Source organism: Hemitrygon akajei, unplaced genomic scaffold (assembly GCF_048418815.1).
Source record: "Hemitrygon akajei unplaced genomic scaffold, sHemAka1.3 Scf000034, whole genome shotgun sequence".
NCBI classification, from domain to species: Eukaryota; Metazoa; Chordata; class Chondrichthyes; order Myliobatiformes; family Dasyatidae; genus Hemitrygon; species Hemitrygon akajei.
In genome coordinates this window covers 11,814,611-11,886,699 of record NW_027331920.1, presented here as the reverse complement: position 1 = coordinate 11,886,699, position 72,089 = coordinate 11,814,611, and the positions used below count along the sequence as shown (strand labels likewise).

The 72,089-nt window shown below is 45.9% G+C and overlaps 2 protein-coding genes across 2 annotated transcripts; both read right to left on the bottom strand.

The window, feature by feature from the left end:
- Positions 1-20,289: 20,289 nt before the first annotated feature.
- LOC140719993 (butyrophilin subfamily 2 member A2-like) lies at positions 20,290-43,779 on the bottom strand. Its single transcript, XM_073034904.1, has 6 exons — positions 43,691-43,779; positions 36,786-36,984; positions 34,136-34,189; positions 30,461-30,483; positions 30,255-30,373; positions 20,290-20,663 (listed from the first exon to the last, which is right to left on the bottom strand). Exons 1-6 carry the CDS (start codon positions 43,777-43,779, stop codon positions 20,290-20,292), a joined length of 858 nt encoding a protein of 285 aa, XP_072891005.1.
- Positions 43,780-48,267: 4,488 nt separating this feature from the next.
- LOC140719992 (E3 ubiquitin-protein ligase TRIM39-like) lies at positions 48,268-64,044 on the bottom strand. The gene is made up of 5 exons (XM_073034903.1): positions 64,014-64,044; positions 62,614-62,735; positions 59,127-59,149; positions 58,921-59,039; positions 48,268-49,341 (listed from the first exon to the last, which is right to left on the bottom strand). The coding sequence occupies exons 1-5, from the start codon at positions 64,042-64,044 to the stop codon at positions 48,788-48,790; spliced, it is 849 nt and encodes a 282-aa protein (XP_072891004.1). The 3' UTR covers positions 48,268-48,787.
- Between the last annotated feature and the right edge of the window lie 8,045 nt (positions 64,045-72,089).

Here is a 72,089-nt window from a genome sequence, read left to right as displayed (position 1 = left end):
CTTTCGGCCCTTCCAGTCTGCCTGCCATCCCATCATGACTGATTTCTTCTCCTGTGGAAACTCTGTTTAATTTCTGAACCCTAGAGTTCTCCCGGGAGTTAAAAATAACTCGTGACCTTAATTTCAAAATTTCAGTTTATCTTAGAGTGCAAACAAACATACAAATCCTCAGCAAACTAAACAAAGAGCTGAGAACGATGGCAAGAAGTGTAAGGCAAAAAAGTCAGCGTTTCTGAAAAATCTATCCCTTCTATTATAAGATAAAGGAGCTTACTTCGATGATGATGAATTTTTTAACAGGATAATAAATTCTCCTGCTTCCAGCCGGGTAAAGGTGTCAATTTTAACCAATGTTTCCATTACAAACTCGGCCATCTTCATCGGTGATGATGCCTGGGCATGTCTATTCCAGTGGTATATATATTTCCGTCAGCCGCCCCGATTAGACATGCCCAGGTGTCGTCCCTGACAAAGATGCAGAGTTTGGTAATGACACGTTGATTAAAATAGACACCTGTACCCGGGTCATCAACGCCGGGAAATCACTGGGTCCTTTATTTTAAATTAATACGCTGCCTAATTTCAGAAAATGCAGCACATGTGTAATGTGCTCATCCTTAAACAACGAAAAGTGAGAAAAGTGATATATCGGTATGGAGAGGCCACTGCACAGGATTGGAAAATGCTGCAGAAAGTTGTGAACTCAGCCAGCTCCTTCATGGGCACTGGACTCCAAAGCATCCAGGACACATTCAAAAGATGATGCCACAAAAAGGTGGCATCTATCATTAACCATATAACCATATAATCATATAACAATCACAGCACGGAAACAGGCCATTCCGGCCCTCCTAGTCCGTGCTGAACTCTTAATCTCACCTAGTCCCACCTACCCGCACTCAGCCCATAACCCTCCACTCCTTTCCTGTCCATATACCTATCCAATTTTACCTTAAATGACACAACTGAACTGGCCTCTACTACTTCTACAGGAAGCTCATTCCACACAGCTATCACTCTCTGAGTAAAGAAATACCCCCTCGTGTTTCCCTTAAACTTTTGCCCCCCAACTCTCAAATCATGTCCTCTCGTTTGAATCTCCCCTACTCTCAATGGAAACAGCCTATTCACGTCAACTCTATCTATCCCTCTCAACATTTTAAATACCTCGATTAAATCCCCCCTCAACCTTCTACGCTCCAATGAATAGAGACCTAACTTGTTCCACCTTTCTCTGTAACTTAAGTGCTGAAACCCAGGTAACATCCTAGTAAATCGTCTCTGCACTCTCTCTAATTTATTGATATCTTTCCTATAATTCGGTGACCAGAACTGTACACAATATTCCAAATTTGGCCTTACCAATCCCTTGTACAATTTTAACATTACATCCCAACTTCTGTACTCAATGCTCTGATTTATAAAGGCCAGCGTTCCAAAAGCCTTCTTCACCACCCTATCTACTTGAGACTCCACCTTCAGGGAACTATGCACTGTTATTCCCAGATCTCTCTGTTCCACTGCATTCCTCAATGCCCTACCATTTACCCTGTATGTTCTATTTGGATTATTCCTGCCAAAATGTAGAACCTCACACTTCTCAGCATTAAACTCCATCTGCCAACGTTCAGCCCATTCTTCTAACCAGCATAAATCTCCCTGCAAGCTTTGAAAACCCACCTCATTATCCACAACACCTCCTACCTTAGTATCATCAGCATACCTACTAATCCAATTTACCACCCCATCATCCAGATCATTTATGTATATTACAAACAACATTGAGCTCAAAACAGATCCCTGAGGCACCGGCCTCCATCCCGATAAACAATTATCCACCACTACTCTCTGGCATCTCCCATCTAGCCACTGTTGAATCCATTTTATTACTCCAGCATTAATACCTAACGACTGAACCTTCTTAACTAACCTTCCATGTGGAACTTTGTCAAAGGCCTTGCTGAAGTCCATATAGACTACATCCACTGCCTTACCCTCGTCAACATTCCTCGTAACTATTTCAAAAAATTCAATAAGGTTTGTCAAACATGACCTTCCATGCACAAATCCATGCCGGCTACTCCTATTCAGATCCTGTCTATCCAGATAATTATAAATACTATCTCTAAGAATACTTTCCATTAATTTACCCACCACTGATGTCAAACTGACAGGTCTATAATTGCCAGGCTTACTTCTAGAACCCTTTTTAAACAATGGAACCACATGAGCAATACGCCAATCCTCCGGCACAATCTCCGTTTCTAATGACATCTGAAAGATCTCCGTCAGAGCTCCTGCTATCTCTACACAAACTTCCCTCAAGGTCCTGGGGAATATCCGGTCAGGACCCGGAGATTTATCCACTTTTAAATTTCTTAAAACCGCCAGTACTTCCACCTCTTTAATTGTCATAGGTTCCATAACTTCCTTACTTGTTTCCCACACCTTACACCATTCAATATCCTTCTCCTTAGTGAATACCGAAGAGAAGAAATTGTTCAAAATCTCTCCCATCTCCCTCGGCTCCACACATAGCTGACCACCCTGATTCTCTAAGGGACCAATTTTATCCCTCACTATCCTCTTGCTTTTAATATAACTGTAGAAGCCTTTCAGATTTACTTCCACCTTATTTGCCAAACCAAACTCGTAACTTCTTTTAGCTTTTCTAATCTCTTTCTTAAGTTTCCTTTTACATTCTTTATATTCCTCGAGCAATTCCTTTACTCCATGCTGCCTATATCTATTGTAGACATCCCTCTTTTTTTGAACCAAGTTTCTAATATCCCTTGAAAACCATGGCGCTTTCAAACCTTTAACCTTTCCTTTCAACCGAACAGGAACATAAAGATTCTGTACCCTCATAATTTCACCCTTAAATGACCTCCATTTCTCTATTACATCCTTCCCATAAAACAACTTGACCCAATCCACTCTCTCTAAATCCCTGCGCATCTCCTCAAAGTTAGCCTTTCTCCAATCAAAAATCTCAACTCTAGGTCCAGTCCTGTCCTTCTCCATAATTATATTGAAGCTAATGCTATTGTGATCACTGGACCCGAAGTGCTCCCCAACACATACATCTGTCAGCTGACCTATCGCATTCCCTAACAGGAGATCCAACACTGCCCCATCTCTAGTCGGTACTTCTATGTATTGTTGCAAAAAGCTATCCTGCACACATTTCACAAACTCTAAACCATCTAGCCCTTTTACAGAATGAGCTTCCCAATCAATGTGTGGAAAATTAAAATCTCCCACAATCACCACCTTGTGTTTACTACAAATATCTGCTATCTCCTTACACATTTGCTCTTCCAACTCACGCTCCCCATTAGGTGGCCTATAATACACTCATATCAGTGTTACTACACCTTTCCCATTCCTCAATTCCACCCAAATAGTCTCCCTAGAGGAGCTCTGTAATCTATCCTTCCAAAGCACCGCCATAAGATTTTCTCGGACAAGCAATGCAACACCTCCTCCTCTGGCCCCTCCTACTCTATCACACCTGAAGCAACTAAATCCAGGAATATTTAGTTGCCAATCACACCCTTCCTGCAACCATGTTTCACTAATAGCTACAACATCATAATTCCAGGTATCAATCCACACTTTAAGCTCATTCACCTTTCTTACAATGCTCCTAGCATTAAAATAGATACATTTAAGATACTCTCCACCTCCTCCTCTCTTTTCATCCCTAGCAATGCATTCAAATTTATTATCCTTTTCTTTCTTCTCCCCTACAACTTCGGGCTGAGCGCATCCCTTCTCCATCACCTGCCTTTCCTCCCTCACACACTGTCTACTTACTTGCTCTACTGGTGAACTAACCTCCTCTCCCATAGTTTCCTCAAATTGATTTCTGCCCCCCCATCTTACTAGTTTAAAGTCTGCCCCATAGCCCTAGCAAACCTCCCCGCTAGGATATTGGTCCCCCCAGGATTCAAGTGTAACCTGTCCTTCTTGAACAGGTCACGCCTGCCCCAGAAGAGGTCCCAATGATCCAGAAACTTGAATCCCTGCCCCCTGCTCCAATCCCTCAACCACGGATTCATCCTCCACCTAATTCCATTCCTACTCTCACTGTCGCGTGGCACAGGCAGTAATCCCGAGATTACTACCTTTGCGGTCCTTCTTCTTAACTGCCTTCCTAACTCCCTATACTCTCGTTTCAGGACCTCTTCCCCTTTCCTACCTATGTCATTGGTACCTACATATACCACGACCTCTGGCTCCTCACCCTCCCACTTCAGGATATCTTGGACGCGATCAGAAACGTCCCGGACCCTGGCACCAGGGAGGCAAACTACCATCCGGGACTCCCGATCACCTCCACAGAACCGCCTGTCTGAACCCCTGACTATCGAGTCCCCTATGGTCCTATGGTCCTCTTTCTTCTATCCCTACCCTTCTGAGCTACAGGGCCGTCCTCTGTGCCGGAGGCCCGGCCACTGTCACTTCCTCCAGGTAAACATGAGTACTTATTATCAAGGGGTACAGCCACTGGGGTACTCTCTAGTACCTGCCCCTTCCCCTTCCTGACCGTGACCCACCTATCTGCCTCCCGTGGCCCCGGAGTGACCACCTGCCTGTAACTCCTCCCTATCACCTCCTCACTCTCCCTGACCAGGCGAAGGTCATCGAGCTGCAGCTCCAGTTCCCTAATTCGGTCCCTCAGGAGCTGCAGTTCGGCGCACCTGGCGCAGATGTGGACGTCCGGGAGGCTCGGAGACTCCAGGATCTCCCACATCCGACACCGAGAACAACAAGCTGCCCTCACACTCATACTTCCCGGATAACTGAAAGTAACAAGGAGAACTAAAAGATAAGCCTACTGTGCCCTCTTCCGCCTACTCTGAGCCCAAGCCCTACACTCTGCTCCCGGCTCACTCCGCTGCCCGCAAACGAAGCGGCCTGCTTCTTAAGGCTGCGTTCTTTTTATATCTTCCCTCCTTCCCAGGCCTCCTTCACGCGCCTGCGCAGTCCCACCTCTCAGAACTCCGATCTGAGAAGCAATTTGAAAATGGCCGCCGCCGCACTTCTTCTCAAAGCCTCGCTGTCCACTTCCAAAAGAGAACTACCTCACTCCTTCTCTCCTTTTTATATCTTCCCTCCTTCCCAGGCCTCCTTTACGTTCCTGGATTAAGGAACCCCATCACCCAGGACATGACCTCTTCTCATTGCTACCATCAAGGAGGACGTACAGGGGCCTGAAGAGCCACTCACTGTTTCAGGTACAGCTTTTTTTCTGTCTGCTATAAGATTTCTGAATGGACAACGAGCCCATGAACACTTGCTCAGTATTTTCCCTCTATTTTGCACTACTTTTTAAATATAATGTTGTACATACTTTTTGTACTTTATACTTTTTATTACTATGTATTGCAATGTACTGCTGTCACGAAACAACAAATTTCACACATATGTTGGTGATATTAAACCTGATTCTGATACACAAACACAAACAGCTGGGCTCAGACATACAACACTCCCACATTCCTCCCTTTGTGACACCCTGCTTGCTCCGTGGCCCCCGGGATGAAGCTCAAACTGTTGCAACACCTGCCCTTTAAATTCCTGGCTGAGGCTGTGTTGTGTCTGTTCACTGTTTGAGTTTGATATTAAATGAAGAGCTTGGAATGGGAAGGAAGGTTTGAATACAAGAATAAAGATCTGCTCTGAAAGTATATGGGGTCCTGGTGAGAGTGTACATGGAACACTGTGTACAGGTCTGGTCTCCCTCCCGGAGAGTCAGCCTGTGGAATGAAGGGAATGAAGAGAAGGTTTCCCAGATTGATTTGGGGGGAGGGAAGGATGAGGAGGTGTCCTTAGAGAGATTATATGGACAGGGTAGTGGTAGGTATGATGTTTCCCGGCTGTGGTTTGGAACCAGGGATCCAGACTCAAAATCTGAGTTCAGCTCAGCAGGACAGAGATGAGGAGAAAGTTTCTCACCCAGAGTGCGGTAAATATTTTTGAAATTTCTCCACAAGGTTTCTGCATTGAAAAGGCAAATTTGGTGTCTCAGCGATGTTGGGAACTTTGCATGAAAGTGGCGCTGAGGTGAAAGGTCAGGCATGTTCCGAATGGCGATGCATCCTCCTGTTTCTTATTTTCTAAAGCACAAGTTTGCCTTTGCGGTGAGAGCACCTCAGATCCATCAGCAGCTGCTGCAGTTATTTCATGTTCTCCTTATTTATTTCCTGAGAAAAATTTAAAAAAAAACAAACCACTGGAGGAACTCAACGGGTCAGGCAGTAACTGCAGCGATCTGTGGAGGGAAGTGGACTATCGACATTTTGGGTTGAGACATTCCAGATGAAGGATCTCGACCAGGAAGGGCGACTGTACATTTCTCACCACAATTCTTCCAGGATGATGTTTCTTACTGCAGGTTCCAGCATGTGCAGTCTCTTGGGCCTCTTTTTTCAGAACTTCTCCCTTTCAGTCCTGCCTCAGACTGAACCAGGCTCTTCTCTCCGGCTTCATTTCTGTTCTGCTTCTTCTTCAGCCCATCACGCCTACGGGTCGCCAACAGCAGCTCGCCAGAGACCCCAATCCAGGGCCTGGGTTGATGGGCCCTGTGGCTTCTTTTTTCACCACACAACTTCAATCGTCTTCCAAGGGGATGGTCCTTCTGATCCCAGGTATGAGGCCTTTGGAGATTCAGTTGACGTTTCTGTTGCACTGTTTTTTTTCACAAGCCCAACGTTCCTCCTTTCGCAGCCGGGCTTAGGCAGTCCAGGGCCACGTTTTCTTTACAGTTCCCACCTGTTTAACATTTTTCTGTTCCCACCCTGATATGGAAATAGCCACATTTTCCCCCAATAAACACATCCAGCAAATCCACGATCAGTGCCCGACACTGCAGCGTGCAGGGGATCAGCAGCTCCCCGAAAGTGAAAGCATTCTGAATCAGGAAGTGCTGGGAGTTAACATGGCTTCGAAAGGACAGGTCAACAGTTGGAATGAGGAGGCAAATTGTCCCGTCTGCCTGGATTTCTTCATCGATCCGGTGTCACTGTAGTGTGGACACAACTTCTGTCGCTCTTGTAGCACACGGTGTTGGGAAAGGGAGGAGAGAAACTCCTGCCCGGAATGTAGAGAGGTGTTTGCTGACCGCACCCTCAGGGTGAATCGGACCTCAGCAAATCTGGCTGAAAAAGCTCGAAATCTAAACCTGAATCCGAATGGGAAGGGAAGTAAACTTCACTGCGATGAACATGAGGAAGAACTGAAGCTGTTTTGTAAAATGGACAAGACCTACACCCAGCCCATTACTTTGTATTATTTTGTATTACTTTGTATTATTCTGTTACTTTGTTAAGTCTTTCTGTAATCACCAACATTCTCGGTTGCCGGTGTCAAATTGCTGTTAGTGACATGATCATCATTGAGAGGTAAGTCTAGTGGCTGTAATGAGTCAATCTTGTTGGATGCAATTGACCCGTATTTGTTCTTCAGCTGAGCATCCAATATCTGGTCCACGTGACGTCCACATGTATGGTCTCCAACATCCACTTGTCCTCTCGGTAATTACCTGCTAGGACTTTTTCTCAAATCTCAAAGTTCCATGCTGATCTGCTGGAAACCGGCTCAAATGCACTTTCTCCATAGATCTGGTTTCAGGATGTCTTGGCAAGATCTCAGACTCCTGTTCATGAACGTCATTGCAGGTGTTTGATTTATCGTCGCATGGACTGAGTTCCAATGCACTAAAAAGAGAAAAGCTGTTCACCTTGTGCTTCAGAGAAATGTCCTCCTTGTCCATAGTTTTGTTCGAATGTTTGAAGGTTTGGATAAAACTTTCAACTAACAGATTCGTTTCGGTGTGGTGGTGATCTGATCTGAAATATTTGATGCTATTTTCCTGCATGAATAGTTCTCTCTCTCTCCAACAATTACAATACAACAACCATAATACATCAGCACTCATGAACTGAACTTTATACTTTTCTATGACAATTTATTTACCTAGACATCGATAGAGCTTGTTTATTATTGATTATTATTATTCCTACACTTTTAGGTTTGTTACTGCTAACTTGTTTTATATGTATATTTGCATTATTGATATGGTCTTTGCTTATTTTTATTAAAAAATACCTTTAGTTTGTTACCACCAGACTCCAACGAATTCTTCTTTCTCTGCTGGTTAGACACCCAGTTACGGGGTAGGTAACAAGATAATGAGAGTCATTTATCGTGGGGTTAGTCAGAGGCTTTTTCCCCAGGGCTGAAATGGCTAGCACGAGAGGGCATAGTTTTAAGATGCTTGGAAGTAGGTACAGAGGAGATGTCAGTTGTAAATTTGTTTACGCAGATTGTGGTGAGTGCTTAGAATGGGCTGCCGGCGGCAGTGGTGGAGGCGGAAACAATAGGGTATTTTAAGAGACTCCTGGATGGGTATATCTAGCCTAGAAAAATAGAGTGCTATGGGTAAGCCTAGGTTGTTCTAAGGTAGGGACATGTTCGGAACAGCTTTGTGGGTGATGCACCATCAATAACTCACGCCGAGACTTAGGAAGTGAGATTATCGGCTTTTATTGACTGAAGGACAACACTACATCCTGGGGAAAATGAGGGAGAGCAGCAGGCCACAGTCGCCTTTATACAGGGGTCTGTGGGAGGAGCCACAGGGGTAGTCAGCAGGGTCTTGGGAGGAGCCACAGGAGCAGTCAGACAGGTATATCTAGTTCACCACAGTGGGCCGAAGCGCTTGCATGGAGCTGTAGGTTTTCTGTGTTTCTATGTTACATACCTCGAGCAGACTAAGCAAACACACAGGCCGGTATCCTAGCAACAGTCAGGACTTGCAGCCGAGGCAGACAAACAGGTTTGGTAAAACAATGCCGAGGACTGTTGGGGGTTGGGCAGAACACTTCGGGAGGGGGAGGCACAGAATCCCAACTTTAAACGGAGCCCGTCTGAGGGGCGAACAGCAGATTCCCTTGAGAAAGCCTGAGGTCAGGGCGAAACTGTGTTGTCTCTCCCAGTCCATCAGTAATAACCCCACCAGCTCAACATACAGGTAACTTCCAACTTTTAAACGGGTTTAACGAGGAGAAAGATCCCAATAAAGACACTTGGGGGACCTGGATAATGAAGATGTGGGCCATCTCAAAGTTGGGATAGTGAAGGGATACGGTGTATCCACGAGGAGGTTGACAAACCTAAAGGGATATTTCCCCCGCTGCCCACATCATCACATCCTTACATTGAAGCTGGTCGGCTCTTTAAGAATGTGTATGGTGTGTTGAACTTCATTAGTTGGGACATTAATCTCAAGGGCCATGTTGAGCTCTCTAAAAGTCTAGTTAGACGACACTGAGAATTTTTTGTCAGTTCTGGTCTCCTCCTGATATGAAAGTTGTGGAGGTTTTAGAGAGGGAGAATAGGAAATTTACCCAGGGCATTGTTTTGTTTCAGCCAGTATGTGGGTGTACGGCTGAATCACGGCAAACTGGAACTTGAACTTGAAGCAGTTGGGGAAAAGCTGTAAACATCCCTCACCGTAGACGAGCCAGTTCTACATTAACCCTCCATCTCCCTCGGCAGAGTCCAACACTTCTGAATGTGAGGACGTTGGAGGATTCCCTCAAATAGCTGCACAGGTTGATAGACCGAAAGGCCATGCTAGAAAGGATCACAATGGGAACATTAGGCCCATCGAGTCTGCCTGCCATCCCACCATGACTGATTTCTTCTTCTGTGCAAATTCTGTTTGATTTCTGATCCTCAGGGTTCTTCTGGGGCCGTCTCCGTATAGTGACGCAGTGGGCAGAAGCTTCTGGAATGATGAGCTCGATTGTTGTTACCTGTGAGACTGGCCACACTCAGGGTGGAGGACTGATCATCAGCAGGCACCCTCCCATTGTGATGTAGGAACCACGAGTCATATTTAAATGACAGAAACACAAATTTCAAACAAACAAATAAAAATAGCCGAATCACATCCAATCGTTGGTCACTGATTCCTACCCGCTTTACCCTGGGCAAAGCAGCGTGAGGGGAGAGGAATGTGGGACACACCGTTAAAGAGTTGCTTCTGACCGTGAACATAGAATTATAGAACCAAAAACAGGCCATTCATCCCACCTATCAGACGCCAAACTACCGTGCGGCCTCGACCCATCAACCGGATGTGTCGCTCCCCAAATCCCAGCCCTCATTACCTGTGCAGATCACTCTGAAATGTGGAAACCGAAGCCGCATCCACCACTTGCGCTGGCAGCCCGTTCCGCACTCCCACCCCCTGAGTGAATGTTCCCACCTCACCTTCCCCTTCGGCACTTCAATGAAAAAACGTCTGAAGTAGCCTCTCACAAGAGCGACCAGCCCCATTTATTGGGAACCAGGACACACCATCTTTAATTACCTACAAAGTTTATTGAAGACTGCACCTAAATCAGACCATGATGTACCTCACAATTTAGTTACAATCATGTTACAAAATAAACATAATTATCTATCTGTCTCCAGTATACAAACAACATATACACATTTTGACATCCCCATCACCAGAGACATTGAATATTCCACCGTGTATGTTCGGAAAAGCATCACGAAGCCAACCCAAGTGTATCAACCCGGTTTAAAACACTTTATTAAAAATAACAGGGAAGACATGGAAGTGCATGCATTCAGCCAAATGACAACAGAACGACAAGACAATATTTGCGTGTGTAAGGAGTGTGTTTATCGAGCGCTGCCCATCACAAGCCGAATGGCCGAATCCTGCTCCTCTATCTTATGGTCTCCCATCGTCGTGGAGCCTCAAATCCAGCTGCATGTGTTGATAGACCGAAGGGCCATGAGGTAAAGGAGCAAAATTAGAACATTAGGCCCTTTCAGTCTGCCTGCCATCCCATTATGACTGATTTTTTCTCCTGTGGAAACTCTGTTTAATTTCTGATGCTTAGAGTTCTTCCAGGAGTTAAAAATAACCAATGACCTTAATTTCAAAATTTCAGTTTATCTTGGAGTGCAAACAAACATACAAGTCCTCAGCACACTAAACAAAGAGCTGAGAACGATGGCAAGAATTGTAAGACAAAAAAGTCAGTGCTTCTGAAAAATCTATCCCTTCTATAATAAGATAAAGGAACTTACTTCAATGATGATGAATTTTTTAACAGGATAATAAATTCTTCTCCTGCTTCCAGCTGGGTACAGGTATCAATTTTAACCGATGTTTCCATTACAAACTCTGCCAAGTGGTGTCCAACTAAGTCCACAGCCTTATGTTGAAATATAGCTTCAACATCACCTCACAGTTCTTGAACTCAATCCCACGGTTGACAAAGGCCATCACACCAGACGCCTTCCTAACAACACTACCAACCTGCGCAGCAGCTTTGAATGTCGTATGGACATGGACCCCAAGATCTCTCTAACCATCCACACTGCCAAGAGATTAAAGTCTGATTCTGATTCTGATTATATTCTGTGTTCAAATTTGACCTGCAGAAATGAATCTCTTCATCGGTGTGGACCTACATCTGCCACTTCAGAGTTCTGCATCTGAGGAGAGGAAATAGATTGCTGAGCCTCTGGCTAGGATCATTATGTCCTCATTGTCCAGGGGAATGGTACCGGAGGATTGGAGGGAGGCAAATGTTGTTCCCTTGTTCAAAAAGGGCAGTACGGATAGTCCGGATAATTATAGACCATTGAGCCTTACATCTGTAGTGGGAAAGCTGTTGGAAAAGATTCACAAAGATAGGATTTACTGGCATTTAGAGAATCATGTTCTGATCAGTGACAGTCAGCATGTCTTTCTGAAGGGCAGATCGTGTCTAATAAGCCTGCTGGCGTTCTTTTTGGAGGTGACCAGGTATATAGATGAGGATCGTGCAGTGGATGTAATCTACATGGATTTTAGTAATGCATTTGATAAGGTTCCACACTGTAGGCTTATTCAGAAAGTCATAATGCATGGGATCCAGGGATGTTTGACCAGGTGGATTCAGAATTGGCTTGCCTTCAGAAAGCAGGGAGTTGTGGTGGAGGGAGTACATTTGGATTGGAGGGTTGTGACTAGTGGTGTCCCACAAGGATCAGTTCTGGGATCCCTACTTTTCATGATTTTTATTAACGACCTGGATGTGGGTAGAAGGATGGGTTGGCAAGTTTGTAGAAGACACAAAGGTTGGTGGTGTTGTGGATAGTGCAGAGGATTATCAAAGATTGCAGAGAGACATTGATAGGATGCAGGAGTGGGCTGAGAAGTGGCAGATAGAGTTCAACCCGGAGAAGTGTGAGGTGGTACACTTTGGAAGGACAAACTCCAAGGCAGAGTGCAAAGTAAATGGCAGAACACTTGGAAGTGTGGAGGAGAAGAGGGATCTGGGGCTACGTGTCCACAGATCCCTGAAAGTTGCCTCACAGGTAGACAGAATAGTTAAGAAAGCTTATGGGGTGTTAGCTTTCATAAGTCGAGGGATAGAGTTTAAGAGTCGCGATGTAATGATGCAGCTTTATAAAACTCTTGTTGGGCCACACTTGGAGTACTCTGTCCAGTTCTGGTCACGTCACTACAAGAAGAATGTGGAAGCATTGGAAGGGTACAGAGGAGATCTACCAGAATGCTGCCTGGTTTAGAGAGTATGGATTATGATCAGAGATTAAGGGAGCTAGGGCTTTAATCTCTGGAGAGACGGAGGATGAGAGGACAAATGATAGAGGTATAGCTGATATTAAGGGGAATAGATAGAGTGGACAGCCAGCGCCTCTTCCCCAGGGCACCACTGCTCAATACAAGAGGACATGGCTTTAAGGTAAGGGGAGGGAAGTTCAAGGGGGATATTAGAGGAAGATTTTCTACTCAGAGAGTGGTTGGTGCGTGGAATGCACTGCCCGAGTCACTGGTGGAGGCAGATACACTAGTGAAGTTTCAGAGACTACTGGACAGGTAGATGGAGGAATTTAAGCTTAGGGAGGCAGAGTTTAAGGGTCGGCACAACATTGTGGGCCGAAGGGCCTGTACTGTGCTGTATTGTTCTATGTTCTATCTAATTCTCGCTGGAATCTCTCTTTTAATTTAATTTTTTATTGAAGGCACGACACAGTACAGAAAACGTAATGCATTACATTTTCCTCCATTTTGCTTTTATACCTTACCCCTAAACAACACCACAATGTCATCAGTGGGGCCTTCTGGGAGTTGTAGTCATTTGTCATCGCGCGCTCCCTGTCAAAGCATGTTTCGTCAGCCACCACAGACGTCACCGAAACAGACCCACTGAAGCGCGAAGGGGAATCACACCCGTCCTTGTTGGCGCCGAGGCCGGCGACACCGACAGAAGCGAATCGCTGATTTCCGCCAAGGCGATGGAGCGGAAGAGGAGGGGCTGATTATGGGCCGATTTCCTCTAGCCTATCGTAGCTCAGACGTAACACTGACCCCTGCTGTCATTGGCTGTAGTGACTGTCGCTCAAAGGGAACTCAGAGGGTGATTAGTTTATGTGAACGTCAGTCAGCCTTCCTGTCTTTATGAGTTTGGATTTGGATTTATAACGGGACAGGAAGCAAATTGGGAGAAATGTGAGTTTTTATGTGATGGTGCATCAGTCTCCGAGTTACATTATTAACAATAAAAGGGCAAAGGCCGTGGTGAGGAAGGAGGCGATTTACTGGAGGTTATATGGAGATAAAATTGGAAGGGATATCAAACTTGGGGATGTTTGGGATATGATTTAGAAAATGGGGGGATTTGTGGGGATCATAATATTCCAGTCTTAATATTCCAATATTAATGAGGGCAAAATGATTGTTACTGAAACAGGGAAGGTTGTGTTACTGGTTGGGGCATTTGCTGAGATTCACAATCAGGATAATTTAAGTGAAGAGGTTAAACAATGTAGGGATATGTTTTTCAGTGTGTTACGTATTCAGGCAACAATAAATATATATGAGTTAGACAAGGGTTTTTATAACAAATAACACGTTTATTAAACACTGAAAACAAACCCCCCCCCCCAAAATAAACAAACGCTAGCTCAACCGGAATTCAGCTGCTGTGCGGCACATTCACATTCTTAATAGCGCTGCAATTCAAACAGTTCTTAAAGCGGTATTGAAAAAGAACAGTTCTTTAAAGCGGTATGCCGAAAGTAAACAGTTCTTTAAAGCGGTATGCCGAAAGTAAACAGTTCTTTAACGCGGTATGCCGAAAGTTCAAAAGCTCACAGTCCTTTTAAAAGGAGAGACTTTTTAAAGCGATTTAAATTCTCTTCCACGTCGTTGTCCTTCGATTCCCCCGGCGTCGAACTTTCCCACGAAGAATTTTATGAAATATAGCGGTACTTTTATAAGTACTTGTGCTTGGCTCAATGATCCCCTCCCTGAGCAGCCGCTGCACCTCCGACTGAATAAAGGCCCTGTCCCACGCGCTGTACCTCCTGCTTTTAGTTGCCACAGGTTTACAGTCGGGGGTCAGGTTGGCGAACAGCGGTGGGGAGGGATCTTGAGGGTGGAGAGGCTGCAAGTAGCGCAGATGTCGGCATGGTGCTGGGTGGGATGTGTGGGTCGGTGTGTGTGTGTGGTCAGTAGCGGGGTATATGACGAAGTCCCACAAAACTGAGGATTTCTGACAGTAAGTGGTGGGAGGGGCTCGTCATATGCCATAATCACACTTTCGAGGTGGCTCTGGAAGTCCAGTCCCAATAGCACAGGCGCGCACAGTTGAGGCATGACCAGTAGCGCAAAGTTCCGATATTCTGTGCCCTGCACCACCAATGTCGCTACACAACCCACCCGGATCTCTGTGGAATGCGACCCGGAAGCCATGGTGACCCTCTGGCTAACCGGCCGTGTCACGAGTTAGCAGCGTTGCACCAAGTCAGGGTCAATAAAACTCTCAGTGCTGCCCGTGTCACACAGACAACTAGTACTGTGCCCCTCCACCAGGATGTCCATCATTGACCTTGCAAGCTGCTGTGGGACGCTTTGGTCAAGGATTACGGAGGCCAGAGTTGAACCACCGTCTTGGTGCCCGGTAAGCACCGGTGGGTGGTGCCGACTGAGATGGCCGCCCCCATGCCTCGCACGAGGCAGGCAGGCAAGATGGCCGCGACCAAGATGGTGGCTCCCATGCCTCACATGCAGCGCTGCCCGACCCCACTCGCGGTTCAGACTTACAGACCATGGCGAAGTGGCCCTCTTCCCGCAGCAGGAACAGGTCGCTTCTCGGGCCGGGCAGCGTTTTCGGGAGTGCTTTTCGAGTCTGCAGAAGTAACACTCCGCGGACTTACGACTGGCAGCAGCTGTGATCGGTTTCGGGGAGTTCGTGGACTCGCGACTGGCAGCGGCGGTGGTGAATTCCGGTGGGGGATCGCGCGGCTGGACAGCATCAGCGTTGTGCAGAGCAGCCTCCAGCGTGTCGGCCGTCTCGATCGCCGAGCGTAAGGTAAGATTGGCATTTTCCAGCAGCCGCTGGTGCACGTACACTGACCAGATCCCCGTAACGAAGGCCCCGTAATAGCAGCTCCGCATGTTGTTCCGCCGTCAGTCCTCTGCAGTCGCAAGTTCGCACGAGCGTATGTAGGGCTCGGAGAAACTGCCCGCTCGACTCGTCAGGTCGCTGTCGCCGCGTCGCTAAGTGATGTCTTGCGTAGACAGTGTTCACCGGCCGTAGGTACTGTCTTTTGAGGGCTCCCGTGCCCCTTGGTAGGTCGGCAGGTCTCTGATAAGGGAGAATACTTTTGGACTTTTTCTGGATAGTAGTATTTTGTACATTGTGGCAGGCTCAGTCACTGGAATCGCTTCCAAGTATGATTGGAAGCATGCAAGCCAGAGTTCAAAGGCAAGAGCTGCTTCTGGGGCTTGGGGGTCCAAGTCTAATTTTTCCGGACGTAAAATACTTTCCATGTTTTAAAACTTCCAGCCAATAAAATTGATGAACCATCAATAACTCTCCGAGACGTGAGGCGAGATATAGGCTTTTATTGGCTGGAAGAAAGAACAAGCAGCAATTGACCGCCACACTACATCCTGGAGACTGAGGCCGGGGCTCAGGCTCCAATCGCCTTTATACCGCGGTCCGTGGGAGGAGCCACAGGAGCTGTCAGCGGGGGGGGGGGGGGCGTGTCCAACAGGTATATGTAGTTCACCACAGTCCGATTGACAGTTGGAATCTCGTCAAATGGTATTTCATATATAAAGTTTGATTTATGTCTGCACATTATGGGCCCTGCAAATCACACTGTTGAGGGAAATGATGGGGTTGACTGTTTAGCAACAAAAGCTGTTAAATGTAAAGCTGTGGATAGAGACCTTCCACTTAGCAAATGAGAAGCTAAAGAATTGGTACTTTTAAGAATTAGGGGCCTACTGTAAGACTTGTAGGATAATGGACATAAGGACAGACACCTTTACAGAATACATAAACCTACTGGGTTTATAGAAGAAGGTCTTAAAACAAGGGAAGTAATGATATTGACTCGACTTAGAAATTATGAAACTTCATTATGAAACAGTCATAATGAAACTGTCGAAACACATACTATTTCAATGTGAAGCATATAAGGCTGAAGAAAAATCAAATACAGTCTTCAGTACAATCTTTGTGAGGGTAGATAGTTTTCAGATAAAAGCCATCAAATTATGGGACTGACTTTAAATTAATTCACAGTTTGAGCTGGAAAAGGCATGTAATAATTGTGTTAAACCTAAGGAAATGGCATATAAAGTAGCAAAGGTGAGTGGGATGTTGGATTATTGGGATGCTCTTAAAATCCAACAAAAGGCAATGAAAAAAGCCATAGACGAAATATGAGGGCAAACTGGCCAATAATATAAATCAGGATACTAAAAGTTTAGTTTTCAGTTACATGAAGAGTGAAAGGGAGATGAGAGTTGATACTGGACCACTGGAAAATGATGCTGGTGAAGGAGAAATGGGGGACAAAGAAATGGCAGATGAACTTAATGAACAATTTTCACTGTCTTTTCCGGTCAGCACCGCCCCCACTTGTCCCATTTAACCTGTCTCATTTCGGGTGGACTTTAGGACCCGGGGGAGCTCAGGACCCGCTGCCTGCAGCTGCTGCTGAATCCCCGGTGTTTCTGTTCGGTTGACGGATGCGGTGAACGAGTTAAAATTAATCGATCGACAATTCTCATGTCGTGTTTATTTCACTCCATAGAACCATAGTACGCTACAGCACAGAAAACAGGCCATTTGGAGCTTCTAGTCTGTGCAGAAACTTTATTCCACTCGTCCCATTGACCTGCACCCAGTCTGTAACCCTCCAAACCTCTCCCATCCATGTATCTATCCAATTTATTCTTAAAACGTAAGAGTGAGCCCGCATTTACAACGTCAGATGTCAGCTCGTTCCACACTCCCACCACTCTCTGAGTGAAGAAGTTCCTCCTAATGTTCCCCCTAAAGCTTTCCCCTTTCACCCTAAAACCATGTTCTCTCGTATTTATCGTTCCTAATCTAAATAGAAAGAACCTACTCACATTTACTGTCTATACCCCCCATAATATTGTAAACCTCTATCAAATCCCCCCCTCATTCTTCTACGCTTCAAGGAATAAAGTCCTAACCTGTTCAATCTTTCCCTGCAACTCAACTCCTGAAGACCTGGCAACATCCTAGTAAATCTCTGCACTCTTTCAATCTCTCCAACCTCTCCATGGATACCTCATGTCTGAACTTTCTGAACTAACGTCCCATGTGGGACCTTGCCAAAGGCCGTACTAAAGTTCATGTAGACAACGTCCACAGCCTTTCCTTCACCTACTTTGCTGGTAACCTCCTCGAAAAACTCTACAAGATTCATTAAACACGATCTACCATGCACAAAGCCATACTGACTATCCTTAATCAGCCCTTGGCTGTCCAAATACTTCTAAGTCCGATCTCTCTGAACATCTTACAATAAGTTACATACTACTGATGTCAGGATCACAGGCCTGTTATTACCTGGTTTACTATTGGAGCCTTTTTTAAACAACGGAATAACAACAGCTACCCTCCAATCCTCCGGCACTGCACCCGTGGCTGAGGACATTTTAAATATTTCTGTCAGTGCCCCTGCAATTTCTACACTGGTCTCTTTCAAGGTCCGAGAAAATATCAAGTCAGGCCCGGGGCATTTATCTTCCTTTATGCGCTGTAAGGCAGCAAGCACCTCCTCCTCTTTAATCTCTATTTGTTCCATGACACTACTGCTTGTTTCCCTTCCTTCCATATACACTATGCCAGTTTCCTGAGTAAATACTGATGCAAAAAAACTGGTTAAGATCTCCCCCATCTCGTAAGGCTCCACACATAGACGACCACTCTGATCTCCTAGGGGACCAATTTTGTCTCTTAGTATCCTTTTACTCTTAATATACTTGAAGAAACCCTTCAGGTTTTCCTTCACATTATCTGCCAAAGCCACCTCATGTCTTCTTTTTTTCCTTCCTGATTTCCTTCTTTAGTATTTTCTTCCATTTTCTATACTCTTTAAGTAAATCATTTGCTCTTTGTTGACTCTACCTGCTATACACTTCTCTCTTTTTCTTAACCAGATCGCCAATATCCCTTGAAAACCAAGGTTCCCTATGCCTGTTAACTTTGTCTTTAATCCTGGCAGGAAAATGCAAACTCTGCACCCTCAAAATTTCACATTTGGAGGCCTTCCACTTACTGAAAACATCCTTGTCAGGGGAAAAAAAAACTTATCCCAATCCACTCTTCCTAGATCTTTTTTCATTTCCACACAATTAGCCCTTCTGCTAGCACCAGACCTATCCTTATCCGTAATGAACTTGAAACTAATGACATTATGGTCACTGGACCCAACATGTGCGCCTCAAGTATTGCATCCTCTCTCGTAGGTACCTCTATATATTGATTTAGAAAACTTTCCTGAAAACATTTCACACACTCCAAGCCATCTAGCTCTTTTACAGTTTGGGAGTCCCAGTCAACATGTGGAAAGTTAAAATTCCCTACTATTACAACTTCCTGTTTCTTACATCGGTCTACTATCTTTATACAGGTTTGTTTCTCCAATTCTCTCTGACTATTGGGCGGTCTGTAATACACCCCTATTAGTGTGGTCACACCTTTCCCGTTCCTCAGCTCCACCCATATGGCCCCTGTAGACAAGCCCTCCGGGCTGTCCTGTCTACGCACAGCTGTGATATTTTCCCTGACTAGTAATGCCACTCCTCCCCCTTTCATCCCTCCCCCTCTATCACGTCTGAAACAACGAATATTTCTATCATGTATAAACCTTAGGTAAGAAGTTATCTTTTTGTATTAATGTATTAAAAATAAATTATACATTCTACCTATTGAACCTCTTACTAAAGGATTCATATTCCAAATAGTATCCAACAAATCAGATTCTTGCATATATGGGAACTTAATTATTTTTGTAAAAAATGTCTAACCTGAAGATATTGCAGAAAGTGTGTATGAGAGAGAGAGAATATTTGCTAATTAACTCTTCAAAAGTCATCAATCGACCATCACAAAATAAATGAAAATAAATAAATCTGCAAAAAAAATCTTCTTTGATATGTGCCAATAACTGTTTAATTCAATTTAAAATTGTTCACTGTTACTATTTAACACAGGAGAGACTATCCAAAATATTTCCTAACATAAACAATTATTGCGATAGGTGTAAATCTGAAGTAGCCACTTTTTCACATATTTCTGGTCATGTTCTTCATTATTTTCTTTTGGAAATCTTTGCTTTCTATAATTTCTAAAGTTCTGAAAATTAATTTACAATCTAATGTATAAACCTTTGATTTCTGTCTGTACATGCAGTTCTCGCATGACCTTTATCCTCCTCCACCTCACTATCTGCTCTAACACTCTGGTTCCCCTCCCTCTGCAAATCTAGATTAAATTCCCTGGAGCAGCACTAGCAAATTTACCAGCAAGGATGTTAGTCCCACTCCAGTTCGGGGGCAAACCGTCCCCTCGGAACAGGCCCCACTTCCCGGGAACAAAGCCCAATTGTCCAGAAACATGAAGCCCTCCCTCCTGCACCATCTCCTTAGCCATGTATTCAGCTGCACTCTCCGCACATTTATATTTGCAGGGACTTTACTCCTGACGCCGCTCCCGGGACCCGACCCGTTTACAGACCCGGAGCGGAACCGGAGCTGATTCTCAGCCACTGGTTTTCATCCACAGTCCGGAAGAAAGGATAAAGTTTCTCCGTGAATTTATTCCCAGCGAAGGTGTGGAGATGGGACTTGGTCTCGGGGTTGTAAAATGAAACTGTCCCGGACTCGTAACTGAGATAAACTCCCACCCTTCAGGGGATGGGACCGGCAGCGAGACGGGACTTGGGGGAGGGGAGAACGCGGGACATGTCACAATCCCGATGTAACACGTCACCAACCCGCCCGATGACCCAGAATCCGGTCTCCGGACTCAGTCTGACCCGTCCCTTCCTCTTCACAGACTCTGCGGCGACTCCCAGACACCAGAACCGAATCTCCGTCACCTCCACCTCCCAATACTGTCTCCCCGACGTGAATCCCGCCGATCCCAGCACACAAAGCCAGATTGTGAATCTCTTCCCGGTGTCAGGGAGATCCCTCCGGGTCCCGGTCCGTCTCACACTCTTCCGATCCTCAGACACCTCGAGCCGCGGATGCGCCGTTTCCACATCCAGGGTGACAGAGACTGGGGGGAGAAGCAGAGAATTAAAGAGTCCCCGGGGATCGGGGAGAGACTCGGGCAGCGCGGCCCCGGGATCGGGGGGAGACTCGGACAGCGCAGCCCCGGGGATCGGGGAGAGACTCGGGCAGTGCGGCCCCGGGGATCGGGTGGAGACCCGGTCAGCGCGGCCCCGGGGACCGTGGGAAAGGCCTCGACAAAAGTGAGTCAAATAATAATGTCTCCCCAAGGGTTTTATGCTGGACAGGGGAAACATCCTCCCTCTCTCCTGCCTGTTGACCCCTGAGAGAATTTTGTGTTTCCATGAGATCTCCTCTCATTCTCCGAAACTGGGAACAGAGAACATAGAGCAGTACAGCACAGGAACAGACCCGTCATACAATGTTCACATTTATTTGTGAGTGTGAAGTGGGGCAGTGTGATGGTTTGAGACAGTAAAGGAGGTGATAATGGGAACCAGTAGGGGAGAGATGAATGGCAGATTGAACCAGGAGGGGGAGGGGTGCAAAGCCTGTGGGTGAACTGAGTGTGTAGACGTAATGAGAAGCTGGAGGGGGCAAAGATGGCAGATGAGGATGACTTTGTCCCCTTTCCCAGAACCCCATCCCTCGCAGCCCCTCATTAGGACAGGGGATGAATTTGCAGGGACCCTTAAGCAACACAGGTCTCGATGAAGGGTTTCAGTCTGAACCTGTTTACTCTTTTCCACAGAAACTTCCCGGCCTGCTGTTCCCCCAACAATTTGTGTGTGTTACTCTGCTTTAAATATACTCAATTATTTGGCCTCCACAGTTGCCTGTGGCAGATTCACTATCCTGTGGATAAAAGAATTCCTCCTCATCTCTGTCCTAAATGGACATCCCTATAGTCGGAGCCTGTGCTTACCGTTCTCGACCCACCCACATCCTCCCAACATCAACTCTCTCCAGACAGGTGTCAGAGAGATCTGGGGAGACCCTTCATCAGGACCTGTGTAGCTTGGATTACCAGCATCTGCAGATTTTCTCCTATTTGATTTTTAAAGCGAAGTTAATAAGTAAACTTCTTGATTAGTCAGAGTCTCAAAAGTTATGGGGAGGAAGTGGGAGAATAGGGTTGAGATGGATAATAAATCAGCCATTCTGCTAAACTCCGGTGAGTACAGGCCCAGAACCATCAAACACTCCTAATATGTTAACTCTTTCATTCCCAGAATCATTCTTGTGAATCTTCTGGACCCCCTCCAATGCCAGTACGTTTTCCAATAGAAGGGACCCAAAACTGTTCACAATACTCCGTGTGGTCTGACCAATGCCTTAAAAAACCTCAGCATTACATCCTTGCTCTTGTACTCTAATCCTCTCGAAATGAAAGCAAACATTGAGTTCGCCAATCTTACCACTGACACAAACTGCAAGTTAACCTTCAGGGAATCCTGCACAAGGACATCCATGTCCCTTTGCACCTCTGATTTTTGAATTTCGCCCTGTTTGCAGAATTGTCTATGCCTTTATTCCTTCGACCAAAGTCGTACCTGCCTAAGTTTGTACCTGTCAAACTCTACCTGTGCTACAAGGTCCTTATTACGTATACTGGTGGATTCAAATAAGACCATAAGTCAAATAAGCAGAAGCCGGCCCTTCGAATCTGCTCCACCATTTAATCATGAGCTGATCCATTCTCCCATTTAGTCCCACTCCACCACCTTCTCCCCATGACCTTTGATGCCCTGGCTACTCACATACCTATCAATCTCTGTCTTAAATACACCCAATGACCTGGCCTCCACTGCCGCAAGAAATTCACAGATTCACCACCCTCTGGCTAAAAAAATTTCTTCGCATCTCCGTTCTGAATGGGTGCCCTTCAATCTTTAAGTCATGCTCTCTCGTACTAGACTCCCCCACCATGGGAAACAACTTTGCCGCAACCACTCTGTCCATGCCTTTTAACATTCGAAATGTTTCTGTGAGGTTCCACTTCATTCTTCTAAACTCCACGGAGTACAGTCCAAGAGCAGTCAAATGTTCCTCGTATGTTAACCCTCTCATTCCTGGAATCATTCTAGTCAATCTTCTCTGAACCCTCTCCAATGTCAGAACATCCTTTCTTAAATAAGGAGCCCAAAACTTCACACAGTATTCCAAGTGAGGTCTTACCAGTGCCTCAACATCACATCCCTGCTCCTATACTCTATTCCTCTAGAAATGAATGCCAACATTGCATTCGCCTTCTTCACCACCGACTCAGCCTGGAGGTTAACCTTAAGGGTATCCTGCACGAGCACTCCCAAGTCCCATTGCATCTCAGAACTTTGAATTGTCTCTCCATTTAAATAATAGTCAGCCCGTTTATTTCTTCTACCAACGTGCATGACCATACACTTTTCAACATTGTATTTCATTTGCCACTTCTGTGACCATTCTCCTAATCTATCCAAGTCTCTCTGCAGACTCTCTGTTTCCTCAGCACTACCATCCCCCCCACCTATCTTTGTATCATCAGCAAACTTAGCCACAAAGCCATGTATTCTATAATCCAAATCGTTGATATACAACGTAAAAAGAAGCGGCCCCAACACTGTCCCCTGTGGAACACCACGGGTAACTGGCAGACAACCAGAATGGGATCCTTTATTCCCACTCTCTGTTTCCTGACAATCAGCCAACGCTCTATCCACATATGTAAATTTCCAGTAATTCCATGGGCTCTTATCTTGTTTAGCAGCCTCATGTGTGGCACCTTGTCAAAGGCCTTCTGAAAATCCAAATACACAACATCCACTGTATCTCCCTTGTCTAGCCTACTTGTAATTACCTTAAAACATTTCAATGGGTTTGTCAGGCAGGATTTTCCTTTAAGGAAACCATGCCGAGTTTGGCCTATCTTGTCATATGCCTCCAGGTATTCCGTAACCTCATCCTTGACAATTGACTCCAGAACTTCCCAACAATTTCTCAAGCTAACAGGTCTATAATTCACTTTTTGCTTCCTTGCCCCCTTCTTAAATACCAGAGTGGCATTTGCAATCTTCCACTCCTCCGGAACCATGCCAGGGTCTATTGACTTTTGAAAGATTATTGCTAATGCCTCCACAATCTCCACAGCTACTTCCTTCAAAAACACAAGGGTGCATTCCATCTGCTCCTGGAGATTTATCTACCCTTAGACTATTCAGCTTCCTGAGTACTTTCTCTGTCGTAATTGTGACTGCGCAAACTTCTCTTCCCTGACACCCTTGAGTGTCCGGTATACTGCTGATATCTTCATCAGTGAGGACTGATGCAAATACTCGTTCAGTTCCTCAGCCATCTCCTTATCTCCCATTACAATTTCTCCAGCATCATTTTCTATCGGTCCTATATCCACTCTCACCTGTTTTTTTACTCTTTATATACTTGAAAAAGCTTTTAGTATCTTCTTCGATATTATTTGCTAGCTTCCTTTCATAGTTCATCTTTTCCCTCTTAATGGCCTTCTTAGTTTCCTTTTGTAAGCTTTTAAAAACTTCCTAATCTTCTGTCTTTCCACTAATTTTTGTTTCCTTGAATGCCCTCTCCTTTGCTTTTACTTTGGCTTTGACTTCTTTTGTCAGCCACAGTCGCATCCTTTTTCCATTTGAAAATTTCTTCTTTTTTGGAATATATCTGTCTTGCACATTCCTCATTTCTCGCATAAACTCCAGCCACTGCTGCTCTGCCGTCCTCCTGCTAGTGTCCCTTTCCAGTCAAATTTGGCCAGTTCCTCTTTCGTGCCACTGTAATTTCCTTTACTCCACTGAAATACCGACAAATCGGATTTCAGCTTCTCTTTGTCAAATGAACTCAATCATATTACAATCACTGCCTCCTAACGGTTCCTTCACCTCAATCTCTCTAATCACCTCTGGTTCATTACAGAATATCCAATCCAGTACCTCTGATCCCCTAGTGGGCTCAATAACAAGCTGTTCTGAAAAGCCATCTCGTAGACATTCTACAAATTCTCTGTCTTGAGATCCAGTGTCGACCTGATTTTTCCAATCCACTTGCATGTTAAAATCCCCCACAATTATCATAACACTGCCCTTCTGGCAAACCTTTTCTATTTCCTGTTGTAATTTATAGTCCACCTCACTGCAGCTGTTAGGAGGCCTGTATATAACTGCCATCAGGGTCCTTTTACCCCTGCCATTTCTTAGCTCAAACCATAAAGATTCTGCGCCTTCCGATCCTATGTCACCTCTTTCTAAAGATTTAATACCATTTCTTACCAATAAAGCCACGCCACCCCCTCTGCCACCTGCCTATCCTTCCGATACACCGTGTAGACGTTCAGCTCTCAGAGACATGCATCCTTTAGCCACGTCTCAGTGATGGCCACAAAATTATACCTGCCAATCTGTAGCTGTACGACAAGATCATCCACCTTATTCCTTATGCTGTGTGTATTTAAGTCCAGTATTTGATAGTTTTTGTTTTGATTGCACTGCAACTCATCCCAGTGGCTACAAATTTGCTCCATCACCTGCCTGTCCTTCCTGACATCTTTACTGCTCACTATCTTAGATATATTTCTGTTTTTCCCCTCATGTGCTTTATCATTCCGGTTTCCCATCCCCCTGCCATATTAGTTTAAACCCTCCCTAACATCTCTATTAAACATTCCCTCTATGATATTAATCCCCTTCGGATTCAGGTGTAACCCGACAGCTGGCTGCTCGCCCTCTCCCTTCAGAATATTCTGGACCCGATCCGAGACATCCCGTACCCTGGCACCTGGGAGGCAGCACACCATGCGGGTATCTCTACCAGGCTCACAGAATCTCCAGTCTGTTCCCCTGACTATGGAATCCCCTATGACTACCGCATTCCTCTTCTCCCTCCTTCCCTCCTGCACAACAGCGCCAGGCTCAGTGCCAGAGACCCGGTCACCGTGGCCGTCCCCTGTCAGGTCATCCCCCTCAACAGCATCCGAAACGATATACTTGTTACTGAGGGGGGCAGCCACAGGGGTGCTCTCCACTATCCGGGCATTTCCCTTCCCCCTCCTGACAGTCACCCAGTTTTCTGACCCCTGTAGCCTAGGGATGACTACCTCCCTGTAGCTCCTGTCTATCACCTCTTCATTTTCTCTCATAAGCAGTAGGTCATCAAGCTGCAGCTCCAGATCCCTAACACGGTCTCCGAGGAGCTGAATCTCGGTTCACCTGGTGCAGATGTGGCTATCAGGGAGGCTGGAGGTCTCCCAGGATTCCCACATCTGACACCCTGAAAAAGCACTAACCCTGCAGACATGCTACCTAATTCTACAGGAATGAAACAAAGAAAGATAGGTCTACTCACCCACTTACTTCACCAAGCACACGAACTTTTTAAACCGTTAGCTAATGTGCCCTGCTGTTCCCCCATCCGTCCGGGCCGATTTGCCAAGGGGAGAAAAAGAGTCGGTGCCTCGCTCTCGCCACTTCTCGTTACCGCTTAAGCCCGTTGAGCCAAAGCCCTACACTCTGCTGCCATCCACTCCGCTGCCCACTCTATAGGGTGGTCATCTTTTTAAACTCTCAGCGCTGTCCTGCGCAAACTCGCCGTTCTTGTACGCAAAGTTTTTTTTAAAAAACTGTCTTCCTTCAGAATTTAGCTCCCACGCCGCCCTTCTTGTCCCAATCTAAAAAAACACCTTCAGTCCTGTATTCATCAGCCTATTCCACACTGTCCACATGAAATTCAGCAAGGCCTTTGATGTCGATGATAGACCACACTTGGAGTATTGTCTGCATTTCCAGTTCCCGAATATGGGGAGGATGTCATTACACTGGTCAGGAGGCTTCAGGAGGATGTTACCAGGACTGGGGGCTTGGGTTAAAATCAGAGAGTGGATAAGCATGGGCTATTCAGCTGTAGTATAGGATGTTCAGGTATGACCCCTTATCGAGGTAAATCATTCATAAGGAGCTTAAATAACGTTTCTTTTTCCAAGAAATGTGAGTACAGAACCAGAGGCCTCGGATTGAAACTGAGACGGGAAATTTTTCTGAGTGGTTTATCGGGTAACATTCTCATAGAGAGGGAGGTTGGTAAATGGAATTTGCCCTCAGACGCTGTAGAAACAGGTAAAAATAAAATATTTTAAAATAAATTTGGGCAGGTACACAGATGGGAAATGGTTAGAGGGATGGGGGGGGGGCAAACACACACAAATGGGCCATGCTCAAGAAGACATCTTAGTCTTGCAGATTGATGAAGTGGGCCGTGAGTTCAACATCCATCAAACCCTCCCAGATCATCCTCCTGAGGAATCTCACCCCGGAGTCTGTCTGTGAAGTGTTGATGTGACGTCACGTCAGAGGGCAGCTCAGTGCCACAGAACAGACAGACTGAGTAAGGACGGCAGATTTCAATCCTAAATGGGAGTTTGTGCCTATTTCTGTGGCCGTGTGTCACACTTGATTGAGTTGTTTAAATGAATAAATGACTGTCTCTGAAGAGACTGATTTCCATGTTACTGAGGGAAATAACAACGTACGTTTCTGAGGCTCTGACTACAATCTGCCAGTACTTCCTGTGTATGTGTGTGAGGGAGCTTTGCCAGGCCGGTTATACTGTGTGTGCTTCTCCCGAGATGAAATCTTGACCCATGTCAATGCTCGTTGGTGTGTCCGAGCTCATTCTCACAATGCTTCAATGTAGTGGTCTGATCACCATAAGACATAGGAGCAGAATTAGGCCGTTTGCCTATCGAGTCTGCTCTGCCATTCAATCATGGATGATCCTTTTTTTCCCTTCTCAGCCCCACTACCTGGTCTTCTCCCCGTAACCTTTGATGCTATGTCCAATCTAGAACCTATCAAGCTCTGCCTTAAATACACCCAACAAGTTCCAAAAATTCACCAGCTGCTGGCACAAATTTCCCCGCATTTGTTTCAAATAGACCCCCCTCTATCGTGAGGCTGTGACCTCTTGTCCTAAACTCCACCACCATGGGAAACATCCTTTCCACATCTACTCTGTCTAGGACTTTCAACATTCGAAAGGTTTCAATGAGATCCCCCCTCATCTTTCTAAATTCCAGCGAGTACAGACACAGAGCTGTCAAACGTTCCTCGTATGAGAACACTTTCATTAACGGAATCATCCTTATGAAATGAACCTTCTGCAATGCCAGCACATCTTTTCTTTGATGAGGAGCCCAAGTTCACAATACTCAAGGTGAGGCTTCACCAGTGCCTTATAAAGCCTCAGCATCACATCCCTGCTCTTGGATTGAATGCTATCTAAACCACAGATTTAAAGCCAGGAGCAACAGGTTCCGAGACAGCTTCTTCAACCAGGCCATCAGACTGATTAACTCATGTGGACAGAACTGTATTTCTATGTTATATTAACCAGCCTGTTGTACATATTATTCATCATAAATTACTATAAATTTCACATTGCAATTTAGACGGAGATGTAACGTAAAGATTTTTAATCCTCATGTATATGAAGGATGTAAGTAATAAAGTCAATTCAATTCAAATCAATTTCATATTTATTTTTTTCATCCCAATCATTCTTTCAGTTCCTCTCTGTAGATATTTAAAAGCTTCCCAAGCCTCTGTCTTCCTACTATTTTTTTTGTTTTGTTGTATGCCCTCTCTTTTGCCCTTACATTAACTTCTCTTCCATTGTCAGCCACTGTTTTACTATTTTGCCATTTGAGTATTTATTTATTTTTGGAATACATCTATCCTTCACCTTCCTCATTTCCCCAGAAACTGACACCATTTCTGCTCTGCTCTCATCCCTGCCAGCATCCCTGTAATTTCTTTCACTCCTCTGAAATACTACAACGTCAGACTTTACTTTCTCCTTCTCAGATTTCAAGTTGAACTCAGTCATGTTGTGAGCACTGCTTCCTAAGGTTTCTTTTAACTACCCACCTCTGGTTCAATACATAACACCCAATCCAGTAGAGCTGTTCCCCGAGTAGGCTCAACGAGAAACTGCTCTAGAAAGCCATCAGATTGCATTCAACAAATTCACTCTCTTGAGATCCTTTACCAACCTGATTTTCCCAATTGACCTGCATGTTGAAATATCCCATGATTATCATAACATTGTCCTTTTCATCAGCCTTTTCTATTTCCAGTTGTAATCTGTGGGCCCCAACACACTGACTGTTGGGAGGCATGTATATGACTGCTGTCAGTGTCATTTTTACTTTTGCAGTTCCTTACCTCAACCCACAAGATTCAACATCTCCCAATCCTATGTCACATCTTGCTGGTGTTTTACCAGCAGACCCACACCACCCCATCGGCCTTCCTTCCTTCCTCCGATACATTGTGTAACCTTGAACATTCAGCTCCCAACTACAACCATCCTTCAGCCACGATTCCGTGATGGCCACAACATCACACCCGACAATCTGTAATCGAGCAACAAGATCATCCACCTTATTTCTCATACTCCATGCATTGAGATATAACACTTTGTGTACTGTATCTGCTACCCTTTTTAATTCTGCATCCCTAATGCACTGATACTCACCCTGCTGGCTGCAATTTTGTCCTCACATCTGTCCGCCATATCTGACAGTCTGATTGCACGCTATCTTTGCATTTTACCATCAGTCCTCTCCTTTTACTCCAGTTCCCGACCCCCCCCCCCCCACCCAAATTAGTTCAGACCCTCCCCAACAGCTCTATAAAACCTCTTTGTGAGAATATTGTTCTCGCTTGGGTCGAGGTGCGACCCATCCCTTTTGAGCAGGTCATTCCTCCACCAGAACAGATCCCAATGATCCAAGAACCTGAATCCCTGTCCCAGCACCATCTTCTCAGCCATGTTTATCTGTCAAATTATCCTGTTTCTACCCTCACCAGCACGTGGCACAGGCAGCAATCCAGAAATTACAACCCTGGGGGTGCTGCTTCTGAGCTTTCTACCAAGCTCTCCAAATTCTATTTTCAGGACCTCTTTCCTTTTACTTCCTATGTAATTGTCACAAATTTACCAAAATATCTGGCTCTTTTCCCTCCCTCTCTAAAATGCTGCGGACACAATTCGAGGCATCCCTGACCCTGGCACCCAGGAGGCAACATACCATTCGGGTGTCCCGTTCACATCAATAGATTCTCCTGTCTGTTCCCCTGATGATTCAGTCCCCGATCACGACCACTCCCCTCTTCTGCCTCTAACAACAGTGAGAGTTGCTGATCCGGAAGAGGGAAGACCTGCGTCAATCAGAGTCTGCACTCACAGGGCACATGAAGGACTTGTGTATTTTCCTGACAATCCCTGTCACCACACTGATACCTGTTTTTATTCCCTGCAATATTATCATCAGTATTAAATTCCCAGCTCCTCTGGTAAATCCAAACTTATGTCCTGGTGTGTTAGTGCATTTGCCTGGGATCGAGACACAGTGGTTCATCTGCCAGTCCCGTGTATTGGTTGTATTGTGACCCTGTGCTGGTGTGTTCAGGGGTCTGACATCTCCAGCTGACCATATGACAGTGATGCCTCCCAGTCGGTGGGGTTGATGTGGAATAAACTTCAGTTCCCCTTCAGCCCAGTATTACAGACAATCTTTGCCTCAAATTGGAACTAAATTGAACTTCATAAACAAGGAGAAATGAATCTTTGAAAATTTTACCTCGATTAATGGCATCAAGCGTTTCTCTCAGCACTGTGTTCAACAAATAGAGGTGATCGAATTTTTCAACCGGTAGGGTCTCATCTGTCACTGCCAGTTCCTGGACATCGTCATTAATCCTGTAAATATTAAACTGCTGGTTATAAATTGCTATTCTGAAATATTTTACAAATCCATTCAGGGTTTCAGTAAAGAGCCTGTCCTACCTTCTGTTCCGACGAGCTTCCTCCTGAAATAAATAAAAACAAATCGGATTAGACTTGGACTTACTATCCACATCCTGAATTTCATCCAAATCATTACCAGGTGTTGAAAATTCCCACTCCCGCAATCACTCACACACACCGACAATACAGAACCACGGGGTAAATTACAGGGAAAGTTTCTGAATGTCAGACCATTACTGAGAGGATGAAACTTACAGGGAAGACAGGACAGGCTGTGCATTATCATCTGGATATGACGTCAGTGTGATAGGATGGAGGAATTGTAGATCAGTGATGTATGTGATTGTGTGCAGGTGGAGGAAGTACCTCTATTTATGGGGAGACTTGTGAGGTGATGTAATTCCAGATGGATTTTTAACAAATTCCACAAGAAATTTAGTGAAGAGGATGTGGAACTCATTGCCACAGGAGTGGTTGAAATGGAACAGCAGAGATTGAATGCAATGGGGAGGCTGGATAAACACGTGAGGGCCCAGGGAGTTCGGGGCACTGTTGCTGGGTGCAGTGAGTAGGTGGCAGGAGGATTGTGAAGCAGGGAAATTGAGAGGAGGAAATGGGCCGAATGGCCTGGTTATGTTTTGAACGATTGCACGTTCATTTGAATGTTATCTGTAAAAGTAAAGAGACAGTATTAGTTTCCCTAATCAGGCGGAAACCGGAAATAGAAGATAAGTCTGATGTGTGGGTCAAATTCTTTGTTCTCACTGATTGACAAAGAGACCCTCACACTAACCACACCAGACACACTCACAGCCTGTGACTGGAACCGGGAGTTAATTAGAGTTTTAGGGGATATTTAATGCAGAATTAAGGACACAGTCAGCAGCTCTGTGTTACGATCAGAGTAAACAAGTTCAGAGAAATTTGCATTCTGTCCTGGGATGTACAGAAGTTGTGGAAGTCCAGTTTGGGGACAACAACAACCCTGAATAGATGCATCAATTCTCTGGTGAGAAACAGTTTACTGCCATTTGTAAATGCTGTGTGTATGAGCAATGCATCTGTTTTCTGTCCGCATTGTATTCTGTGTTACGTGTTTATTACGATAACCAGTCACGTGAGTGGGGACGTGGTAAAAGCGAAGGGAATAAGTTACGTATTCATACTTTGTTCTGCACAGTTTTGAGCTGGGGACGGGCGGATGTCATTCTGTTCTTGACTGCTGTGTTGCAGCTTACTTTACAATGAATTACCCTGAAGTTTCATCGCTTCAAGATTGTATTTTGCTAATGAAGGACTGAAAACGTATCTTGGACATTTTGAAATGTCATTATTGGAGTGATGGGAGGGCGCATCATGCAGGTATAACAATATATGTGAGGTCGCCAGCAGCGGCAATTGATTTGTTAGAATTGGCCGCTGTGCTGTGTTTATTTCAAATATACCACTGTTCATGTAGTGCCCTTTGACAGGAACAAATTGAAATAGAATCCCTCACCTTGAGAAATATCACACTGTCTTTTTGATCCATCTGTTCCTTTAACTTCGAGATTTCCTCCTGAATAAACCTTATATTCTCTTGAATCTCCCGAAGATTTTTCTCCATTGGGTTGAGAATCCTCTTCTCTTCTTCCCTGAGATCCCTGAGTAAGCTCTGCTCTTTCTCAGTGATAATCTGGCGCAGTTCAGCAAACTGGGATGTGATGTGGGACTGAACGCTGTGTGACTGTTCCTGTCGAAGGAAAGGTGAAGATTAATATACTGCATTGCTGTGCTCTGTTTCCTTTTGTCGTTAAGTTCGGTCTATTGGAGTCCATGCTACTTCTGAGAGCATTCCCGCCAACACCATTCCCTCACGTTTTCCTGAAACGTATTCTCACTTATTGACCCATAAACTCCCATCTGATTCACGCACACCCTCCCCACCTTTACAGGGTTAACGGCAATTAGCCACTCATCCGGCATGTCATTGGGATGTGTCGGAGTCTCTCATGGTCACAGGGAGAGCATGCAAACTCCACACAGACAGCAGCAGAGGTCAGGATCGAACCCAGGTCACTGGAGCTGCGATATTCTGCTATTCCGCATTAAAAGGAGCAAAACTCGACAGTAAGATCAGAAATTCCGCTCAGGAAGCCTCACCCGAACTCCGGAAATCTTCTCTTTCTGTTGCTGCTCCTTTTCCTGGAAGTCTGATTTCTTTTTTGTGAGAGAGTCTAAGGAAGATTTTAGCTGATTCTGGAAGTCAGAGAATGAAGGAAATAGAAACAAAGATGCATCAAAAGAAACAGGTGATCAAAGCCGATTATCACACAAAATGCCGGAGGAACTCAGTGAGTCAGGCAGCATCTATTCAGGGGAAATAAACAGTCGGTGTTTCGGGATGAGAACCTTCATTTGGACTGGGAAGGAATGGGACAGAAGCCAGAATAAAAAAGGTTGGGGATGAGAACCAGCTGACAGGTGACGGGTGAGACAACGTGAGGGGGAGAGTGGGGGAGGGTGATGAAGTGAGAAGCTGGGAGGGGACAGGTGGAAGAGGTAAAGGGCTGGAGAAGAAGGAATCTGATACGAGAGGACAATCGACCATGGAAGAAACGGGAGGAACTGGGCTGTTTGGACCCTGAATGGTGACAAGGAAGGAGGTTAGGAGTCAGGTGGAGCACTTGTCCCGCTTGCAGGTGTCGGTGCCAGGAGGGAGATCAGTGGGGAGGAGCGAGCGGATCAAGGCGATACAGTACGTGGAGCGCGATCCGTATAGAGAGCGGAGAGTTGCGGGGTGAGGAGGTGGGCTGTGGGACGGAGAGATGTTAGAATCCCGTTGGAGACGGCGGAAGTTGCGGGGTGATGGTATTTAGAAGAAAGGAAATGTGTTAAGTATAAAATTAGCGTTAGTTTTTACCATGTAGTTTTTAACAGCTTCTTTAATCGGCATGAAGCGGTGCTCTCGGTGTTCCTGCGCATCTCTACAGACCAGACAGATCAGTGTCTTGTCCGTTTCACAAAACAGCTTCAGTTCTTCCTCATGTTCCTCGCAGTGACGTTTACTTTCCTTCCCTTGCCGATTCAGGTTTAGATTCCGAACTTTTTGTGTTAGATTTGCTAAGGCCCGATTCACTCTGAGGGTGCGGTCAGCAAACACCGCTCTACATTCCGGGCAGGAGTTTCTCTGCTCCCTTTCCCAACACCGTGTGATACAAGAGCGACAGAAGTTGTGTCCGCACTCCAGTGATACCGGATCGGTGAAGAAATCCAGGCAGATGGAGCAAATTACCTCCTCGCTCAAACTCTCGGCCGGTCCTTTCGAAGCCATGTTAACTCCCAGCACTTCCTGATTCAGAATGCTTTCACTTTCGGGGAGCTGCTGATCCCCTGTAGTACCGCGATTGTCCACTACGCGCGCTGCAGTCTCAGGGAGTGAACATTCTGCTGCTGGATGTGTTCAATGGGAAGTAATAGTGGTAATTTCCATCGCAGGGTGGGATCAGCAACAACACATTAAACAGATCAGAACAGAAATGAAAACTCGGCTCCGAAAGTAGCGGCGCTGGGCCTGGGGGTTGCAACCTCGTCCCGAAAAGTGGCAGTGCACATAAATGTCAAATGAACCTCCAAAGGCCTCATCTCTGCGGTCGGAAGGATCTTCCCCTGGAAGACGATTGAAGTCCTGCGGTGAAAGGAGAAGCCACAGGACCGGTAACCTTCGCCCTGTACAGCGGACTCTGAGGAGCTGCTGTTGGCGGCCTGTGTCCCGGTAAGCGTGATGGGCTAAAGAAGAAGCAGAACAGAAATGAAGCCGGAGAGAAGAGCCTGGTTCAGTCTGAGGCAGGACTGAAAGGGACAAGTTCTGAAAAGAGAGGCACAAGAGACTGCAGATGCTGGAATCTCGAGTAAGAAACTCGAGGGACTGAGCGGGTCAGGCGGCATCAGTGCAGGGAAATGTAAAATCGACTTTCAGGTCGAGATCCTTCAGCTGGACTGTCTCAACCGGAAATCTCGATTGCTATTTCCCTCAGATGCTGCCTGACCCGTTGAGTTCCTCCAGCAGCTCATTTTTTAAATATAGTTTTTCTCGAGGTGTAAAGACTGGGGTGTAAAACAGGGGTTAAGTAACTATTTAAAACAACTATTAAATGAGTTCATGCCATGAAAGTGGGGATGTCGACAGAATATTGTGCTGTGACAAGACAGATGCTGTGTCTGCAGGGAAAGTACAGGACTGGACATTCCACGTCACAGGGTGGAAAAGATTATTTTGGTCGGTGAAGTCCTGAAGAAACTTTCTGACTTTACCCATGTCTGTCCCAGCTCCAGGGAAAGGCCAGTTTCCACAATTCTGGCCAGACGTTGATGTTTTTTTTTAACATAAACATTATTTGCCATGGAATATTGACAGGGATAAACCGTGCAATGCCTTTACCCGAGGATCAGTGAGCCTTCTGTCACGCAGCTGCTGTGGCACAGGCCCTTGCATCTTTCTCCACAGATCTTCGCCAGCCCACAGTCCGCAAAGAGGTGAGTGACCGTCTCGTCTCCACTGCAGTAATCTCGGGGCAGCGCGCTGTGGGAGTGATCTCTGGGCATGCAGCAAGGATCAGACTGGGAGGGCCCCTCTCCCCCAGGTTTGGCACGATGATTGAAGTAGTTCATCGCCCTCCTGATGAACCGACACAATCTATTATATTCATCCCAGTGCATTCCGGTTGGAGCCCAACCAGCCACTGAGCACATCGACATGAAACCCTGTCGGAGTAGAGTAACATCCATCATCAGAGATGCTCACCACCCAGGCCAGGCTCTTTTCTCGCTGTTGTAATCAGGTAGAAGGTACAAGAGCCTCAGGTTTCGCAGCACCAGGTTCAGAAACAGTTACTACCCCTCAACCATCAGGCTCGGGAACAACACAGGATGACTACACTCACTTACCGTCCATTGAGATGCTCCCACAGCCAATCATCGTAACAAAATGAGTGAAATCGGAGGTGGTTTGACTGAGACTGATCGCACTGGGCCTGTCTCAGAATTACAGAATTAAAGGGACAGGCTCAATCTCACAGGATATTGACAGGGTCGGGGCAGGAATGATGTTTTCCCTGGCTGGGCTGTGGAACCAGGGTTCACAGACTAAATATCACGGTTCACCTCAGCAGGACTGAGATCAGGAGAAATTTCCTCACCAGTGCAGCGTATCTTTGGAATTTCCTCCACAGGGTTTCTAAATTTAATAGACATATTCTGGGGCTCAGCGCTGATGGGGACATTGCAGGAAAGTGGTGTTGAGTTCAAAGGTCAGGCATTGAAAGGGTTCAGATGAATTTCACGAGGATGATTCCAGGTATGAAAGGTTTATTATACAAGGAACGTTTGATGTCTGTGGGTCTGTACTCGGTTGCATTCAAAAGGATGCGGGGAATCTGATGGAAACCTTTTGAAAATTAAAAAGTAGACAGAGTAGATGTGGAAAGGATGTCTTCCATGGTGCGAGTCTCGGACTAGAGGCACAGCCTCAGGATACGGGGGCGCCCGTTCAAAAACAGAGATGCGGAGAAATGTCTTCAGCCAAAGCGTGGTGAATTTGTGGAATTTGCTTCCACATGCAGCTGTGGAGGCCAGGTCGTTGGGTGTCATTAATGCGGAGATTGATAGGTTCTTGATTGGACATGACAGCAAAGGCTACGGGGAGAAGCCGGGAACTGGGGTTGAGGAGGGAAAAAGGATCATCCATGATCGAATGGCGGAGCAGACTCAATGGGCCAGGCGGCTTAATTCTGCTCCTGTGTCTTATGGTTTTATGTTCTGAGTGAAGGGCAGAACAGGCGCAAGGGGCCGAATAGCCACGCCTCCTCCTGTTTCTTATTTTCTAAATCACCAGTTTAAATCACCAGATTTTCTAAATCTCCGGATCCGGAGATCCGTCAGCACCCGCTGCGCTTATTTCATGTTCCTGTTATTTATTGCTATTTATTTATATTTGCATTTGCACAGTTTGTTGTCGTCTGCACTCTGGCTGATCTTTCACTGATCCAGTTACAGTTACTATTCTGTAGATCTTCTCTGTGTCCGCAGCAAAATGCTTCTCGGGGTTGTAAGTGGTGACTTATCTGGATTCTGATAATAAATTTTACTTTGAAATTTGAGTTTCGGGGAACTACCTTTGATCCTGAGAACAAACTGTGACTGACATCTCCAACTCCCGGTAGCAGGCCGTCCTCACACACACACAGCCAATCAGTGACACCACTGGGAGTCTTGCTCCTTTTGGCTGAGGAATGTTAGTGGACGGGATACTGAATGTTTGGAGCGGTTCGAGGTTGGGAACGGGAAGCGAGTGGACCCGGGGAGAGGCCGAAGACTGGGACTGTACTTCGGGTAAAGGTTGCAACACCTGCCGGGGTTTTGAATCCTTCCGATGGCAGAGACTGGCGGAGATTTCGTGAGATGTTTCAGCCACACGGAGGGTGCCCAGTCTTTCGCCGCCGTGGATCGGGGCCTGTTGTCGGGGGTTAAAATCCCAGACCTGTCTCCTGATGCTGGGAGACCGATGTGACCCACAATCGGACAGGCTGAAAGCCAACGGAGATCAAATCGCAAAGGTAAATTTGTGCTTTGGAAGATATGAAATAGCAGCAGGCCTGACCATTCGGCCCCTTGCAAATGTTCTGTCTTTCACTCAGATTGTGGCTGATCTTTGACCTCAGCGACACTTTCCTGCAACGTTCCCATCTTCGCTCAGCCCTTCAATATTCCTTGTGAATTCAGAAAACCTATGGAAAAAATCCAAAGATTCGCCGCACTCCTCATCTAAGTCCTGGAGATGACATCGGATTCTGAGTCTGTGACCCTTATTCAACACCCAGTGAGGAAAAACGTTTTTTCCTGCCCCCACCCTGTCAAAACCCTGCGAGACGGTGTTTGTCTCAGTCAGACCACTTGTTATTTCTCTAATTTTGAGACAGGCCCAGTCAGTATAATCTCTCTGAGGACACTACCGCACCCCCCAAATCAATTGGGAATACCTTCACTTCATCCCACCAGTGACTCTGGGAGAGAGACCAGACGCAGTGTTCCATGTACGCTCTCACCAGGACCCCATATACCTTCAGGGGAGATCTTTATTCTTCTATTCAAACCTTCCTTCCCATTCAATGCTCTTCATTTAATATCGAACTCAAACAGTGAACAGACACAACACAGCCTCAGCCATGAATTTAAAGGGCAGGTGTTGCAACAGTTTGAGCTTCATACCGGGGGCCACGGAGCAAGCAGGGTGTCACAAAGGGAGGAATGTGGGAGTGTTGTTTGGTAAATGGCAGGATACTTGGTAGTGTGGAGGAACTGAGGGATCTGGGGGTACATGTCCACAGATCCCTGAAAGTTACCTCACAGGTAGATAGGGTAGTTAAGAAAGCTTATGGGGTGTTAGCTTTCTTAAGTCGAGGGATAGAGTTTAAGAGTCGTGATGTAATGATGCAGCTCTATAAAACTCGGGTTGGGCAACACTTGGAGTACTCTGTCCAGTTCTGGTCACCTCAGTATAGGAAGGATGTGGAAGCATTGGAAAGGATACAGAGGAGATTTACCAGGATGCTGCTTGGTTTAGAGAGTATGGATTATAATCAGAGATTAAGGGAGCTAGGGTTTTACTCTTTGGAGAGAAGGAGGATGAGTGGAAACATGATAGAGGTGTATAAGATATTAAGAGGAATAGACAGAGTGGACAGCCAGTGCCTCTTCCCCAGGGCACAACTGCTCAGTACAAGAGGACATGGCTTTAAGGTAAGGTAAGGGGAGGGAAGTTCAAGAGGGATATTAGAGGAAGGTTTTTCACTCAGAGAGTGGTTGGTGCGTGGAATGCACTGCCCGAGTCAGTGGTGGAGGCAGATACACTAGTAAAGTTCAAGAGACTACAAGACAGGTATATGGAGGAATTTAAAGTGGGGGGTTATATGGGAGGCAGGGTTTGAGGGTCGGCACAATATTGTCTGCCGAAGGGCCTGTAATGTGCTGTACTATTCTATGTTCTACGTTATATGTTCTATGTCTGAGCCCAGCTGTGTGTGTTTGTGTATCTGAATCAGGTTTAATATCACCGGCGTATGTGGTGAACTTTGTTGTTTTGTCACAGCAGTACATTGATTCAATTCAATCCAAGTCTCTCCCAAAATAGGAAACATCCTCTCCATATCCACTCTATTAATCCTTTCACCATTTGATATATTTCAATTAGGTCTCCTCTCATTCTTTTGAATTCCAATCAATACAGGACCAGAACCATCAAATACTCTTCATATGACAACACATTTAATTTGGGAATCATTTACGTGAACCACTTTTGGACACTGTCCAGTTTCAGCACATCTTTTCTAAGATAAGGGGTCCAAAACCGCTGACAGTACTCCAAGTGGGGCCTCACCAGTGCTTTCAAAATGTTCAACATTACATCCCTGCGTTTATATTCTATTCCTCTTGAAATGAATGCTGACATTGCATTTGCCTTCTTCACCACAGACTCAATCTGAAAATTGACCTTTAGGGAGTATTTGGAAAATAGTCAGCCCCGTCATTTCTTTGACCAAAGTGCATGCTGATACCCTTTGCTGAAACTGTATTCCATCTGACACTTCTTTGCCCATTCTCCTCATCTGCTGAAGACCTTCCATAGCCTCTCTATTTCCTCAAAACGACCTGACCCTCAACCATCTTCATATCATCTGAAAACTTTGCAGCAAGGTCATCAATTTCATCCTACACATCACTGACATTTAACATAAAGAGTATCACTCCCAACACAGACGACGGTGGAAACCCACTCGTCAAGAGGCTCCCTTTATACCCACTCTTTGCTTCCTCTCAATCAGCCACGGCTTTGTCCATGCTGGAATCTTTCCTGTAATACCATGGGCTCATGGGTTGTTAAAGCAGCTTCATGTGTGGCATCATGACAAAATCCAGGTAAACATCATGAATCGATTCTACTTTGTTTGTCCTGCTTGTTATTTCTTAAAATAATTTCAACAGTTTTGTCAGGCAAGATTTTCCCTTCAGGAAACCATGCTGACTATGGTCTATGGTCTATTTTATCTTGTGACTCAGACCTCATCATTAATAATCTACTCTAGCATTTTCCCAATCACTGAGGACAGACTAACTGGCCTATAGTTTTCTTTCTTCTGCCTCTCTCCGTTCTTGAAGAGTGGAGTGACATTGGTAATTTTCCATTCTTGCTGAACCATTCCAGAAGCTTGTGATCCTTGAATGTTCATTACTAATGGGTCCACAATCTTTTTAGCCACCTCTTTCAGAACGCTGGGGTGTACACCATCTGGGTCACGTGACTTATCTAACTTGGCCTTTTAGTTTCTCAAGAACCTTCACTCTGGTTCCGGTAACTTTGCAAACTTCTGACTCCTGACACCTGGAAGTTCCACCATTATGCTGGTGTCTTCCTCAGTGAAGACAGACACAACATACTTATTCAGTCTGTCTGCCATTACTGACTCTCCTGCGTTGTTTTCCTACCGTCCGATATCCACTCTTCCCTCTTTTTTACACTTTCTGTATCTGAAGGATCCACATTAGTTTGGGATGGAAAAAGCTACTCGGAATTGATGAACTTGCCCTTGTCGTTGGGAAATTGGCAAATTACTGATCTCTCTAACCATCCACACTGCCAAGAGATTAAAGTCTGATTCTGATTCTGATTATATTCTGTGTTCAAATTTGACCTGCAGAAATGAATCTCTTCATCGGTGTGGACCTACATCTGCCACTTCAGAGTTCTGCATCTGAGGAGAGGAAATAGATTGCTGAGCCTCTGGCTAGGATCATTATGTCCTCATTGTCCAGGGGAATGGTACCGGAGGATTGGAGGGAGGCAAATGTTGTTCCCTTGTTCAAAAAGGGCAGTACGGATAGTCCGGATAATTATAGACCATTGAGCCTTACATCTGTAGTGGGAAAGCTGTTGGAAAAGATTCACAAAGATAGGATTTACTGGCATTTAGAGAATCATGTTCTGATCAGTGACAGTCAGCATGTCTTTCTGAAGGGCAGATCGTGTCTAATAAGCCTGCTGGCGTTCTTTTTGGAGGTGACCAGGTATATAGATGAGGATCGTGCAGTGGATGTAATCTACATGGATTTTAGTAATGCATTTGATAAGGTTCCACACTGTAGGCTTATTCAGAAAGTCATAATGCATGGGATCCAGGGATGTTTGACCAGGTGGATTCAGAATTGGCTTGCCTTCAGAAAGCAGGGAGTTGTGGTGGAGGGAGTACATTTGGATTGGAGGGTTGTGACTAGTGGTGTCCCACAAGGATCAGTTCTGGGATCCCTACTTTTCATGATTTTTATTAACGACCTGGATGTGGGTAGAAGGATGGGTTGGCAAGTTTGTAGAAGACACAAAGGTTGGTGGTGTTGTGGATAGTGCAGAGGATTATCAAAGATTGCAGAGAGACATTGATAGGATGCAGGAGTGGGCTGAGAAGTGGCAGATAGAGTTCAACCCGGAGAAGTGTGAGGTGGTACACTTTGGAAGGACAAACTCCAAGGCAGAGTGCAAAGTAAATGGCAGAACACTTGGAAGTGTGGAGGAGAAGAGGGATCTGGGGCTACGTGTCCACAGATCCCTGAAAGTTGCCTCACAGGTAGACAGAATAGTTAAGAAAGCTTATGGGGTGTTAGCTTTCATAAGTCGAGGGATAGAGTTTAAGAGTCGCGATGTAATGATGCAGCTTTATAAAACTCTTGTTGGGCCACACTTGGAGTACTCTGTCCAGTTCTGGTCACGTCACTACAAGAAGAATGTGGAAGCATTGGAAGGGTACAGAGGAGATCTACCAGAATGCTGCCTGGTTTAGAGAGTATGGATTATGATCAGAGATTAAGGGAGCTAGGGCTTTAATCTCTGGAGAGACGGAGGATGAGAGGACAAATGATAGAGGTATAGCTGATATTAAGGGGAATAGATAGAGTGGACAGCCAGCGCCTCTTCCCCAGGGCACCACTGCTCAATACAAGAGGACATGGCTTTAAGGTAAGGGGAGGGAAGTTCAAGGGGGATATTAGAGGAAGATTTTCTACTCAGAGAGTGGTTGGTGCGTGGAATGCACTGCCCGAGTCACTGGTGGAGGCAGATACACTAGTGAAGTTTCAGAGACTACTGGACAGGTAGATGGAGGAATTTAAGCTTAGGGAGGCAGAGTTTAAGGGTCGGCACAACATTGTGGGCCGAAGGGCCTGTACTGTGCTGTATTGTTCTATGTTCTATCTAATTCTCGCTGGAATCTCTCTTTTAATTTAATTTTTTATTGAAGGCACGACACAGTACAGAAAACGTAATGCATTACATTTTCCTCCATTTTGCTTTTATACCTTACCCCTAAACAACACCACAATGTCATCAGTGGGGCCTTCTGGGAGTTGTAGTCATTTGTCATCGCGCGCTCCCTGTCAAAGCATGTTTCGTCAGCCACCACAGACGTCACCGAAACAGACCCACTGAAGCGCGAAGGGGAATCACACCCGTCCTTGTTGGCGCCGAGGCCGGCGACACCGACAGAAGCGAATCGCTGATTTCCGCCAAGGCGATGGAGCGGAAGAGGAGGGGCTGATTATGGGCCGATTTCCTCTAGCCTATCGTAGCTCAGACGTAACACTGACCCCTGCTGTCATTGGCTGTAGTGACTGTCGCTCAAAGGGAACTCAGAGGGTGATTAGTTTATGTGAACGTCAGTCAGCCTTCCTGTCTTTATGAGTTTGGATTTGGATTTATAACGGGACAGGAAGCAAATTGGGAGAAATGTGAGTTTTTATGTGATGGTGCATCAGTCTCCGAGTTACATTATTAACAATAAAAGGGCAAAGGCCGTGGTGAGGAAGGAGGCGATTTACTGGAGGTTATATGGAGATAAAATTGGAAGGGATATCAAACTTGGGGATGTTTGGGATATGATTTAGAAAATGGGGGGATTTGTGGGGATCATAATATTCCAGTCTTAATATTCCAATATTAATGAGGGCAAAATGATTGTTACTGAAACAGGGAAGGTTGTGTTACTGGTTGGGGCATTTGCTGAGATTCACAATCAGGATAATTTAAGTGAAGAGGTTAAACAATGTAGGGATATGTTTTTCAGTGTGTTACGTATTCAGGCAACAATAAATATATATGAGTTAGACAAGGGTTTTTATAACAAATAACACGTTTATTAAACACTGAAAACAAACCCCCCCCCCCAAAATAAACAAACGCTAGCTCAACCGGAATTCAGCTGCTGTGCGGCACATTCACATTCTTAATAGCGCTGCAATTCAAACAGTTCTTAAAGCGGTATTGAAAAAGAACAGTTCTTTAAAGCGGTATGCCGAAAGTAAACAGTTCTTTAAAGCGGTATGCCGAAAGTAAACAGTTCTTTAACGCGGTATGCCGAAAGTTCAAAAGCTCACAGTCCTTTTAAAAGGAGAGACTTTTTAAAGCGATTTAAATTCTCTTCCACGTCGTTGTCCTTCGATTCCCCCGGCGTCGAACTTTCCCACGAAGAATTTTATGAAATATAGCGGTACTTTTATAAGTACTTGTGCTTGGCTCAATGATCCCCTCCCTGAGCAGCCGCTGCACCTCCGACTGAATAAAGGCCCTGTCCCACGCGCTGTACCTCCTGCTTTTAGTTGCCACAGGTTTACAGTCGGGGGTCAGGTTGGCGAACAGCGGTGGGGAGGGATCTTGAGGGTGGAGAGGCTGCAAGTAGCGCAGATGTCGGCATGGTGCTGGGTGGGATGTGTGGGTCGGTGTGTGTGTGTGGTCAGTAGCGGGGTATATGACGAAGTCCCACAAAACTGAGGATTTCTGACAGTAAGTGGTGGGAGGGGCTCGTCATATGCCATAATCACACTTTCGAGGTGGCTCTGGAAGTCCAGTCCCAATAGCACAGGCGCGCACAGTTGAGGCATGACCAGTAGCGCAAAGTTCCGATATTCTGTGCCCTGCACCACCAATGTCGCTACACAACCCACCCGGATCTCTGTGGAATGCGACCCGGAAGCCATGGTGACCCTCTGGCTAACCGGCCGTGTCACGAGTTAGCAGCGTTGCACCAAGTCAGGGTCAATAAAACTCTCAGTGCTGCCCGTGTCACACAGACAACTAGTACTGTGCCCCTCCACCAGGATGTCCATCATTGACCTTGCAAGCTGCTGTGGGACGCTTTGGTCAAGGATTACGGAGGCCAGAGTTGAACCACCGTCTTGGTGCCCGGTAAGCACCGGTGGGTGGTGCCGACTGAGATGGCCGCCCCCATGCCTCGCACGAGGCAGGCAGGCAAGATGGCCGCGACCAAGATGGTGGCTCCCATGCCTCACATGCAGCGCTGCCCGACCCCACTCGCGGTTCAGACTTACAGACCATGGCGAAGTGGCCCTCTTCCCGCAGCAGGAACAGGTCGCTTCTCGGGCCGGGCAGCGTTTTCGGGAGTGCTTTTCGAGTCTGCAGAAGTAACACTCCGCGGACTTACGACTGGCAGCAGCTGTGATCGGTTTCGGGGAGTTCGTGGACTCGCGACTGGCAGCGGCGGTGGTGAATTCCGGTGGGGGATCGCGCGGCTGGACAGCATCAGCGTTGTGCAGAGCAGCCTCCAGCGTGTCGGCCGTCTCGATCGCCGAGCGTAAGGTAAGATTGGCATTTTCCAGCAGCCGCTGGTGCACGTACACTGACCAGATCCCCGTAACGAAGGCCCCGTAATAGCAGCTCCGCATGTTGTTCCGCCGTCAGTCCTCTGCAGTCGCAAGTTCGCACGAGCGTATGTAGGGCTCGGAGAAACTGCCCGCTCGACTCGTCAGGTCGCTGTCGCCGCGTCGCTAAGTGATGTCTTGCGTAGACAGTGTTCACCGGCCGTAGGTACTGTCTTTTGAGGGCGTCCCGTGCCCCTTGGTAGGTCGGCAGGTCTCTGATAAGGGAGAATACTTTTGGACTTTTTCTGGATAGTAGTATTTTGTACATTGTGGCAGGCTCAGTCACTGGAATCGCTTCCAAGTATGATTGGAAGCATGCAAGCCAGAGTTCAAAGGCAAGAGCTGCTTCTGGGGCTTGGGGGTCCAAGTCTAATTTTTCCGGACGTAAAATACTTTCCATGTTTTAAAACTTCCAGCCAATAAAATTGATGAACCATCAATAACTCTCCGAGACGTGAGGCGAGATATAGGCTTTTATTGGCTGGAAGAAAGAACAAGCAGCAATTGACCGCCACACTACATCCTGGAGACTGAGGCCGGGGCTCAGGCTCCAATCGCCTTTATACCGCGGTCCGTGGGAGGAGCCACAGGAGCTGTCAGCGGGGGGGGGGGGGGGGGCGTGTCCAACAGGTATATGTAGTTCACCACAGTCCGATTGACAGTTGGAATCTCGTCAAATGGTATTTCATATATAAAGTTTGATTTATGTCTGCACATTATGGGCCCTGCAAATCACACTGTTGAGGGAAATGATGGGGTTGACTGTTTAGCAACAAAAGCTGTTAAATGTAAAGCTGTGGATAGAGACCTTCCACTTAGCAAATGAGAAGCTAAAGAATTGGTACTTTTAAGAATTAGGGGCCTACTGTAAGACTTGTAGGATAATGGACATAAGGACAGACACCTTTACAGAATACATAAACCTACTGGGTTTATAGAAGAAGGTCTTAAAACAAGGGAAGTAATGATATTGACTCGACTTAGAAATTATGAAACTTCATTATGAAACAGTCATAATGAAACTGTCGAAACACATACTATTTCAATGTGAAGCATATAAGGCTGAAGAAAAATCAAATACAGTCTTCAGTACAATCTTTGTGAGGGTAGATAGTTTTCAGATAAAAGCCATCAAATTATGGGACTGACTTTAAATTAATTCACAGTTTGAGCTGGAAAAGGCATGTAATAATTGTGTTAAACCTAAGGAAATGGCATATAAAGTAGCAAAGGTGAGTGGGATGTTGGATTATTGGGATGCTCTTAAAATCCAACAAAAGGCAATGAAAAAAGCCATAGACGAAATATGAGGGCAAACTGGCCAATAATATAAATCAGGATACTAAAAGTTTAGTTTTCAGTTACATGAAGAGTGAAAGGGAGATGAGAGTTGATACTGGACCACTGGAAAATGATGCTGGTGAAGGAGAAATGGGGGACAAAGAAATGGCAGATGAACTTAATGAACAATTTTCACTGTCTTTTCCGGTCAGCACCGCCCCCACTTGTCCCATTTAACCTGTCTCATTTCGGGTGGACTTTAGGACCCGGGGGAGCTCAGGACCCGCTGCCTGCAGCTGCTGCTGAATCCCCGGTGTTTCTGTTCGGTTGACGGATGCGGTGAACGAGTTAAAATTAATCGATCGACAATTCTCATGTCGTGTTTATTTCACTCCATAGAACCATAGTACGCTACAGCACAGAAAACAGGCCATTTGGAGCTTCTAGTCTGTGCAGAAACTTTATTCCACTCGTCCCATTGACCTGCACCCAGTCTGTAACCCTCCAAACCTCTCCCATCCATGTATCTATCCAATTTATTCTTAAAACGTAAGAGTGAGCCCGCATTTACAACGTCAGATGTCAGCTCGTTCCACACTCCCACCACTCTCTGAGTGAAGAAGTTCCTCCTAATGTTCCCCCTAAAGCTTTCCCCTTTCACCCTAAAACCATGTTCTCTCGTATTTATCGTTCCTAATCTAAATAGAAAGAACCTACTCACATTTACTGTCTATACCCCCCATAATATTGTAAACCTCTATCAAATCCCCCCCTCATTCTTCTACGCTTCAAGGAATAAAGTCCTAACCTGTTCAATCTTTCCCTGCAACTCAACTCCTGAAGACCTGGCAACATCCTAGTAAATCTCTGCACTCTTTCAATCTCTCCAACCTCTCCATGGATACCTCATGTCTGAACTTTCTGAACTAACGTCCCATGTGGGACCTTGCCAAAGGCCGTACTAAAGTTCATGTAGACAACGTCCACAGCCTTTCCTTCACCTACTTTGCTGGTAACCTCCTCGAAAAACTCTACAAGATTCATTAAACACGATCTACCATGCACAAAGCCATACTGACTATCCTTAATCAGCCCTTGGCTGTCCAAATACTTCTAAGTCCGATCTCTCTGAACATCTTACAATAAGTTACATACTACTGATGTCAGGATCACAGGCCTGTTATTACCTGGTTTACTATTGGAGCCTTTTTTAAACAACGGAATAACAACAGCTACCCTCCAATCCTCCGGCACTGCACCCGTGGCTGAGGACATTTTAAATATTTCTGTCAGTGCCCCTGCAATTTCTACACTGGTCTCTTTCAAGGTCCGAGAAAATATCAAGTCAGGCCCGGGGCATTTATCTTCCTTTATGCGCTGTAAGGCAGCAAGCACCTCCTCCTCTTTAATCTCTATTTGTTCCATGACACTACTGCTTGTTTCCCTTCCTTCCATATACACTATGCCAGTTTCCTGAGTAAATACTGATGCAAAAAAACTGGTTAAGATCTCCCCCATCTCGTAAGGCTCCACACATAGACGACCACTCTGATCTCCTAGGGGACCAATTTTGTCTCTTAGTATCCTTTTACTCTTAATATACTTGAAGAAACCCTTCAGGTTTTCCTTCACATTATCTGCCAAAGCCACCTCATGTCTTCTTTTTTTCCTTCCTGATTTCCTTCTTTAGTATTTTCTTCCATTTTCTATACTCTTTAAGTAAATCATTTGCTCTTTGTTGACTCTACCTGCTATACACTTCTCTCTTTTTCTTAACCAGATCGCCAATATCCCTTGAAAACCAAGGTTCCCTATGCCTGTTAACTTTGTCTTTAATCCTGGCAGGAAAATGCAAACTCTGCACCCTCAAAATTTCACATTTGGAGGCCTTCCACTTACTGAAAACATCCTTGTCAGGGGAAAAAAAAACTTATCCCAATCCACTCTTCCTAGATCTTTTTTCATTTCCACACAATTAGCCCTTCTGCTAGCACCAGACCTATCCTTATCCGTAATGAACTTGAAACTAATGACATTATGGTCACTGGACCCAACATGTGCGCCTCAAGTATTGCATCCTCTCTCGTAGGTACCTCTATATATTGATTTAGAAAACTTTCCTGAAAACATTTCACACACTCCAAGCCATCTAGCTCTTTTACAGTTTGGGAGTCCCAGTCAACATGTGGAAAGTTAAAATTCCCTACTATTACAACTTCCTGTTTCTTACATCGGTCTACTATCTTTATACAGGTTTGTTTCTCCAATTCTCTCTGACTATTGGGCGGTCTGTAATACACCCCTATTAGTGTGGTCACACCTTTCCCGTTCCTCAGCTCCACCCATATGGCCCCTGTAGACAAGCCCTCCGGGCTGTCCTGTCTACGCACAGCTGTGATATTTTCCCTGACTAGTAATGCCACTCCTCCCCCTTTCATCCCTCCCCCTCTATCACGTCTGAAACAACGAATATTTCTATCATGTATAAACCTTAGGTAAGAAGTTATCTTTTTGTATTAATGTATTAAAAATAAATTATACATTCTACCTATTGAACCTCTTACTAAAGGATTCATATTCCAAATAGTATCCAACAAATCAGATTCTTGCATATATGGGAACTTAATTATTTTTGTAAAAAATGTCTAACCTGAAGATATTGCAGAAAGTGTGTATGAGAGAGAGAGAATATTTGCTAATTAACTCTTCAAAAGTCATCAATCGACCATCACAAAATAAATGAAAATAAATAAATCTGCAAAAAAAATCTTCTTTGATATGTGCCAATAACTGTTTAATTCAATTTAAAATTGTTCACTGTTACTATTTAACACAGGAGAGACTATCCAAAATATTTCCTAACATAAACAATTATTGCGATAGGTGTAAATCTGAAGTAGCCACTTTTTCACATATTTCTGGTCATGTTCTTCATTATTTTCTTTTGGAAATCTTTGCTTTCTATAATTTCTAAAGTTCTGAAAATTAATTTACAATCTAATGTATAAACCTTTGATTTCTGTCTGTACATGCAGTTCTCGCATGACCTTTATCCTCCTCCACCTCACTATCTGCTCTAACACTCTGGTTCCCCTCCCTCTGCAAATCTAGATTAAATTCCCTGGAGCAGCACTAGCAAATTTACCAGCAAGGATGTTAGTCCCACTCCAGTTCGGGGGCAAACCGTCCCCTCGGAACAGGCCCCACTTCCCGGGAACAAAGCCCAATTGTCCAGAAACATGAAGCCCTCCCTCCTGCACCATCTCCTTAGCCATGTATTCAGCTGCACTCTCCGCACATTTATATTTGCAGGGACTTTACTCCTGACGCCGCTCCCGGGACCCGACCCGTTTACAGACCCGGAGCGGAACCGGAGCTGATTCTCAGCCACTGGTTTTCATCCACAGTCCGGAAGAAAGGATAAAGTTTCTCCGTGAATTTATTCCCAGCGAAGGTGTGGAGATGGGACTTGGTCTCGGGGTTGTAAAATGAAACTGTCCCGGACTCGTAACTGAGATAAACTCCCACCCTTCCGGGGATGGGACCGGCAGCGAGACGGGACTTGGGGGAGGGGAGAACGCGGGACATGTCACAATCCCGATGTAACACGTCACCAACCCGCCCGATGACCCAGAATCCGGTCTCCGGACTCAGTCTGACCCGTCCCTTCCTCTTCACAGACTCTGCGGCGACTCCCAGACACCAGAACCGAATCTCCGTCACCTCCACCTCCCAATACTGTCTCCCCGACGTGAATCCCGCCGATCCCAGCACACAAAGCCAGATTGTGAATCTCTTCCCGGTGTCAGGGAGATCCCTCCGGGTCCCGGTCCGTCTCACACTCTTCCGATCCTCAGACACCTCGAGCCGCGGATGCGCCGTTTCCACATCCAGGGTGACAGAGACTGGGGGGAGAAGCAGAGAATTAAAGAGTCCCCGGGGATCGGGGAGAGACTCGGGCAGCGCGGCCCCGGGATCGGGGGGAGACTCGGACAGCGCAGCCCCGGGGATCGGGGAGAGACTCGGGCAGTGCGGCCCCGGGGATCGGGTGGAGACCCGGTCAGCGCGGCCCCGGGGACCGTGGGAAAGGCCTCGACAAAAGTGAGTCAAATAATAATGTCTCCCCAAGGGTTTTATGCTGGACAGGGGAAACATCCTCCCTCTCTCCTGCCTGTTGACCCCTGAGAGAATTTTGTGTTTCCATGAGATCTCCTCTCATTCTCCGAAACTGGGAACAGAGAACATAGAGCAGTACAGCACAGGAACAGACCCGTCATACAATGTTCACATTTATTTGTGAGTGTGAAGTGGGGCAGTGTGATGGTTTGAGACAGTAAAGGAGGTGATAATGGGAACCAGTAGGGGAGAGATGAATGGCAGATTGAACCAGGAGGGGGAGGGGTGCAAAGCCTGTGGGTGAACTGAGTGTGTAGACGTAATGAGAAGCTGGAGGGGGCAAAGATGGCAGATGAGGATGACTTTGTCCCCTTTCCCAGAACCCCATCCCTCGCAGCCCCTCAGGGGATGAATTTGCAGGGACCCTTAAGCAACACAGGTCTCGATGAAGGGTTTCAGTCTGAACCTGTTTACTCTTTTCCACAGAAACTTCCCGGCCTGCTGTTCCCCCAACAATTTGTGTGTGTTACTCTGCTTTAAATATACTCAATTATTTGGCCTCCACAGTTGCCTGTGGCAGATTCACTATCCTGTGGATAAAAGAATTCCTCCTCATCTCTGTCCTAAATGGACATCCCTATAGTCGGAGCCTGTGCTTACCGTTCTCGACCCACCCACATCCTCCCAACATCAACTCTCTCCAGACAGGTGTCAGAGAGATCTGGGGAGACCCTTCATCAGGACCTGTGTAGCTTGGATTACCAGCATCTGCAGATTTTCTCCTATTTGATTTTTAAAGCGAAGTTAATAAGTAAACTTCTTGATTAGTCAGAGTCTCAAAAGTTATGGGGAGGAAGTGGGAGAATAGGGTTGAGATGGATAATAAATCAGCCATTCTGCTAAACTCCGGTGAGTACAGGCCCAGAACCATCAAACACTCCTAATATGTTAACTCTTTCATTCCCAGAATCATTCTTGTGAATCTTCTGGACCCCCTCCAATGCCAGTACGTTTTCCAATAGAAGGGACCCAAAACTGTTCACAATACTCCGTGTGGTCTGACCAATGCCTTAAAAAACCTCAGCATTACATCCTTGCTCTTGTACTCTAATCCTCTCGAAATGAAAGCAAACATTGAGTTCGCCAATCTTACCACTGACACAAACTGCAAGTTAACCTTCAGGGAATCCTGCACAAGGACATCCATGTCCCTTTGCACCTCTGATTTTTGAATTTCGCCCTGTTTGCAGAATTGTCTATGCCTTTATTCCTTCGACCAAAGTCGTACCTGCCTAAGTTTGTACCTGTCAAACTCTACCTGTGCTACAAGGTCCTTATTACGTATACTGGTGGATTCAAATAAGACCATAAGTCAAATAAGCAGAAGCCGGCCCTTCGAATCTGCTCCACCATTTAATCATGAGCTGATCCATTCTCCCATTTAGTCCCACTCCACCACCTTCTCCCCATGACCTTTGATGCCCTGGCTACTCACATACCTATCAATCTCTGTCTTAAATACACCCAATGACCTGGCCTCCACTGCCGCAAGAAATTCACAGATTCACCACCCTCTGGCTAAAAAAATTTCTTCGCATCTCCGTTCTGAATGGGTGCCCTTCAATCTTTAAGTCATGCTCTCTCGTACTAGACTCCCCCACCATGGGAAACAACTTTGCCGCAACCACTCTGTCCATGCCTTTTAACATTCGAAATGTTTCTGTGAGGTTCCACTTCATTCTTCTAAACTCCACGGAGTACAGTCCAAGAGCAGTCAAATGTTCCTCGTATGTTAACCCTCTCATTCCTGGAATCATTCTAGTCAATCTTCTCTGAACCCTCTCCAATGTCAGAACATCCTTTCTTAAATAAGGAGCCCAAAACTTCACACAGTATTCCAAGTGAGGTCTTACCAGTGCCTCAACATCACATCCCTGCTCCTATACTCTATTCCTCTAGAAATGAATGCCAACATTGCATTCGCCTTCTTCACCACCGACTCAGCCTGGAGGTTAACCTTAAGGGTATCCTGCACGAGCACTCCCAAGTCCCATTGCATCTCAGAACTTTGAATTGTCTCTCCATTTAAATAATAGTCAGCCCGTTTATTTCTTCTACCAACGTGCATGACCATACACTTTTCAACATTGTATTTCATTTGCCACTTCTGTGACCATTCTCCTAATCTATCCAAGTCTCTCTGCAGACTCTCTGTTTCCTCAGCACTACCATCCCCCCCACCTATCTTTGTATCATCAGCAAACTTAGCCACAAAGCCATGTATTCTATAATCCAAATCGTTGATATACAACGTAAAAAGAAGCGGCCCCAACACTGTCCCCTGTGGAACACCACGGGTAACTGGCAGACAACCAGAATGGGATCCTTTATTCCCACTCTCTGTTTCCTGACAATCAGCCAACGCTCTATCCACATATGTAAATTTCCAGTAATTCCATGGGCTCTTATCTTGTTTAGCAGCCTCATGTGTGGCACCTTGTCAAAGGCCTTCTGAAAATCCAAATACACAACATCCACTGTATCTCCCTTGTCTAGCCTACTTGTAATTACCTTAAAACATTTCAATGGGTTTGTCAGGCAGGATTTTCCTTTAAGGAAACCATGCCGAGTTTGGCCTATCTTGTCATATGCCTCCAGGTATTCCGTAACCTCATCCTTGACAATTGACTCCAGAACTTCCCAACAATTTCTCAAGCTAACAGGTCTATAATTCACTTTTTGCTTCCTTGCCCCCTTCTTAAATACCAGAGTGGCATTTGCAATCTTCCACTCCTCCGGAACCATGCCAGGGTCTATTGACTTTTGAAAGATTATTGCTAATGCCTCCACAATCTCCACAGCTACTTCCTTCAAAAACACAAGGGTGCATTCCATCTGCTCCTGGAGATTTATCTACCCTTAGACTATTCAGCTTCCTGAGTACTTTCTCTGTCGTAATTGTGACTGCGCAAACTTCTCTTCCCTGACACCCTTGAGTGTCCGGTATACTGCTGATATCTTCATCAGTGAGGACTGATGCAAATACTCGTTCAGTTCCTCAGCCATCTCCTTATCTCCCATTACAATTTCTCCAGCATCATTTTCTATCGGTCCTATATCCACTCTCACCTGTTTTTTTACTCTTTATATACTTGAAAAAGCTTTTAGTATCTTCTTCGATATTATTTGCTAGCTTCCTTTCATAGTTCATCTTTTCCCTCTTAATGGCCTTCTTAGTTTCCTTTTGTAAGCTTTTAAAAACTTCCTAATCTTCTGTCTTTCCACTAATTTTTGTTTCCTTGAATGCCCTCTCCTTTGCTTTTACTTTGGCTTTGACTTCTTTTGTCAGCCACAGTCGCATCCTTTTTCCATTTGAAAATTTCTTCTTTTTTGGAATATATCTGTCTTGCACATTCCTCATTTCTCGCATAAACTCCAGCCACTGCTGCTCTGCCGTCCTCCTGCTAGTGTCCCTTTCCAGTCAAATTTGGCCAGTTCCTCTTTCGTGCCACTGTAATTTCCTTTACTCCACTGAAATACCGACAAATCGGATTTCAGCTTCTCTTTGTCAAATGAACTCAATCATATTACAATCACTGCCTCCTAACGGTTCCTTCACCTCAATCTCTCTAATCACCTCTGGTTCATTACAGAATATCCAATCCAGTACCTCTGATCCCCTAGTGGGCTCAATAACAAGCTGTTCTGAAAAGCCATCTCGTAGACATTCTACAAATTCTCTGTCTTGAGATCCAGTGTCGACCTGATTTTTCCAATCCACTTGCATGTTAAAATCCCCCACAATTATCATAACACTGCCCTTCTGGCAAACCTTTTCTATTTCCTGTTGTAATTTATAGTCCACCTCACTGCAGCTGTTAGGAGGCCTGTATATAACTGCCATCAGGGTCCTTTTACCCCTGCCATTTCTTAGCTCAAACCATAAAGATTCTGCGCCTTCCGATCCTATGTCACCTCTTTCTAAAGATTTAATACCATTTCTTACCAATAAAGCCACGCCACCCCCTCTGCCACCTGCCTATCCTTCCGATACACCGTGTAGACGTTCAGCTCTCAGAGACATGCATCCTTTAGCCACGTCTCAGTGATGGCCACAAAATTATACCTGCCAATCTGTAGCTGTACGACAAGATCATCCACCTTATTCCTTATGCTGTGTGTATTTAAGTCCAGTATTTGATAGTTTTTGTTTTGATTGCACTGCAACTCATCCCAGTGGCTACAAATTTGCTCCATCACCTGCCTGTCCTTCCTGACATCTTTACTGCTCACTATCTTAGATATATTTCTGTTTTTCCCCTCATGTGCTTTATCATTCCGGTTTCCCATCCCCCTGCCATATTAGTTTAAACCCTCCCTAACATCTCTATTAAACATTCCCTCTATGATATTAATCCCCTTCGGATTCAGGTGTAACCCGACAGCTGGCTGCTCGCCCTCTCCCTTCAGAATATTCTGGACCCGATCCGAGACATCCCGTACCCTGGCACCTGGGAGGCAGCACACCATGCGGGTATCTCTACCAGGCTCACAGAATCTCCAGTCTGTTCCCCTGACTATGGAATCCCCTATGACTACCGCATTCCTCTTCTCCCTCCTTCCCTCCTGCACAACAGCGCCAGGCTCAGTGCCAGAGACCCGGTCACCGTGGCCGTCCCCTGTCAGGTCATCCCCCTCAACAGCATCCGAAACGATATACTTGTTACTGAGGGGGGCAGCCACAGGGGTGCTCTCCATTATCCGGGCATTTCCCTTCCCCCTCCTGACAGTCACCCAGTTTTCTGACCCCTGTAGCCTAGGGATGACTACCTCCCTGTAGCTCCTGTCTATCACCTCTTCATTTTCTCTCATAAGCAGTAGGTCATCAAGCTGCAGCTCCAGATCCCTAACACGGTCTCCGAGGAGCTGAATCTCGGTTCACCTGGTGCAGATGTGGCTATCAGGGAGGCTGGAGGTCTCCCAGGATTCCCACATCTGACACCCTGAAAAAGCACTAACCCTGCAGACATGCTACCTAATTCTACAGGAATGAAACAAAGAAAGATAGGTCTACTCACCCACTTACTTCACCAAGCACACGAACTTTTTAAACCGTTAGCTAATGTGCCCTGCTGTTCCCCCATCCGTCCGGGCCGATTTGCCAAGGGGAGAAAAAGAGTCGGTGCCTCGCTGTCGCCACTTCTCGTTACCGCTTAAGCCCGTTGAGCCAAAGCCCTACACTCTGCTGCCATCCACTCCGCTGCCCACTCTATAGGGTGGTCATCTTTTTAAACTCTCAGCGCTGTCCTGCGCAAACTCGCCGTTCTTGTACGCAAAGTTTTTTTTAAAAAACTGTCTTCCTTCAGAATTTAGCTCCCACGCCGCCCTTCTTGTCCCAATCTAAAAAAACACCTTCAGTCCTGTATTCATCAGCCTATTCCACACTGTCCACATGAAATTCAGCAAGGCCTTTGATGTCGATGATAGACCACACTTGGAGTATTGTCTGCATTTCCAGTTCCCGAATATGGGGAGGATGTCATTACACTGGTCAGGAGGCTTCAGGAGGATGTTACCAGGACTGGGGGCTTGGGTTAAAATCAGAGAGTGGATAAGCATGGGCTATTCAGCTGTAGTATAGGATGTTCAGGTATGACCCCTTATCGAGGTAAATCATTCATAAGGAGCTTAAATAACGTTTCTTTTTCCAAGAAATGTGAGTACAGAACCAGAGGCCTCGGATTGAAACTGAGACGGGAAATTTTTCTGAGTGGTTTATCGGGTAACATTCTCATAGAGAGGGAGGTTGGTAAATGGAATTTGCCCTCAGACGCTGTAGAAACAGGTAAAAATAAAATATTTTAAAATAAATTTGGGCAGGTACACAGATGGGAAATGGTTAGAGGGATGGGGGGGGGCAAACACACACAAATGGGCCATGCTCAAGAAGACATCTTAGTCTTGCAGATTGATGAAGTGGGCCGTGAGTTCAACATCCATCAAACCCTCCCAGATCATCCTCCTGAGGAATCTCACCCCGGAGTCTGTCTGTGAAGTGTTGATGTGACGTCACGTCAGAGGGCAGCTCAGTGCCACAGAACAGACAGACTGAGTAAGGACGGCAGATTTCAATCCTAAATGGGAGTTTGTGCCTATTTCTGTGGCCGTGTGTCACACTTGATTGAGTTGTTTAAATGAATAAATGACTGTCTCTGAAGAGACTGATTTCCATGTTACTGAGGGAAATAACAACGTACGTTTCTGAGGCTCTGACTACAATCTGCCAGTACTTCCTGTGTATGTGTGTGAGGGAGCTTTGCCAGGCCGGTTATACTGTGTGTGCTTCTCCCGAGATGAAATCTTGACCCATGTCAATGCTCGTTGGTGTGTCCGAGCTCATTCTCACAATGCTTCAATGTAGTGGTCTGATCACCATAAGACATAGGAGCAGAATTAGGCCGTTTGCCTATCGAGTCTGCTCTGCCATTCAATCATGGATGATCCTTTTTTTCCCTTCTCAGCCCCACTACCTGGTCTTCTCCCCGTAACCTTTGATGCTGTGTCCAATCTAGAACCTATCAAGCTCTGCCTTAAATACACCCAACAAGTTCCAAAAATTCACCAGCTGCTGGCACAAATTTCCCCGCATTTGTTTCAAATAGACCCCCCTCTATCGTGAGGCTGTGACCTCTTGTCCTAAACTCCACCACCATGGGAAACATCCTTTCCACATCTACTCTGTCTAGGACTTTCAACATTCGAAAGGTTTCAATGAGATCCCCCCTCATCTTTCTAAATTCCAGCGAGTACAGACACAGAGCTGTCAAACGTTCCTCGTATGAGAACACTTTCATTAACGGAATCATCCTTATGAAATGAACCTTCTGCAATGCCAGCACATCTTTTCTTTGATGAGGAGCCCAAGTTCACAATACTCAAGGTGAGGCTTCACCAGTGCCTTATAAAGCCTCAGCATCACATCCCTGCTCTTGGATTGAATGCTATCTAAACCACAGATTTAAAGCCAGGAGCAACAGGTTCCGAGACAGCTTCTTCAACCAGGCCATCAGACTGATTAACTCATGTGGACAGAACTGTATTTCTATGTTATATTAACCAGCCTGTTGTACATATTATTCATCATAAATTACTATAAATTTCACATTGCAATTTAGACGGAGATGTAACGTAAAGATTTTTAATCCTCATGTATATGAAGGATGTAAGTAATAAAGTCAATTCAATTCAAATCAATTTCATATTTATTTTTTTCATCCCAATCATTCTTTCAGTTCCTCTCTGTAGATATTTAAAAGCTTCCCAAGCCTCTGTCTTCCTACTATTTTTTTTGTTTTGTTGTATGCCCTCTCTTTTGCCCTTACATTAACTTCTCTTCCATTGTCAGCCACTGTTTTACTATTTTGCCATTTGAGTATTTATTTATTTTTGGAATACATCTATCCTTCACCTTCCTCATTTCCCCAGAAACTGACACCATTTCTGCTCTGCTCTCATCCCTGCCAGCATCCCTGTAATTTCTTTCACTCCTCTGAAATACTACAACGTCAGACTTTACTTTCTCCTTCTCAGATTTCAAGTTGAACTCAGTCATGTTGTGAGCACTGCTTCCTAAGGTTTCTTTTAACTACCCACCTCTGGTTCAATACATAACACCCAATCCAGTAGAGCTGTTCCCCGAGTAGGCTCAACGAGAAACTGCTCTAGAAAGCCATCAGATTGCATTCAACAAATTCACTCTCTTGAGATCCTTTACCAACCTGATTTTCCCAATTGACCTGCATGTTGAAATATCCCATGATTATCATAACATTGTCCTTTTCATCAGCCTTTTCTATTTCCAGTTGTAATCTGTGGGCCCCAACACACTGACTGTTGGGAGGCATGTATATGACTGCTGTCAGTGTCATTTTTACTTTTGCAGTTCCTTACCTCAACCCACAAGATTCAACATCTCCCAATCCTATGTCACATCTTGCTGGTGTTTTACCAGCAGACCCACACCACCCCATCGGCCTTCCTTCCTTCCTCCGATACATTGTGTAACCTTGAACATTCAGCTCCCAACTACAACCATCCTTCAGCCACGATTCCGTGATGGCCACAACATCACACCCGACAATCTGTAATCGAGCAACAAGATCATCCACCTTATTTCTCATACTCCATGCATTGAGATATAACACTTTGTGTACTGTATCTGCTACCCTTTTTAATTCTGCATCCCTAATGCACTGATACTCACCCTGCTGGCTGCAATTTTGTCCTCACATCTGTCCGCCATATCTGACAGTCTGATTGCACGCTATCTTTGCATTTTACCATCAGTCCTCTCCTTTTACTCCAGTTCCCGACCCCCCCCCCACCCAAATTAGTTCAGACCCTCCCCAACAGCTCTATAAAACCTCTTTGTGAGAATATTGTTCTCGCTTGGGTCGAGGTGCGACCCATCCCTTTTGAGCAGGTCATTCCTCCACCAGAACAGATCCCAATGATCCAAGAACCTGAATCCCTGTCCCAGCACCATCTTCTCAGCCATGTTTATCTGTCAAATTATCCTGTTTCTACCCTCACCAGCACGTGGCACAGGCAGCAATCCAGAAATTACAACCCTGGGGGTGCTGCTTCTGAGCTTTCTACCAAGCTCTCCAAATTCTATTTTCAGGACCTCTTTCCTTTTACTTCCTATGTAATTGTCACAAATTTACCAAAATATCTGGCTCTTTTCCCTCCCTCTCTAAAATGCTGCGGACACAATTCGAGGCATCCCTGACCCTGGCACCCAGGAGGCAACATACCATTCGGGTGTCCCGTTCACATCAATAGATTCTCCTGTCTGTTCCCCTGATGATTCAGTCCCCGATCACGACCACTCCCCTCTTCTGCCTCTAACAACAGTGAGAGTTGCTGATCCGGAAGAGGGAAGACCTGCGTCAATCAGAGTCTGCACTCACAGGGCACATGAAGGACTTGTGTATTTTCCTGACAATCCCTGTCACCACACTGATACCTGTTTTTATTCCCTGCAATATTATCATCAGTATTAAATTCCCAGCTCCTCTGGTAAATCCAAACTTATGTCCTGGTGTGTTAGTGCATTTGCCTGGGATCGAGACACAGTGGTTCATCTGCCAGTCCCGTGTATTGGTTGTATTGTGACCCTGTGCTGGTGTGTTCAGGGGTCTGACATCTCCAGCTGACCATATGACAGTGATGCCTCCCAGTCGGTGGGGTTGATGTGGAATAAACTTCAGTTCCCCTTCAGCCCAGTATTACAGACAATCTTTGCCTCAAATTGGAACTAAATTGAACTTCATAAACAAGGAGAAATGAATCTTTGAAAATTTTACCTCGATTAATGGCATCAAGCGTTTCTCTCAGCACTGTGTTCAACAAATAGAGGTGATCGAATTTTTCAACCGGTAGGGTCTCATCTGTCACTGCCAGTTCCTGGACATCGTCATTAATCCTGTAAATATTAAACTGCTGGTTATAAATTGCTATTCTGAAATATTTTACAAATCCATTCAGGGTTTCAGTAAAGAGCCTGTCCTACCTTCTGTTCCGACGAGCTTCCTCCTGAAATAAATAAAAACAAATCGGATTAGACTTGGACTTACTATCCACATCCTGAATTTCATCCAAATCATTACCAGGTGTTGAAAATTCCCACTCCCGCAATCACTCACACACACCGACAATACAGAACCACGGGGTAAATTACAGGGAAAGTTTCTGAATGTCAGACCATTACTGAGAGGATGAAACTTACAGGGAAGACAGGACAGGCTGTGCATTATCATCTGGATATGACGTCAGTGTGATAGGATGGAGGAATTGTAGATCAGTGATGTATGTGATTGTGTGCAGGTGGAGGAAGTACCTCTATTTATGGGGAGACTTGTGAGGTGATGTAATTCCAGATGGATTTTTAACAAATTCCACAAGAAATTTAGTGAAGAGGATGTGGAACTCATTGCCACAGGAGTGGTTGAAATGGAACAGCAGAGATTGAATGCAATGGGGAGGCTGGATAAACACGTGAGGGCCCAGGGAGTTCGGGGCACTGTTGCTGGGTGCAGTGAGTAGGTGGCAGGAGGATTGTGAAGCAGGGAAATTGAGAGGAGGAAATGGGCCGAATGGCCTGGTTATGTTTTGAACGATTGCACGTTCATTTGAATGTTATCTGTAAAAGTAAAGAGACAGTATTAGTTTCCCTAATCAGGCGGAAACCGGAAATAGAAGATAAGTCTGATGTGTGGGTCAAATTCTTTGTTCTCACTGATTGACAAAGAGACCCTCACACTAACCACACCAGACACACTCACAGCCTGTGACTGGAACCGGGAGTTAATTAGAGTTTTAGGGGATATTTAATGCAGAATTAAGGACACAGTCAGCAGCTCTGTGTTACGATCAGAGTAAACAAGTTCAGAGAAATTTGCATTCTGTCCTGGGATGTACAGAAGTTGTGGAAGTCCAGTTTGGGGACAACAACAACCCTGAATAGATGCATCAATTCTCTGGTGAGAAACAGTTTACTGCCATTTGTAAATGCTGTGTGTATGAGCAATGCATCTGTTTTCTGTCCGCATTGTATTCTGTGTTACGTGTTTATTACGATAACCAGTCACGTGAGTGGGGACGTGGTAAAAGCGAAGGGAATAAGTTACGTATTCATACTTTGTTCTGCACAGTTTTGAGCTGGGGACGGGCGGATGTCATTCTGTTCTTGACTGCTGTGTTGCAGCTTACTTTACAATGAATTACCCTGAAGTTTCATCGCTTCAAGATTGTATTTTGCTAATGAAGGACTGAAAACGTATCTTGGACATTTTGAAATGTCATTATTGGAGTGATGGGAGGGCGCATCATGCAGGTATAACAATATATGTGAGGTCGCCAGCAGCGGCAATTGATTTGTTAGAATTGGCCGCTGTGCTGTGTTTATTTCAAATATACCACTGTTCATGTAGTGCCCTTTGACAGGAACAAATTGAAATAGAATCCCTCACCTTGAGAAATATCACACTGTCTTTTTGATCCATCTGTTCCTTTAACTTCGAGATTTCCTCCTGAATAAACCTTATATTCTCTTGAATCTCCCGAAGATTTTTCTCCATTGGGTTGAGAATCCTCTTCTCTTCTTCCCTGAGATCCCTGAGTAAGCTCTGCTCTTTCTCAGTGATAATCTGGCGCAGTTCAGCAAACTGGGATGTGATGTGGGACTGAACGCTGTGTGACTGTTCCTGTCGAAGGAAAGGTGAAGATTAATATACTGCATTGCTGTGCTCTGTTTCCTTTTGTCGTTAAGTTCGGTCTATTGGAGTCCATGCTACTTCTGAGAGCATTCCCGCCAACACCATTCCCTCACGTTTTCCTGAAACGTATTCTCACTTATTGACCCATAAACTCCCATCTGATTCACGCACACCCTCCCCACCTTTACAGGGTTAACGGCAATTAGCCACTCATCCGGCATGTCATTGGGATGTGTCGGAGTCTCTCATGGTCACAGGGAGAGCATGCAAACTCCACACAGACAGCAGCAGAGGTCAGGATCGAACCCAGGTCACTGGAGCTGCGATATTCTGCTATTCCGCATTAAAAGGAGCAAAACTCGACAGTAAGATCAGAAATTCCGCTCAGGAAGCCTCACCCGAACTCCGGAAATCTTCTCTTTCTGTTGCTGCTCCTTTTCCTGGAAGTCTGATTTCTTTTTTGTGAGAGAGTCTAAGGAAGATTTTAGCTGATTCTGGAAGTCAGAGAATGAAGGAAATAGAAACAAAGATGCATCAAAAGAAACAGGTGATCAAAGCCGATTATCACACAAAATGCCGGAGGAACTCAGTGAGTCAGGCAGCATCTATTCAGGGGAAATAAACAGTCGGTGTTTCGGGATGAGAACCTTCATTTGGACTGGGAAGGAATGGGACAGAAGCCAGAATAAAAAAGGTTGGGGATGAGAACCAGCTGACAGGTGACGGGTGAGACAACGTGAGGGGGAGAGTGGGGGAGGGTGATGAAGTGAGAAGCTGGGAGGGGACAGGTGGAAGAGGTAAAGGGCTGGAGAAGAAGGAATCTGATACGAGAGGACAATCGACCATGGAAGAAACGGGAGGAACTGGGCTGTTTGGACCCTGAATGGTGACAAGGAAGGAGGTTAGGAGTCAGGTGGAGCACTTGTCCCGCTTGCAGGTGTCGGTGCCAGGAGGGAGATCAGTGGGGAGGAGCGAGCGGATCAAGGCGATACAGTACGTGGAGCGCGATCCGTATAGAGAGCGGAGAGTTGCGGGGTGAGGAGGTGGGCTGTGGGACGGAGAGATGTTAGAATCCCGTTGGAGACGGCGGAAGTTGCGGGGTGATGGTATTTAGAAGAAAGGAAATGTGTTAAGTATAAAATTAGCGTTAGTTTTTACCATGTAGTTTTTAACAGCTTCTTTAATCGGCATGAAGCGGTGCTCTCGGTGTTCCTGCGCATCTCTACAGACCAGACAGATCAGTGTCTTGTCCGTTTCACAAAACAGCTTCAGTTCTTCCTCATGTTCCTCGCAGTGACGTTTACTTTCCTTCCCTTGCCGATTCAGGTTTAGATTCCGAACTTTTTGTGTTAGATTTGCTAAGGCCCGATTCACTCTGAGGGTGCGGTCAGCAAACACCGCTCTACATTCCGGGCAGGAGTTTCTCTGCTCCCTTTCCCAACACCGTGTGATACAAGAGCGACAGAAGTTGTGTCCGCACTCCAGTGATACCGGATCGGTGAAGAAATCCAGGCAGATGGAGCAAATTACCTCCTCGCTCAAACTCTCGGCCGGTCCTTTCGAAGCCATGTTAACTCCCAGCACTTCCTGATTCAGAATGCTTTCACTTTCGGGGAGCTGCTGATCCCCTGTAGTACCGCGATTGTCCACTACGCGCGCTGCAGTCTCAGGGAGTGAACATTCTGCTGCTGGATGTGTTCAATGGGAAGTAATAGTGGTAATTTCCATCGCAGGGTGGGATCAGCAACAACACATTAAACAGATCAGAACAGAAATGAAAACTCGGCTCCGAAAGTAGCGGCGCTGGGCCTGGGGGTTGCAACCTCGTCCCGAAAAGTGGCAGTGCACATAAATGTCAAATGAACCTCCAAAGGCCTCATCTCTGCGGTCGGAAGGATCTTCCCCTGGAAGACGATTGAAGTCCTGCGGTGAAAGGAGAAGCCACAGGACCGGTAACCTTCGCCCTGTACAGCGGACTCTGAGGAGCTGCTGTTGGCGGCCTGTGTCCCGGTAAGCGTGATGGGCTAAAGAAGAAGCAGAACAGAAATGAAGCCGGAGAGAAGAGCCTGGTTCAGTCTGAGGCAGGACTGAAAGGGACAAGTTCTGAAAAGAGAGGCACAAGAGACTGCAGATGCTGGAATCTCGAGTAAGAAACTCGAGGGACTGAGCGGGTCAGGCGGCATCAGTGCAGGGAAATGTAAAATCGACTTTCAGGTCGAGATCCTTCAGCTGGACTGTCTCAACCGGAAATCTCGATTGCTATTTCCCTCAGATGCTGCCTGACCCGTTGAGTTCCTCCAGCAGCTCATTTTTTAAATATAGTTTTTCTCGAGGTGTAAAGACTGGGGTGTAAAACAGGGGTTAAGTAACTATTTAAAACAACTATTAAATGAGTTCATGCCATGAAAGTGGGGATGTCGACAGAATATTGTGCTGTGACAAGACAGATGCTGTGTCTGCAGGGAAAGTACAGGACTGGACATTCCACGTCACAGGGTGGAAAAGATTATTTTGGTCGGTGAAGTCCTGAAGAAACTTTCTGACTTTACCCATGTCTGTCCCAGCTCCAGGGAAAGGCCAGTTTCCACAATTCTGGCCAGACGTTGATGTTTTTTTTTAACATAAACATTATTTGCCATGGAATATTGACAGGGATAAACCGTGCAATGCCTTTACCCGAGGATCAGTGAGCCTTCTGTCACGCAGCTGCTGTGGCACAGGCCCTTGCATCTTTCTCCACAGATCTTCGCCAGCCCACAGTCCGCAAAGAGGTGAGTGACCGTCTCGTCTCCACTGCAGTAATCTCGGGGCAGCGCGCTGTGGGAGTGATCTCTGGGCATGCAGCAAGGATCAGACTGGGAGGGCCCCTCTCCCCCAGGTTTGGCACGATGATTGAAGTAGTTCATCGCCCTCCTGATGAACCGACACAATCTATTATATTCATCCCAGTGCATTCCGGTTGGAGCCCAACCAGCCACTGAGCACATCGACATGAAACCCTGTCGGAGTAGAGTAACATCCATCATCAGAGATGCTCACCACCCAGGCCAGGCTCTTTTCTCGCTGTTGTAATCAGGTAGAAGGTACAAGAGCCTCAGGTTTCGCAGCACCAGGTTCAGAAACAGTTACTACCCCTCAACCATCAGGCTCGGGAACAACACAGGATGACTACACTCACTTACCGTCCATTGAGATGCTCCCACAGCCAATCATCGTAACAAAATGAGTGAAATCGGAGGTGGTTTGACTGAGACTGATCGCACTGGGCCTGTCTCAGAATTACAGAATTAAAGGGACAGGCTCAATCTCACAGGATATTGACAGGGTCGGGGCAGGAATGATGTTTTCCCTGGCTGGGCTGTGGAACCAGGGTTCACAGACTAAATATCACGGTTCACCTCAGCAGGACTGAGATCAGGAGAAATTTCCTCACCAGTGCAGCGTATCTTTGGAATTTCCTCCACAGGGTTTCTAAATTTAATAGACATATTCTGGGGCTCAGCGCTGATGGGGACATTGCAGGAAAGTGGTGTTGAGTTCAAAGGTCAGGCATTGAAAGGGTTCAGATGAATTTCACGAGGATGATTCCAGGTATGAAAGGTTTATTATACAAGGAACGTTTGATGTCTGTGGGTCTGTACTCGGTTGCATTCAAAAGGATGCGGGGAATCTGATGGAAACCTTTTGAAAATTAAAAAGTAGACAGAGTAGATGTGGAAAGGATGTCTTCCATGGTGCGAGTCTCGGACTAGAGGCACAGCCTCAGGATACGGGGGCGCCCGTTCAAAAACAGAGATGCGGAGAAATGTCTTCAGCCAAAGCGTGGTGAATTTGTGGAATTTGCTTCCACATGCAGCTGTGGAGGCCAGGTCGTTGGGTGTCATTAATGCGGAGATTGATAGGTTCTTGATTGGACATGACAGCAAAGGCTACGGGGAGAAGCCGGGAACTGGGGTTGAGGAGGGAAAAAGGATCATCCATGATCGAATGGCGGAGCAGACTCAATGGGCCAGGCGGCTTAATTCTGCTCCTGTGTCTTATGGTTTTATGTTCTGAGTGAAGGGCAGAACAGGCGCAAGGGGCCGAATAGCCACGCCTCCTCCTGTTTCTTATTTTCTAAATCACCAGTTTAAATCACCAGATTTTCTAAATCTCCGGATCCGGAGATCCGTCAGCACCCGCTGCGCTTATTTCATGTTCCTGTTATTTATTGCTATTTATTTATATTTGCATTTGCACAGTTTGTTGTCGTCTGCACTCTGGCTGATCTTTCACTGATCCAGTTACAGTTACTATTCTGTAGATCTTCTCTGTGTCCGCAGCAAAATGCTTCTCGGGGTTGTAAGTGGTGACTTATCTGGATTCTGATAATAAATTTTACTTTGAAATTTGAGTTTCGGGGAACTACCTTTGATCCTGAGAACAAACTGTGACTGACATCTCCAACTCCCGGTAGCAGGCCGTCCTCACACACACACAGCCAATCAGTGACACCACTGGGAGTCTTGCTCCTTTTGGCTGAGGAATGTTAGTGGACGGGATACTGAATGTTTGGAGCGGTTCGAGGTTGGGAACGGGAAGCGAGTGGACCCGGGGAGAGGCCGAAGACTGGGACTGTACTTCGGGTAAAGGTTGCAACACCTGCCGGGGTTTTGAATCCTTCCGATGGCAGAGACTGGCGGAGATTTCGTGAGATGTTTCAGCCACACGGAGGGTGCCCAGTCTTTCGCCGCCGTGGATCGGGGCCTGTTGTCGGGGGTTAAAATCCCAGACCTGTCTCCTGATGCTGGGAGACCGATGTGACCCACAATCGGACAGGCTGAAAGCCAACGGAGATCAAATCGCAAAGGTAAATTTGTGCTTTGGAAGATATGAAATAGCAGCAGGCCTGACCATTCGGCCCCTTGCAAATGTTCTGTCTTTCACTCAGATTGTGGCTGATCTTTGACCTCAGCGACACTTTCCTGCAACGTTCCCATCTTCGCTCAGCCCTTCAATATTCCTTGTGAATTCAGAAAACCTATGGAAAAAATCCAAAGATTCGCCGCACTCCTCATCTAAGTCCTGGAGATGACATCGGATTCTGAGTCTGTGACCCTTATTCAACACCCAGTGAGGAAAAACGTTTTTTCCTGCCCCCACCCTGTCAAAACCCTGCGAGACGGTGTTTGTCTCAGTCAGACCACTTGTTATTTCTCTAATTTTGAGACAGGCCCAGTCAGTATAATCTCTCTGAGGACACTACCGCACCCCCCAAATCAATTGGGAATACCTTCACTTCATCCCACCAGTGACTCTGGGAGAGAGACCAGACGCAGTGTTCCATGTACGCTCTCACCAGGACCCCATATACCTTCAGGGGAGATCTTTATTCTTCTATTCAAACCTTCCTTCCCATTCAATGCTCTTCATTTAATATCGAACTCAAACAGTGAACAGACACAACACAGCCTCAGCCATGAATTTAAAGGGCAGGTGTTGCAACAGTTTGAGCTTCATACCGGGGGCCACGGAGCAAGCAGGGTGTCACAAAGGGAGGAATGTGGGAGTGTTGTTTGGTAAATGGCAGGATACTTGGTAGTGTGGAGGAACTGAGGGATCTGGGGGTACATGTCCACAGATCCCTGAAAGTTACCTCACAGGTAGATAGGGTAGTTAAGAAAGCTTATGGGGTGTTAGCTTTCTTAAGTCGAGGGATAGAGTTTAAGAGTCGTGATGTAATGATGCAGCTCTATAAAACTCGGGTTGGGCAACACTTGGAGTACTCTGTCCAGTTCTGGTCACCTCAGTATAGGAAGGATGTGGAAGCATTGGAAAGGATACAGAGGAGATTTACCAGGATGCTGCTTGGTTTAGAGAGTATGGATTATAATCAGAGATTAAGGGAGCTAGGGTTTTACTCTTTGGAGAGAAGGAGGATGAGTGGAAACATGATAGAGGTGTATAAGATATTAAGAGGAATAGACAGAGTGGACAGCCAGTGCCTCTTCCCCAGGGCACAACTGCTCAGTACAAGAGGACATGGCTTTAAGGTAAGGTAAGGGGAGGGAAGTTCAAGAGGGATATTAGAGGAAGGTTTTTCACTCAGAGAGTGGTTGGTGCGTGGAATGCACTGCCCGAGTCAGTGGTGGAGGCAGATACACTAGTAAAGTTCAAGAGACTACAAGACAGGTATATGGAGGAATTTAAAGTGGGGGGTTATATGGGAGGCAGGGTTTGAGGGTCGGCACAATATTGTCTGCCGAAGGGCCTGTAATGTGCTGTACTATTCTATGTTCTACGTTATATGTTCTATGTCTGAGCCCAGCTGTGTGTGTTTGTGTATCTGAATCAGGTTTAATATCACCGGCGTATGTGGTGAACTTTGTTGTTTTGTCACAGCAGTACATTGATTCAATTCAATCCAAGTCTCTCCCAAAATAGGAAACATCCTCTCCATATCCACTCTATTAATCCTTTCACCATTTGATATATTTCAATTAGGTCTCCTCTCATTCTTTTGAATTCCAATCAATACAGGACCAGAACCATCAAATACTCTTCATATGACAACACATTTAATTTGGGAATCATTTACGTGAACCACTTTTGGACACTGTCCAGTTTCAGCACATCTTTTCTAAGATAAGGGGTCCAAAACCGCTGACAGTACTCCAAGTGGGGCCTCACCAGTGCTTTCAAAATGTTCAACATTACATCCCTGCGTTTATATTCTATTCCTCTTGAAATGAATGCTGACATTGCATTTGCCTTCTTCACCACAGACTCAATCTGAAAATTGACCTTTAGGGAGTATTTGGAAAATAGTCAGCCCCGTCATTTCTTTGACCAAAGTGCATGCTGATACCCTTTGCTGAAACTGTATTCCATCTGACACTTCTTTGCCCATTCTCCTCATCTGCTGAAGACCTTCCATAGCCTCTCTATTTCCTCAAAACGACCTGACCCTCAACCATCTTCATATCATCTGAAAACTTTGCAGCAAGGTCATCAATTTCATCCTACACATCACTGACATTTAACATAAAGAGTATCACTCCCAACACAGACGACGGTGGAAACCCACTCGTCAAGAGGCTCCCTTTATACCCACTCTTTGCTTCCTCTCAATCAGCCACGGCTTTGTCCATGCTGGAATCTTTCCTGTAATACCATGGGCTCATGGGTTGTTAAAGCAGCTTCATGTGTGGCATCATGACAAAATCCAGGTAAACATCATGAATCGATTCTACTTTGTTTGTCCTGCTTGTTATTTCTTAAAATAATTTCAACAGTTTTGTCAGGCAAGATTTTCCCTTCAGGAAACCATGCTGACTATGGTCTATGGTCTATTTTATCTTGTGACTCAGACCTCATCATTAATAATCTACTCTAGCATTTTCCCAATCACTGAGGACAGACTAACTGGCCTATAGTTTTCTTTCTTCTGCCTCTCTCCGTTCTTGAAGAGTGGAGTGACATTGGTAATTTTCCATTCTTGCTGAACCATTCCAGAAGCTTGTGATCCTTGAATGTTCATTACTAATGGGTCCACAATCTTTTTAGCCACCTCTTTCAGAACGCTGGGGTGTACACCATCTGGGTCACGTGACTTATCTAACTTGGCCTTTTAGTTTCTCAAGAACCTTCACTCTGGTTCCGGTAACTTTGCAAACTTCTGACTCCTGACACCTGGAAGTTCCACCATTATGCTGGTGTCTTCCTCAGTGAAGACAGACACAACATACTTATTCAGTCTGTCTGCCATTACTGACTCTCCTGCGTTGTTTTCCTACCGTCCGATATCCACTCTTCCCTCTTTTTTACACTTTCTGTATCTGAAGGATCCACATTAGTTTGGGATGGAAAAAGCTACTCGGAATTGATGAACTTGCCCTTGTCGTTGGGAAATTGGCAAATTACTGAGCTGACTCATTTGATGAGGGACAACAAGCTGTTTCAGAAATATGGCAGAGTTGCCGGCAGTTCAAACTGTAGCTCTGTAAAACCAAATGGTCCTAAACTTTATATTAGCTAAAAAGTGGGGAGTGTGTTTTAATTGGGCAACAATGTTGCACAAACACATTGGACAAATCTGAAAATATAACTCATCTGATGGATTATATTTGAGAGGCAGCAGATAAAATTAGAGAAGTGGGAGAGCAGTTCCACAATGATAACCCCTTAGGAAGCCGGTGGCCATTTGGGACTCCGGGCAAATGGTGGGATACTGGTTTACATTGTACAGTTCCACAATGATAACCCCTCAGGAAGCCGGTGGCCATTTGGGACTCTGGGAGGATGGTGGGATACTGGTTTACATTGTACAGTTCCACAATGATAACCCCTCAGGAAGCCGGTGGCCATTTGGGACTCTGGGAGGATGGTGGGATACTGGTTTATATTGTACAGTTCCACAATGATAACCCCTTAGGAAGCCGGTGGCCATTTGGGACTCTGGGAGGATGGTGGGATATTGTTTTACATAGTGCAGTTCCATCATTATAACTCCTCAGGAAGCCATTTTGGGAATCTGGATGAGAGAATACCGTTTTACATTATGGAATAACCATTAATCAGATTATGATTCTTTTACTCTTCCATGCGACAGAAACGAGGGTATATCAGGGTTTCGGGTCCTCATGGGGAATGAACGGGGTAAAAGGGAAAGAAAGCCCTGAGATCTGAAGCATTATCGCCATAAAGACATCATTCACTTCGTAAGTTCTGATAATATTGGATGTCTGTTGTCATGGGACAACAAAAGAGGAGGGAATGGAGAAATATGTACTGAAATTTGCATTTTATTGTATTTGATGGGACAAAATGGAGCTGTACAAACCCCCAGTGCTGAGCTAGTATATGCAATATATGTAGGTGACTAAAGTAGCAGGAGGAAACGACAAGAAATGTGCTGACTAAAGGAACTCGTGACTGCAAACACTGAACGCTGTGCAGAAATGAGGAAGTAGCAGAGACGACTCAACCAGAGATGGCAGCAACAACAAATGTATCGGGAACACGGAGCTCGCTGGGAACAGTAACCTCGTCTCGTTCCTATGTGCAGAAGGAATATTTTGTAAACGCTGTGTTTGAAGTCCCCTACTATCCCTGGTGGGAATGGAGGTAAACTTACACCCTGCAGGTAATAAAGAATAAAGCTGCTTGATGAGGAAACACTCAGTGTTGGGATTGTGTTCTGTGAGTCTCAGCAGAGAGATACTTGACAGGGTGTTAAGGGTGAAAGGTGGGGAGTTTATGGGGCACATGAGGGGATACCTCTTCACTCAGAGGGTCACAGGAGTGTGAAATGAGCTTCACCCAGCCACAAAACGTCTGCCCCCGAATGAGGTGGAGGCCAAATGGCGGGTCCCTCAAATGAGCTGCTGCCAACCGGAGACCGGGGTCTTCGGGCTGGTTTGTTGCCACCAGAGAACATGATGTGTGCCGCTGGTGATGGACACAATGACGGTAGGTGTCGGCGCTTGGGGGGGGGCAGTCTTGTACTTGTACGGGTGGGTAGAGATATCTCAGAGCCAGTAGATGCCAGACAAGGGCTCGTCCTTTATTCTGGGAGATCCTGGTACCAGTTGTAACGGGGTTTACCCGAGGGTGCAGTCTGGGAGGTCAGGGACTGGGCCGTCTCCAGTGCCAGTACAGTCACTCTCAGCTGAACCTGGAGTGGGAGCAGGGACGGTTCCTGTTCAGATACGGACATGAAGGTCCAAACCCGGGGAGAAGCCATTGTCAAATTTCACCAAGAAACAATCAGGCCAAACAACTTCAGGCAGAACTGGTCAGGATGACAAACAGACATCGGTACACAGAAATGACAACTTTTAAAATCAGAAATAAACCAATGTAAAAGCAAATTTAAAACCAGCTCCTTTGCCTGAGGATGGGTGGAATGGAAATGGTCCTGAGGCAAAGGAGGTGGTTTCACACCGTCTGCACGACTCAGTCGCCCCATTGAAGGAGCGGCAGTGGCGATTGAGTTCACACTGAGAGGGGGATTGGACACGGAGGGACAGGCCTGATGAGGGTCGGTTTGATTGCCGAGGGGAACTGCTGTCTTGTCTTGTGGACTGGCCACTCACGGCTTCCTCACAGACACTGAAAGCCCGTGTTTCCCTCCCCCCCCCCCCCCCCCCCGGGTCCAGACAGTCTCGTCCCCGGAGAGATGAAAGAGAAAGTAAATTCACCCGCTTCCAACTGGACAATGATGTGTGTTAGTTATTTAGTGGAGAATGTAGGTCGAACAATTTGTCAGCCTGTGGGTAACACCAAAACAGGTGTGTGGAGAAAGTGAGGGATGTCAAACGTTTCAATGGACTGGAGACCAGTTGGGAAAGTGGGCCGAGGAATTCAGATGAAGAGACAGCATTCCTTGGGCTCTAGTTTCAAACAGACAAGACTGGTGCACCATGGTTCAGCTCATCAGGTTGGAGGATACCGGGACAGAATATAAGGTGTTGCTCCTCCATCCTGAATGTGGACTCACCTTTTAGGGGCATATTCGCACCATCCAACACCAGTGCGGCTTCCCAGTCGGCAAGCATTTTAATTCTTCATTCCCAGTCCTGTTCCGCCGTGTCGATCTATGGACTCCTCTTGTGTCAAGATGAGCTCCCCCCGCCCCCCAGGGTGGAGGAGCAACACATTATATTCCGTCACATTATATACCCTCCAATCTGATGGCATGAACATCGATTTCCACTCAGGAGAACAAATTACCGTCACCCTCCTCTATGCCCCACTCTGACCTTGTACTTCTTCTCACCTGCCTACACTCCTCCCGGGACCCTCCTCCTGCCCTCACTCTGGTCCACTCTCCGCTCCTATCAGATTCTTTCTTTTCCAGCCCACCCTTTCCTGACCTTTCCCACCCACCCGGCATCAGCTTCCAGCTCGCCTCCTCCCCTCCCCCACCACATTTTTATTCTCGCATCTTCCCCTGTGCTTCTCTGCCCTGCAGAAGGCTTTCGGTCAAAAAACGCCGACTGTTTATAATTTTCTATAGATGCTGCCTGAGGTGCTGAATTCCTGCAGCGTTTTGTGTGAGTCGCTTTGGATTTCCAGCATTTGCAGACTTTCTCCTGTTAGTTCCAGAAATCGCCGTCCGTGACCAGGCGATCACATGCGCATGCGTAACCTTTCCTCCGCACCCCGGAACACCCTCTCTCTCTCTACGCGGGCTCCGGGGAACTTTCTGCTCAGGAGCGAAGGCTCTGGAGCCTTAGCGGATAGATGGGTCTCTAGTTTATGGTGGATTCTGGGTA

Bases quoted from the DNA above. Each gene is read 5' to 3' on its own strand.
- LOC140719993 (XM_073034904.1), bottom strand. From the start codon at position 43,779: ATGGGAGCCACCATCTTGGTCGCGGCCATCTTGCCTGCCTGCCTCGTG. The intron at 34,190-36,785 runs GTACAGTCCCAG...CTTCTTCTTTAG, and splicing joins TGTTGCAACCTTTACCCGAA to CCCATCACGCTTACCGGGAC. The intron at 20,664-30,254 runs GTAAAATTTTCA...TTCTCCCCCCAG, and splicing joins GCTTGATGCCATTAATCGAG to TCTCTGTCACCCTGGATGTG.
- LOC140719992 (XM_073034903.1), bottom strand. From the start codon at position 64,044: ATGATTGGCTGTGGGAGCATCTCAATGGACG. The intron at 59,040-59,126 runs GTAGGACAGGCT...TAATATTTACAG, and splicing joins GAAGCTCGTCGGAACAGAAG to GATTAATGACGATGTCCAGG. The intron at 49,342-58,920 runs GTAAAATTTTCA...TTCTCCCCCCAG, and splicing joins GCTTGATGCCATTAATCGAG to TCTCTGTCACCCTGGATGTG.